The sequence below is a fragment of the Medicago sativa genome, chromosome 2, assembly GCF_051527215.1.
Source record: "Medicago sativa cultivar Bolivia chromosome 2, Bolivia_mono, whole genome shotgun sequence".
NCBI classification, from domain to species: domain Eukaryota; kingdom Viridiplantae; phylum Streptophyta; class Magnoliopsida; order Fabales; family Fabaceae; genus Medicago; species Medicago sativa.
Genome location: NC_140750.1, coordinates 35564430 through 35636518, shown reverse-complemented (window position 1 = coordinate 35636518; position 72089 = coordinate 35564430). Strand labels below are relative to the sequence as shown.

Sequence of the window (72089 nt, the reverse complement as noted above, 5' to 3'; positions counted from 1 at the left end):
CTGCTGTTTCTGATGCACCTAAAGGGAAGAGGGCCAGAACTAGTTCAGAATCTGATGCTGCTCCTACTAAAGGAAAGAGGGCCAGAACTAGTACTGAGTCAGAAGCTGCAGTTGCTAAATTTGAAGCTAAACCTGTTTCTATCAAGGATAAAGGAAAGATGCAGAAGGTTGGTGCTGCTTCTATTCCTCAGAAAAGAAGAAAAGGTAAGGCAGATTTGGTAATCACCGAAGAGCAGCTGCAGGAAGCTCTTGAAGAAATAGAGAAAGAAGAGGCTGATCCCAAGCTAAAGAAGAAGAAGGCTCCCCTTCAACTTGTGAGTCCTATGGTTGAGATGACTCCAATAAGGAAAAGGATGGCAGATGAACGTGCTTTTGATCTTATATCAGACAAAAAGGAACTAAAAGCACAATACATTCATCAAAGAGATGAAAAGCTCAAGGCTTTGGGTTTGGAAGACTGTGATAGGTTCTTCAAAGAGAAATTGGCTGAAGTAAGAGCCATTGCTGGTAAGACTACTGAAGACAGCGAGGGAGAAGAAATGATGATTATTATGGAGGATGCTCCAGGAGATGGAACTTCAGAAGTAGTTCCTCAAGCTGCTGGTCCACAGAAGATCTCTTCTGAAGCTGGCCCTGCAGTTCAGGTAATCCAGATTCCAGTCACCTCTACCCCCATTTCACCCCTTTCACCACAAACAACTGAGCAAGAAGAAGACACTTCTGTCTTAGACAATCTTGCTCTCCACTACTCAGGTGAGTTACCTATAGACAAATCTACCTCAGAAAAAGCCTCTGAAACAACTCCAGAAGCAGCTGCTTCTGAAAATGTTGTTTCAGAAAACCCCCATCAACAAACACCTGAACCACATAAACCCACAACACCCCCACAATCACCAATAGCTACCATTGACCCCCAACTCAACACTCAAACATCAACTTCACCACAACAACCACCAACTGAAATTGAACACTCCCCACAACCAACTCCCATGGATGTTGACAACTCTCAAGTCAATGTCCAAGACCTAACCGCACACATTGCTTCTGACCAGCCCTCATCTTCAAACACACAAACACACCTTACCATTCCAGTTCCTAACCCTGTTCAAGATCTGGAAATCAGTGATTCTGATCTTGAAACCCTTGAACAACCACCCACAAACATCCTGGAATCTGGATATATTAATGCTGAGCTTCTCACAATCCTTAGTCAAATGCATAATCTGGTGGATCAAAGGATGACAATTGATCTTACCAACGCATATGAAGACTCCTGGGCATCACTTCAGAACCGGGCAACTGAGCTAATTGAAAGCATAAGGGCTAAGTGCATCAGAAGCAAGGAAGCTTCTGTCAGAAAGTTAATGGAGCATCTGAAGCAGAATCTCAGAGTAAGAAGTTCTACACTGCTTCTGGCAAACCAGCCTTTCTTCTCAGAAAAGGACTACTTGACCAGAGAAGCAAGGTTGTGTAAGCTTCTGAAGAAACAGATGGCACAGCAGCAGCAAGAGGCTAAGGAAAGGGAACAGGCTCTTCTCCAGAGGCAACAATACCTTGAAGAATTGTTGAAGGCAAAAACTGAAGAAATGGAGAAGATGAAGAAACAACAACAAACCAACCCTTAGTTGCACACCTTAGTGTTATCTTTTGTTTGTTGTTTGTTTTAATTTCTTAGTCCTTGTTTCTGAAACCATCTTGTTTTATTTTTCTATGCTTCTGAATGCTTAAATGATTCTGACTGCTTAGCTGCTTCTGATAATTGGATATTCATGTTCATATACTTTGGTCTGATTTATTTAGTTAATTTCTTAAGTATACTCTCTCATGTTTGAGTTTTTCTCAAATCTTTTTGTCTTTTATGCTTATTTTTATCTCATTTTTTTTGATAATGACAAAAGGGGGAGTATATGTGACAAGTATTTAAAGGCTCTGAGCCCCATTAACATTAATGGCATTTGAAATTTTTGAAAAACTTCTATCATTTTTTTTACCTTATTGGTATAAGTTATGAACGAAAGAAGGAGTATCAAAATTCAAGTAAAATTAATTGAACCATTCTTCTTATCTATAAGTTAATTCTTTCAATGATTCAATTTTTTAAAGCTCTGATATTTTTATTGTGCGAAAAATGAATTTAATTAACCTGGATAGAACTTAGGGGGAGCTTACAAACCTCACCTTAAAGACTATCAGACTCAGGGGGAGTTTGAGCTTACAAACCTCAGACTCTGAGCTTACAAACCTCAGAACCCCAAAGTCAACTTGTTAATTAGATTAACAACAATTGATCAATTTTAAATACTTTTGTTTGTCATCATCAAAAAGGGGGAGATTGTTGGAACAAAATGTGTTTAACAATGAACCTTAAAGAGTTTTGATGATAACAAGGTATTAAAAATTGTAAATTGGACTAGCTAATATTTGTTCAAGTGTACAGGACCATAATTATAAAGTTACATCATCATTGGTTCTGAATGAGCAAATAAAGAGCAAAGGAAACAACAAAAATTTGAAGCTTGGACGCTCCTGAAGTTAAGTCGCTTCTGAAGTAAGAATAGTGCTCCTAAAGACAAGAAGTCCAGAAGTCATATCATCAGAAGCTGCATCATCAGAAGCTGCAGAAGTCATATCATCAGAAGCTGCATCATCAGAAGCTGCATCATCAGAAGCTGCCTCATCAGAAGCTATTTCACCAGAAGCTGAATCTCAACTGGATTTGCAAAAGATTCAAGAATTGAAGAATTATCAATGCAAAAGCTGTCTATTGGATTCGAAAACACAAACAAAGGATTAGTGGAGTTTTGCAACGGTCATTTCAAAGGTGTTTGAAGGCTTGTGCTTGCAATTTGGACGAAAGCGTTGACATTGTACTTTGTACGAATTGTACAACCACGCTCTCCACTACTCTGTTTTGTGTCCACGCTACAAGACAAGAAAACAGCTCTAGAATACGGTTACGCCTGCATAGATGTTCCTTTGGATAAGGAATGGATTTCAAATTTGTTCTTCATAGGACAACAACCAAATCAGGCAAAAGATCATTGGTGAAAGATCAAGCTTCAACAACGACTCTTTGGTGTGCTGGCAATTTCACAACGTCTCTTTCACACCTCTATATAAAGGAATGAAGACCTAGAGATTTGGAATGTAAGAACGCTGAACGAAAAACTCACAAGATTTTCACAAGTACCAAACCTCTGCTGAAATTGTTCTGCATTCACTTAGAATTTCTGTGTCTCAAAGTCATATCTTAGAAATTCTTAAGTCCATTGAGTCTGTATCTGATTTGTATTGTGAGCACCTCTGATTGTATATCAAGTGTTCAACCTTAAACAATTTTCTGTGTAATTTTGTTTAGTTAGGAAGTCTCTTGCAGTTGTGCTTGAGCAGGAAGTCTCTTGATTGTGTTCTTGAGCAAAGGAAGTCTCTAGCTTGTGTGCTTGAGCAAAGGAAGTCTCTTGCTTGTGTGCTTGAGCATTTGTAATCAGATATTAATCATAGTGAAATCTCCTTGGAAGTGCAAGGGGGACTGGACTACTTCCGGATTGTGGAAGGAGCCAGTATAATTGCTTTGTGTCGTTCTTCTTCTCTCTCTCTGTTTTATTCCGCTGCATTTAGATTCTGATTATCACTTCAGAAGCTGTCTCACTTAGCTTCTGATCAGTGTGTTCAGTTTTTAGGAGAAACGAAGAATTTTTTAAAAACACAATTCAACCCCCCCTTCTTGTGTTTTTCTCACCTTCACATGATGCATGAGATGTGTTAATGCATATGCAAAAAGACTCTTTTTTGTGTTATCGAAGGGTTTTAGACAAATTAGAAACTTGTAAACATTACTAAACAATTGAAACATCAAAACCAGACAAAACAATCAAACATCACAGAGTCTTACAAGATAATTCCCTTTGAAATACTAAGCCAAGGGATAGACTTCGAAATGTAAAATAGCATAAACAAAAGGAAATAACAACAGGAAATGGAAATCCTCAAGCATAGGAAGTGGAACCATCATCCTCAGACTCAGACTCATAGCTACAGTATCGGGCATAGAAGTTACGGGCACCCCTAGCCCTCTTGGAGTCCTTCATAAGCAACTTATACTTTTCTTCAATTTCCTTCCTAGCTTTAGCCAACTCTTTCTTCAGTGTCATCACCTCATGAGTCTTTTGTTCATCCTTTCCATCCAAAGTCATGATCAAGTTCTCAGCCTCATAGTATCTAGCCTTCCACTGATGCTTCTCTCGGCTCTCCATAGCTAGGTGCTCCTGATACATCTCCTGAGTAGGCGAAAGTAGAGGCAAAGGCATGGTTGGAATAGATGCAGACACATATCTCATGGCGGGGTAAGGCATACCAATCTTCTCAGCTTGGTTTATCACCCACTGTGTATAGGCCTCATGAGCGACACCGGATCTCACACCCATATGCTTCACCTCTTTCTTCCGGAGTTTAGACCAAGCTTCTATGAATTATTCCTGTGGGTGCATTGGAGTAATGGAAGAAGTAAGGAGATGTAGCAAGATTGATGGGCTTTTCTTTCATCGGGAAACCAAATTGTCGCAAGGCGAGCTCCGGGTTATAGTTGATTCCACCCCGGGTACCAAGAAGAGGTACATTAAGAAACTTCCCACCACCTAGGATAATCTCTTTGACTCTAGCAGCGGGAGTGAGCCAAACCACTTCATTAGAGGTGAGAGCCATGATCCTCTGTGAAATAGTCCAACTCTCTGGATTATCAAGGAAAGACTTCGAAAGGTGCGAAATAAACCACCTATAGAGGAGAGGTACACAACAAAGAATGTATCCACGACCCTTGCCGGATCAATCGTGAATAGCATGGTATGTGTCAGCTAGCAAAGTAGGAACCGGGTTCTTGGAGTGGAAGATCATAATAGCGTTCATGTCCACGAAGTCATCAAGATTCGGAAAGAGAATAAGCCCATAGATGAGTAGTGCAAGAATATCCTCGAGAGCGTCCTGACAAGTGGTTTTGAGGTTGGCTTTCTCAAGTAGATATTTCGAAGTGAACCCTCGGAAGTGAGCCTTAGTGACAAGATTCTTGGAGACATCGGTGGTCTTGAGATAGAGATCTTTAGCAATAACCAATGGAGTAGGAGGATTCTCAAGTCCCGCGAAGGGTACCCCCTTAGCAATAGATAGATCCATCAAGCAAGAATAAGCCTCGAGTGTGGGCACCAACTGAAAGTCAGGAAAAGTGAAGCACCGATAGTCCCGATCATAGAATTGCACTAGAGTGTGCACAAGCTTCTCATCCACATTAGTTTGGAGAATAGCAAGTAAAGCCCCGTAACGATGTCGGAAACTAGTCGGATTCTCGATCTTGAGTGCCAAATCTCTCAAACTAGCCAAATCCACTTCCTTGAACTTGTAGGACTTAGTCTTCCCCATTCCTACAATGTTTACAAATTCAATTTGTCTAAGCCCTTCGATAAATGCATGGAAAAAAGATTTATGCATGTATGCATGTATGCATGATTATGTTCAAGTACGGAGAAAACAAGGAGTCATGGGTGGACACGATGTCCGGTGAATCTAGGGCTTTGGATAATAGTAACCGGGTTCTAAAAAGTTCCCAAGTCGCAACCTTTCTCACGTATATCATGGTGTCACGAGACAAACACTCGCTCCATGATTATCCGTAAGTAGGTCTAACTTGGGTGTAGTATCGCGTGACGACTAAAACTCGAGACAACACTCGGTTTAGCCTCCACACTACATCCTAGAAAATGGCCATGGATGGGTTCGGTTATCTACGGTTCATAGCGTCATAGAACAATTAGAAGTAAAGTGCCTAAACGCGACAACACGCGCCGACAACATCACCCCCAAAATGCCTCAGCTATGTGGGATTGATCGCATAATCCAATACACGAGGCAACCCTCGGAATGAATTGTCGATTATATCCCTCCTAAATCCTAAGTTCACTCAGCCCGGGTGTAGGACTTTTGATATTCTCACCCCACACGTTTGCAAGAATTTAAACATTTATTCACATAGGAAAGCATGTAAAAGAAACAAGTAAAAACAAAGCGCAAGCGTGGAAATAAAGACTAGGCGTAACTCTCGAATCTCCCCAGTGAAGTCGCCAGTTGTTTTATCTCGGTTTTCGGGTGTCAAACATTGATTACGTTTGAACCTTTTTAACCTTTGATATCTCATTTTTTCTTGGGAAGGGAGAAAATAAGTAAAACCCTTGAGAATCGAGGTCCGGGAGTTGTTTTCGCTACGGGAAGGTGTTAGGCACCCATAACGACTATAGTATCCTATAGGAACCGGCTTTATTTTCTACGCGCGCACTTTATTTTTAAATGCTATTTGAAAATTGATATTTACACCTAAGGTTTACTAAGTCAAGAATTGGAGGGAGAAGAAAGCGTTTGAATTTTTATTTTATTTGAATTGAAGGAATTTTGATTCCTTGCCTACGTACCCGGTTAAGGGATCAAATCCACCGTAGTTCTCTTCCAAAAATTGTTTTTGTTTTTTGTTGGTTGATTTTAAGTTTGAAAATGGAATTTTGAAGAATGAGAGAGAGAGGCCTCAAGGGCATAAGATTGTGATATTGTGAGGTTGAATTAGTTATTTTGCAAAAGAAAGTCAAAGTATGATTAATTTTCATTGAAATTTGATTAAGAAAATAAAGAGAAAATGCAAAGGAGTTTTGACTCCTATATTTTTTGGATAAGGTTTTCAAGTGATGTTGTTCAAGTTTTTTGGAAAACTGATTTTTCTAAGTGTAAATCCTAAGCATTCATCTAAACATTCAATCCTAAACATACATCTAAACATGCATATCCTAGCCATACATCTAAAGTATCCGTGTGATGTGTGTGCATGTGTCGGTGCTTGTGTCGGTGTACATCATTAGAGTCCATTGTCCTTTACATCATTGGCCTAGATACATTCTATGGTCTTGCAAGAATTTAAAATGGCATGAAGAAAATTACAAGAATTCCTTGGTATTACATTCTAACTTTGCATGAATTTGAAAATAAAGACCAAGAATAGAAGATGGAGGATGAGATGCTTTATGGAATGCATGAAACACGAAGTAAAGTGGTTAGTAGCATAGGGTATTATAGAATGGAAATTGTAAGTAAAAAGAAATACTAAAACCAAAGTGCAATATTAACAAACATGAAGTAAAAGACTTAGTCAAAAAAGGGTAGTAAAATATGCCTAATATGCATCATAATATCAAGGCAAGGCTATGCCCTATAATTCTCATGTTGTGACAAGTTTTTCAAAAGGCTTATTTCAACCACAACATGAAAACTACAAAGCCATGTCAAGCTCTTAAAGATTATGACTCATTATAAGCCTATTTTACCATTATTCACATATTAAAGTATACACATAACTTGTGAAACAAGCAATCAACAAGTCAACTCATCAAAACAACAGAGAATAGCATCAACTCAGGGGGATACACATTGTAAATCCACATAATCATCAATTCAATAATATGCATCAAGAACTAGCATCAAGAACATGCAATTTTTCCCCCAAGTTTTAACACTAAAAAAGATCACAAAGAAGCAAGAAAACCACCACATATTTCCCTTTAAGTTTTGACATATAGGAAGATCACAAAAATGTCAATAAAATTGTCAAGAACATGTAAGAAACTTTTAGGAATTTTTAAAGGATTTTTGGATGAAACAGAGGTGCAAATAGCAAGGAGCAGTGCAAAGATAGCAAAAAAAAAACACAAAAAAAACTAAAGCCTGCGCAGACATAAACCCAAGCCCATACCTGCATGGATCCTGGATCATCCAAACACATCAGGGACGTTGGATTGATCCAGGATCCTAAACCCTAGATCAGACGGTGGCAATCAAGGTCCAGGAGTGAACCAGACTGGCTCAGGTGAACCGGTCTGGTTCACGTCCCTTTAAAAGCACAAGGACCGGTCCACAATTCATTTCTCTCTTCTCACTCTCTCTCTCTAACTTCTCTCTCTCTAAGAGCTCTGCAAATGGCTCGTCGGAGAGGATGAAGACTGATCGAAAACTTCATCTTCTCCGTCGTAGCCTCCAGATTCCGATGAACATGAAACCCTATCATTTTTAATGAAAAGAAACACCATAACACTCGTTTTTTCGTTCTCTTTCTGAATCTTTCCTTGTTTCTTGTGAAAAACTCGTAGATCTTTCTAGATCTACACTTTTATGGTTCGGTTAGGTTGAAAATTTACGAAGAACGAGTTGAAACGAGGCTATGGCGTTTGTTTTACGGTGTAAATCCTCTCATCTTCCTCTATTTACAAACGTTTTCAAGGGAAAACGAGGAAAGAGGTGAAGATTCACGCCGTTTCACCTTTTTTGCATGCGTTGTTCAAACATGAAGAAAAGGACAACCTAAACTAGAGAGAAGAGGTAAGATCTTTACCTTGTTGAATTTGGAGGACGATGAAGATCTGGAATCTTCACGAAACTCGTTCTTGATGCTTCAGGTAACGTGAACGAACTGAAAACTAAAAGGTATCTTCCTTCTTCTTCTTCGCCGGTCCTGTTTCTGCTTCGAACTCTCTTCTTCTTTCTCTTGACGCCTTCTTTGTGATCGCGTCGAATTCGTCACAGTTATTGATGGATTCACGCTTGAATTGCAAAGAATCAAGTTCAATGATGAGGATTCTCACAGAGAACCACTGAGGACTTCGATTAATTCGCAAAGATTTTGTTGAATTGAATATGCTTTTAGCTTTGATTCTCTGGCAATTTGTGTTGATTTTGCGTTTTTGATGAGAAATTCAATGGAGGATTGGTGCGGTGGTGAATCTGAGAGCTTGTGGTGGTGATTTGAGGTAGTTAGGGTGGTTCAGAATTCTGTTATGGTGGTGATAGAATTCTGCTACGGTGGTTAGGGTTCTGTTACGGTGGAGAGGACTTGGAGAAGAGAGAGAAAATGGTTAGACTTCTCTGTGGTTATGTGTCAATGAATGAATGGTGATGATGTTGTGTAATTGGTGATGTGGCTGTATTTATAAGCTGACATGTGGCCTTCTGGGCCAATGATGAGCTGACACGTAGACTGGACTTGCTTTGGACTAAATTCTGGACTTATTGCCTTGAGGGACTGATCTGCAATTTCTTAAAATCAAAGGACCAATCTGCAATTGACTTAAAAGAGACTAAAAACAAAAAGTTTGACTTGAAGGACTAAAACCTAAATTAAAAAAGACTTTAAAAGAAATAAAATGGAAAAGGACTAAAGTGCAATTTTTTCTAAAGTTTGAAGGACTGAGATGCAATTTTAGAAATTTTGAGGACTAAAATGAAAAATTAAATAAAATTGAATTTAAAATTGGTAAATGGAAAATAACGTAAAGTGGAACCAATAAAAAACACAAAATGGACTAAAATGAACCAATTACACAAATGAGGTACTTCAAAGTAACCTCTCTCTGCCAAAATTTCGTGTGAAATGACCAAAATGCCCCTAGGGACTAAAATGACTCGAAACGACTCAAATGCAATTTTAAAATGGTTTTTCACAAGGAATTAAAGCAAGAGTCTATACAAGCAAGTTAAAAGACTCAGAGACAAAAAATTTTTTTAGGGATTAAAAGGAATCTTAACACAGGAAATGACTAAAATGCCCCTAGGGGCTAAACTGACTCAAAGACATCAAATGTGATTTTTGAAATGGATTTTGACTTGAGATTGAAACAAGGACTTATCCACACCATTTGAAAAGACTCAAACATTTTTTAAGGACTAAAATGAGTTTAAATACAAGAAATGACTAAAATACCCTTTTTCATGAATTTTGTAAACAATATTGAAATAAGATGCAGAGAAAGATGCAATTGATCAGAGACAAATTCAAATGACTTGAAATGCAAGAAAAGAAGAATTGAGCTAGTATTTTTAGGTCCAAAATTAGGGTATAACAGTTCTTACTACCACGATGTAGGATGGGAGGGCTGGATAGGAAAGCTTTTATTTTTTTCGAAGCTCTCTTTTTTCTTAGTGGAGGCAAAGAAGGAGAAGGCTTTTCTGTCTGCGCAAGATAGGAATCGTGATTGGGATGCTAACCTTCCAGTTAGTTGTTGGACCTCTTTGACGTTTGACGGACTTCTCATGTTATAATTTGTCTGACACTTATCCGGGTTTGCTTCAATGCCTCTTCTTGTTAAGAGGAAACCTAAAATATTTCCTGCTTGCACCCCAAAGGAGCACTTTACTGGGTTTAAACGCATGTTGTATCTTCTCACCTGTCCCAGGATTTCCTACAAATCATCTGCGTGGCTGGATCCCTCTTTAGTTTTTGCCACTAGGTCATATATGTATACTTCAAGGTTTCGACCGATTTTTCAAGCAAATGTTGTGTCTATGCATCGTTGAAAGGACACGTCTGTGTTTCTGAGGCCAAAAGGCATGAATTTATAGTGGTAGTTCTTGTTGTTGGCCATGAATGTTTTTTTTGGTGCTTCCAAAGGATCCATCCTTATTTGATTCTATCCAGAGTATGCATCCATGAAGATTAGAGTTTTGAACCCTGATGCATTATCGATGAGATGATCTATGTTAGGCAAAGGATATGGATCTTTGGGGCTTGCCATGTTTAAATATGTGTAATCTACGCACATTTTCCATTTTCCTGATACTTTTTTGACCAAGACAGTATTGGCCAACCAGGTTGGGTACTTGATTTCGTTGATGAAGCGGGCATCGACCAATTTTTTTACTTCCTCGTCAATAACTTTCCTTCTCTCCTCTCCGAGCTTCCTTTTCCGATGTACTACCGGTTTGACGCCAGGGTTGACAGATAGATGGTGACATACAATGTCAGGGTCAATCCCTGGCTTATCAGGAAAATAAATCAAGGTTTTTTCTTAACAGGGCCATGAGGGCTGCTTCTTCCATTGGATCTAAGGACGTCCCAATCTTTGTGGTTTGCTGGGCTTCAGGGCCTATGGCGATTTCTTTCAAGTCTTCAGTAGGCACAAGTTGTTCGTGTTAGAACTTTTCTCTGGGATCTAAGTCAATCATATTCACAATATGAACCTCACCATTGTTTGCTTTCTTCTTCCCCTTCTGTAAGCGTATACTGTTATGATAACATTCCCTGGCGACTTATTGGTCGCCTTTGATTGTTCTTATTTTCCCGTTGTCTAGGGGATATTTCATTATTAAAAACTTGGTGGAGAGGAATGCTCCCAGGAGATTAAATGTGGGGCGCCCAATAATTATGTTTTACGAGTTGGGCGAGTTCACTACAAGATACCTTACTTGAATTGTTTTCGCCTGAGAGTCGACGCCAAAGGTTGTACTCAAATTATCATATAGTTTTATTCCCCAACAAAAAATCAGGCACAAAATTGAATGAGTTGTCACCTTTTTAATGATGTGGCACATTTGGCACTGAAGTGTTAGTGAATTTCCATGTCATTACATCCATAATTTGTAAAAGTAAAAACAAAACTAGAATTAAATAAACAGATTTAAGTTTAAAATATTAAAAAAATAAATCAGAATCTCAAAAGACGAAAGTGGAAAGGAATTGCAATCCCAGAACATAAAATCGTCTTCCCTTGTTCTTCAAATCTCAAACCCATAAACAATTGTTAAACCCCAAATTGCAAAAAAACACACAAATTCGAAACAAAAACTTGGGATTATATTGGAAAATAAAATTCACAGTTTGCATCAACACCCTTTGAAAGTCCCCGTCTAACGCTTTAGATATTGAATGGCTATCAATTTCAATATGCAAATGCCTTATAAGTTCGACTCTCTTTTGTGTTATTTGACAGGACAAATGCGTGATTTTGAAAATCATTGTCCAATTCCACACATTTGTATCAGGCGTATTTCACTAAATTCCACACATTTGAAGGTGTGACCCAAAGAAGGTTATGCTGTAAAACGAATCGAATAGAAGAACAATGGTGTAAAACGGATTGATGATGACAATCAAGCAAACTAAAAAAAAAAATAAACTATGAACGAGTGAATGATGCAATTGGGGATTTAGGGTTCTTGATCCCAATATGATTGTGTCTTGTTTTCTTTTTAATTCTTTAACTTAAATCAGTTTATTTATTTTAATTTATAGTTTATTTTGTTTTTTTGTTAATTATGGATGTAATGACATGGAAACTCATTAACATTGTCGCAGTGTTTTTTTTGGATATCAAGCCATAGATTGATCTTGAATCTCAATTTGGTTCACCACCGATCTTTATTATTTCAGAGGGAAAAGGGGAAAATTCGAAAAACCCTTTTTAAAGAGATCAAGGTCTGGGGGTTGGTTACGAAAAGGGAAGGTTTGACGCACCCTAAACGTCTACGGTATTCCGTAGGAACCTCTTGTTTTACTTTATCTTGTGCAAAACTTATTTACTTGTAAAAAAAGGCCTAAATGTCTAAGTGTGAAAGAATGGGGGAAGAAGAATATTTTTGTTAATTTTTTTTTTTATTGATTTGGAAAGACATAGTATTTTGCCTACATACCCAATGAAAGGGATCAAAATCAAGTAGTTCACCTTAAAAATTTCGATTGGTTGGTTGGATTAATTTTAATGTTTTTGAAAAAAAAAGTTTTTAGAAAGGATGAGAAGCCGCAAAGGCATAGAAGAAATAAAAGAGTGAAGTTGATTGATTTTAATTAAAAGAAACCAAGTCTAAGTATGATTTAAGATAGATTAAAAATTTGATTAAGAAAGAAAAGGAAGAAGGAAGCACTTGGGTTAAAATCGAAGGTTTCTTAAGAAAATATTTTTGGGTTTTGCATATTTAATTTTTTTATAATTTGAAATTTTGATTATTGGATATCGGATCCAAAGAAAAATTTTGATTATTTTTGGGTTAAGCGCAAGGGAAATTACAACGGATATTGGATCCAAAGTAAAATCCCAAATCCTTGGAATGAATCCTAAAATTACTAGTTGTTTGATTTTAAAGTCTTTAAAAAAATGGTCCAAAATTAATCCTAATTTGTCTCTAATTGATTTTGGATTCATGGTTTAGGTTATGACTTAAAGCGGAATAAATAAAAGTGTGATAGTGTCGGTGCATATTCTCATTTATAGGTATTTACATGGTGCCTAGATACATTCTAATATTTTAATAAAAATAAATGACAATAAAATATATGACAAGAAATAAAATATGCATGAGATGATTCTAAATCTAATAAGCATGAAATAAACTAAATTAAAGCAACTAAAAAAGAACTAGCTATGAAATAAACATAAATTATACTAATGTAAAAATAAAATGGACTAGAAAAATAAATAAAGTAAAAAAAACAATACTAATACAAAAAACAGTAAAAGAAAATAAAAAAATAAAAAAAATTAAAAAGCTTTTTTTTTTTAAAGAAGAAGATACCAAAAAAAATTAGAAGAAAGGAGTACATAATTGAAAAACAGTGGTGCAATTAGTAAAAGAGTAGTAAAAAAGAAAGCTGTTAATGGGCCTTGCAATTGTACCTGGGATTAAGGAGACAAATATGAATCGGTTGATCCATATCTGATGGCCAAAAGAGCAACAGTATACAGATCATGCAATAGACAGGCCTGTACACAAGTCAAAACCGGGAACAAATAGTGACCGTCAGATCTAAAATCTAACGGTTCAAACAGAAGGTACAAAGTAAAAGAAAAGCAGCAACGCTCATATGAACAGCACAGGACGCATCCTTGGCCGTCAGATCTAAGATTTGACGGCCTAGCCCTGAAGTCACATGGAGATACAATGGAGGGCACACACAGAATTAAAATAAAAAAAAAGTAGGCTTAAATGGACTTTTGGCCCCCCAAGTTTTACAAACTTGCGATTTTGGCCCCCCTATTTTCAAAATAGCACATTTGGCCCCCCAAGTTTCATCCCTTTTGCGAAACCATGACCCCACTTGATTTTGACTCGGCCAAGATGACATGTCCCTTTTTTATCTTTTATTGCCACGGTGAATATTATTAAAATTAAAATGTTGCCAACACTTATTATTGGAATTAAAATTAAAAGGAAAATACATAAATGGTGTTTTATCTCACGTGACCCATTCCATTCCAGAATAGAAACCCAAATCAAATTGGGATTAGCGTTAACTCCTTACACCAAAACTCACTCTCATCTCAATCGATTCTTAACCCAAAGCTAACTGAAGATGATGAAACGTTCTCCAAAGGGAAAATTGAAGGTGGAGCTTGCGAAGAAGACAGATGCAGGGAAGAAGAAGACGGATGCGAAGGTGAAGCTTGCGAAGAGTTCTGTGGATGCGAAGGTAAAGTTGCTAAGTGACGCGATGCAGGAAAGTAATGGAGGGAAGGGCATAGTGGATGATGGAACAAGGTAGAATGAAGGAGAGAAGATGGGTACAATGAAGATGCCTGACAAATTTATGTATTTTCCTTTTAATTTTAATTCCAATAATAAGTGATGGCATTGTTTTAATTTTAATAAATCCACTGTGGCAAAAAAAAATGTGACATGTCAGCTTTGACCAAGTCAAAATCAAGGGGGGCTATGGTTTTGCAAAGGGGCTGAAACATGGGTGGCCAAATGTGAAATTCTGGCTCACTAGCAACAGAATGTTCTATGCGATGTTCCAACACCAGACACAGATGACAGACGTTGAATGAGATGTTTAGAACATCGTGCTAGCAGTAAACATAAGCAACAAGGAAAATAAAGAACAGAAAAATAAAAAGACACAAAGAGTTTGTTAACCCAGTTCGGCACAACTCACCTACATCTGGGGGCTACCAAGCCAGGAAGGAAATCCACTAGTGTAGTCCTTATTCTAAGTTATCAGCAAACTCCTCGTTTACAACTCTAGACATAGGACCTACCCATATTGATTTCAACCTATGAACTCCTAGATCTGAAACCCCATCTCACTATCCTACAGTCAATCATAGCCCCTGTGATTAGCAGACTCAAAACACACAAATGGTGAAGTTACCTTCAAACAAACAACTACAACCATGCTTAAAAGCTTTGGTGTAGCACAATGAGTTACAACTCAACAAACAGTCCTTAGCATGTATCAAGATGATACAAGAAAGGCTCACAACAAAAACAAAACTAAACTTGCATCAACACGATACAAGAGTAAACACACAAAAGACTTAAAACCCTAAAACTAGACTTTTACAAGTAACAAAACACAGCAGATCCTTGAGCAGATCCACTTTACGAGTAACAAAAATAGCAACTCCTAAAAAGTAGAAACATTTTTAAGAACTACCAAAACACCACCAAAGATTCCTAAAATATTGTCTATACTTTAGGAACAAATCACCCAGCTGAATCTGGACAAAAATACGTTACTTGGTGAACAAGAGAAAAAGGCGTGGTTTCCTTAAATAGATAAAGCTTGCGAAAACCAAGCCACACAAACAGGGCACACTGAACCGTGCCAGGATGTTGGAACATCATATCCAACATCGTACAAGAATATTTGTTATAGCAATAATGAAGCCAAATCAAATACCCAACAATCTCCCCCTTTGGCAAATTTTTGGCTAAAACAAATTGAGGCCAATTATATAAAGCAGAGGGATACAAATATTCCATTTCTCCAGTCAGTATGAACACACACTTATGAAGAAAATGGCCAGCACATAATATCTAAAGAGATACCTTAGATAAACTTCTTCAAATCCTCATAAACATACAGCCAAGAAGAAGGAAAAGATTAAAAATACTTTTCAGAGAATACTTCCAGTGAGAACATCCAATGAAAAGATACATTAGTCTCACTTGAGAGATTTAGAAATGTGCACAAAAACAAGAGATACCTCATAAGGTCTTCAGTCATATAAGCAAGTATCACTAACATCAGAGACATGCAACAACAGATTTAGAAAATGCAGTGTCTCACAAGAGCAGAGGAAAAATAAATTCCTATGCTACAGTCAGGTAAAAATAACTTCCCACAATTAATTGGATGTTCCAACATCTTGCACAACGTCAAACAAGAACACCACTCAACACATCAGCAAGGGAAAAAATAAATTTCCCATACTTACCAAGTACTGACAGGAAGATGTTCAACACATCATACTCCACATCTTGTCAAACAGCTTGAACAAGGTTAAGCACATAACATAGGATCACTCCTCCTCATAATAACAACCTAAGAGTGAATACTAACAGGAAATTCTATTACTCCCCCTGAATACTTGCATGCTTACAGATAAAGGAAGACTTCAAAAAGCATACTACAGGACAACTTCAAGCATAAGCAGACATATGTTTCAACATCAGGCACAACATTAGCAAATAAGTCAACTACAACTACTGCATCTAACTACTCCCTCTTTTAGCCATAAATTATGACAAACTAACCATGCATGTCAGAACAGATGTAGCAGAACATAATATCAGATCAGGAGCAAACTCCACACACTTTGGTCATCACTTTCTGATCCATCCTTCTCATCACAAACATACATCATCTTACATTGGAATTTTCCATTATCAAAGGCTGACTCGGACTCAGACTCAAACTTTATGTCATCAGGTTGAGCTAAGGATGTTGTAACATCCGATGCAACATCAGGCTGGGTCAGGGTTTCCTTAAGAGGGCCAACAACAACAGTTTTAGATGGGGTCACAAAAACACTTTCCTCATTAATATTATCAGCAACAATAGAAACCATACGAGATAATTTGACATTTGGTTTGACATTAGGGTTTTTAAGGGGTTCAACATGCAACTTTGACATGGAGTGGGGCTTATAGACGACAGGCACTGACTCAGCAAAGTTGCTTGACTTAGTCAAAACAGGTGGAACACTAATCAACACAGAGGAAGTCATAGAAGAACTTTCATTTGGAGTTTTGGGTTTTCATTCTTTCCTAGCTTGAACACTCATACCACCGACCTTTGGTTGAACTTGAGGCTGAGGATATCCATACAATTTATAACAGTACGACCTTATGTGACCATATCTACCACAATGATGACATACCCAAGGTGATTTCTTTTCGTTTCTTGGTTGGGGGTTCAGATGTCGGACAAGATGTTGAGCATGTGACCGAACATTACAAACTCAGTCTTCTTTTTAGGAGGAACAAACTTCTTTGTGGAAGTTTTGATTTCTTTGTTCACAGTTCCATAGTCAAAACCTATTCCTTTCATATTTCCAGATGTTTTTCCAACTTGCAGTATTTCATCTAACACATTAGACCCATTGTTCAACATCCGAACAAATTTGGTCATGTTTTCCAATTTGGAATTTAACAAGGTGTTTTCCTCTTGCAAACTAGTGATGATTGACATAAGTATCTCTTTTTCCAAAAAAAAATCATTGATGGTTTTCTTATGTTTCTCAAGTTTGGAAGATTGAAGAGTTACCTCATTTTGAAGGTTAGAATTGTTGAGGCAAAATCCCTAATTAATTTTAAAGATAATAAACTTTAAAGATTAAAGGACTAAATGGACTTCGATTATTTCCTTGGTATTTAACTTGTGCTCTTGAGTGTTTTACTAAGACAGGAAAAGGTTTAAATCATACCAAATCAAAGGACATTTGAAATCATGAACTAACTCTGAGTTCAGAAAGTTAGTTCAGAATGTTGTTCAGAATGTTGATCAGTGAGTTAATTAGAACGTTCTGATGAAAGTCCAGACGGGTGTTCATAAGAAAACCCAGATTCATCAAGAACGTGAAGAACATGCAAGTACACTTGACATGAATAAAAGGTCCAGAAAAGTACATCTGAATGGATCCATCAACAGAAGGCATGAACAAGGAATCATGTCTAAAGGATCTTTAATGTTCATCCAAGACTATGAACATTAAAGTACTAGGAATATTCCAATGTGAAATTAATCCTAGATGTTGCATTTATTGCACTTCAGTTATGTCCTTACTATTAGGATTGATTACATTAAAAGGTAGTCTTTCAAATCATCCTAAAGTAAGCACAAATGGAACATTCTGATGGTCAGAATGTTCATGTCTGCGCATGCTTCAGCCAATGAAGAGTGTAGTTGGTGAAAAGTTAGCAAGCAAAGCAAAAGAGATCTTGCATCAGAGATAACCTGAACTTTGAGCTGTAATCAAGCAGATTTCTTTGAAGCATGGGCCTGAAGTTGCAGATCCACTATCATCTCTCTCTCCTGCACAAAGTCCAAGACAGATTTGGTTCTACCATATCCCACCTTTTCCAGCAAAACTGGATGCAAATGGAAAGGCTACTTTTTGGAGGATAAAACTCAAACATATCTCATGTCACGTACTGGGCAAGCCCAGAAATTCATCAAACATTCATCAATGATGAACCCAGATGAAGAACATCATGAATATCCAACATTCTGATGAAGAACACAGCAACATTCTGATGTTCATCCTGGGAACTCAACAACATTCTGATGGTCAGAATGTTCACCCAGATTTTCAAGTAAAAGTTTGTGGGGCCCAGGAAACGTGGCATAACACCATTGGTAACCTTACAACGGCTATATGAGCCCAAAGACTCTATAAATACATATCAAAGGCTCAGCATTACTTGCACCATTGCAAAGCATACAAGAAAACAACTTAATTTGTTTGAAGCTCTTGCAATTCAATTGATCATCACTGAAGGCTTTCTTTTTTACCTTCTTTATAGTGTAAATCAATTTTCTCTCTCTCTCTCTCTCTCTGTTATCTCTATCATAGATAACTTCTTCCTTCTTCTCTTCTTCTGTTTGTCTGATTCACAAACATTCAAACTTCACACAATTTGTAACAAAGTCTCATCTAGCTTTAGGGGTACTAAAGTGTTAGCTTGAGCAAGAGTTGTAAAAGTCTAAGTGGTTAACTTAGCAACAAGGTGCAAGCCTGCTGAGGCTTAGAGAATACAGGATTGTAAGTGTTCAGGTGAACACAAATTTTAAGGTGCAGGATTTGAGAGGTTATCTCAAGCATCATAGTGGAAAATTCTCACAAAACTATGAGAAGTAGACTAGCCGACATTGGGTGAACTACTATAAATCTCTGTGTGTTCTTTCCTTCTTCCTTATACTCTTTACTTACTGCAAACACAAACACACAAAAACACAGTTACTTTGTTAAAACTGTTTTTGCTCTCAGACATCAGAACGTTCTGAAGTCTGCTATTAACTTAACCATTCCAAGTTTCCACTTGAGAATTATTTTTAAGTTACGGGTTAATTTTTAAAGGGTCACAATTCAAACCCCTCTTTCTTGTGACTATTTTATCTACTTCAATTGGCATCAGAGCCCGGTTCTAAGGGTTTGAACACTTTAACAAGTGTTAGAGAAAAGATTCAGGAAGTATGTCCAAAGTCAAGTACATATCTGAAGGAGGATCATCAAACAGACCACCACTCTTTGATGGTTCAAACTATTTCTTCTGGAAAGGCAAGATGGAGCTTTTTCTCAGATCTCAAGAAAATGATATGTGGGCAGTCATCACAGATGGAGATTTTGTTCCAACAACTAAAGAAGGAGTTGTCAAGGAAAAAAGTGCATGGTCAATAGATGAAAAAGCTCAGGTATTGTTAAACTCTAAAGCTAGACTCTTTCTATCATGTGCACTAACCATGGAAGAAAGTGAAAGAGTTGATGAATGTAAGAATGCTAAAGAGGTATGGGATACTTTGAGAATACATCATGAAGGTACATCTCATGTCAAAGAAACTAGAATTGACATTGGTGTCAGAAAGTTTGAAGTTTTTGAAATGAGTGAAAATGAAACCATTGATGAGATGTATGATAGATTTACTACAATAGTAAATGAAATGAGATCTCTTGGAAAGGCATATTTTACTCATGATAGAATCAGAAAAATCTTAAGATGTCTTCCTAGTGTGTGGAGACCTATTGTCACTGCAATCACTCAGGCCAATGATTTAAAAACCATGAATCTAGAAGATCTCATTGGTTCACTGAGGGCTCATGAAGTAGTACTTCAAGGAGACAAACCAGTGAAGAAGGTAAAGACACTTGCCTTGAAAGCATCTCAGCAAACCCCATCAGTAGCTGATGAGGATGTGCAAGAACCACAAGAATTAGAAGAAGTTCATGAAGAAGAAGCTGAAGATGAACTTGCTTTAATCTCCAAAAGAATTCAAAGAATGATGTTAAGAAGAAATCAGATCAGAAAGAAGTTTCCAAACACCAACAACAGCACCAGAACTGAAGCTGACAAAAGTCAAGTCACTTGTTATGGCTGCAACAAAACTGGACACTACAATAGTGAATGTCCTGACATCAAGAAGGTACAAAGGAAACCTCCTTTCAAGAAGAAGGCAATGATCACTTGGGATGACTTGGAAGAATCAGCACCTCAAGAAGATGAAGAAGCCAACATGGGATTAATGGCTCAGTCAGATAATGAAGAAGAGGTAATTATCTATAAAACTGATTCTTTTTACAAAGATCTTGAGAGTAAAATAGATAGTCTCCTATATGACTCAAACTTCTTAACTAATAGATGTCATTCTTTAATCAAGGAACTTTCTGAAATAAAAGCAGAAAAAGAAACACTTCAAAACAAATATGATGAGTCTAGAAAGACCATACAAGTTTTGCAAGATTCTCATTTTGAAATGTCAGAAAAACAAAAAGAATTAAACAAAAAACAAAAAGGCATTTTATCTATACCTTCTGAAATGCAAAAGGAAAATAAACTTTTGAAAAAGGAAGTTGAAAGATTAAAAAATGATCTTACAGGTTTTATAAAATCTACAGAAACATTTCAAAACATTTTGGGATCTCAAGGTAAAATTGTTGAAAAATCTGGTTTAGGTTTTAAAGATCCTAGCAAAATCATTAATAGTTTTATACCTAAGAAAACTGAAATGAAAATGAAATGTTCTTATTGTGATAAGTTAGGACATAATGAATCTGTATGTTATGTTTAGAAAAAACTTATCAGAAAAAATAAGATTAATCTTAGTTCAGAACGTTCTCATCTCAATAGATCAGAAAGTTCACAAAAGGCTGAGAAAGCTAAGAAGTCATGTTCCTACTGTAACAAATCTCATCATACAAGACAGAATATTACAATAAGGAAAGACCTCTTAGAAGAACTAACCCTCAAGGACCCAACATTACATGGGTACCTAAAGTTTTTATCTTGTCAAATGTAGGTCCTGCCTCAGGGTGCAAGAACAAAGCCATGGTACTTGGATAGTGGTTGTTCTAGGCACATGACAGGTGACATGAACTGTTTTCTGACCTTTGAAAAGAAGGATGGAGGACTGGTGACATTTGGAAATAATGACAAGGGTAAGATCAGAGGTAGAGGTACTATAGGTAAGCCTAACTCTGCTAAAATAGAAAATGTTCAGTATGTAGAAGGTTTAAAACACAATCTACTTAGCGTAAGTCAATTGTGTGATAGTGGATTTGAAGTGATCTTTAAACCTAACATATGTGAAATAAGACAGACCTCCTTTAACAAGTTGTTTTTCACTGGATCAAGAAGAAAGAACTTGTATGTCTTAGAACTAAATGATATGCCTGCAGAATCCTGTTTTATGTCTCTTAAAAAAGACAAATGAACTTGGCACAAAAGGGCTGGTCATATAAGCATGAAAACCATTGCTAAACTTTCTTAACTTGATCTAGTTAGAGGTTTGCCTAAGATCAGTTTTGACAAGGACAAGATCTGTGAAGCTTGTGTTAAAGGTAAACAAGTAAAAAGTAGTTTTAAAACCATTGAGTTTATTTCAACTCAGAAACCTTTAGAGCTACTTCACATTGATCTTTTTGGTCCAGTTCAAACTGCAAGTCTAACTGGCAAAAGATATGGTTTTGTTATTGTTGATGACTTTTCCAGATTTACATGGGTTCTATTTTTAAAACACAAAGATGAATCTTTTGAAGCCTTTCAAAACTTTTGTAAAAGAGTTCAAAATGAAAAAGGTTCTAATATCATCACAGTAAGGAGTGATCATGGAGGAGAATTTGAAAATGCATCCTTCAAAACATTCTTTGATGAAAAATGGTATTAAACACAATTTCTCTTGTGCAAGAACTCCACAACAAAATGGAGTTGTTGAAAGAAAAAATAGAACTTTGCAAGAAATGGCTAGAACAATGTTAAATGAATCAAATGTTGAAGATTATTTTTGGGCAGAAGCCATTAATACATCTTGTTACATTTTGAATAGAGTTTCAATAAGAAAGGTTCTTAAGAAACCCCATATGAACTCTGGAAAAACATTAAACTTAGCATATCTTATTTTCACATATTTGGCTGCTATTGCTACATTCTGAACAACAAAGAAAAATTGGGTAAGTTTGATCCTAAATCAGATAAAGCTATCTTTTTAGGATACTCTACAACTTCTAAAGGTTATAGAGTGTACAATCTAAAAACCCAGACAGTTGAAATTAGTATGCATGTCATATTTGATGAATATGATGAACATTCTCAACCAAAAGAAAGTGAAGACACAGAAGTGCCAACACTTCAGAATGTTCCCAGTCAGAACACTGACAATCTAGTAGAGAAAGAAGATGATCAGAATGGTAGGAGATCATCCTGTAGATCAAATCATTGGAAGCACAACTGATGGTGTAAGAACCAGATTGTCCTTTCAAGATACCAACATGGCAATGATCTCTCAAATGGAACCCAAGTCAATCAATGAAGCTATTATTGATGACTCCTAGATTGAGGCCATAAAGGAAGAACTTTCTCAGTTTGAAAGGAACAAAGTTTGGAACCTGGTTCCAAATAATCAAGAGAAAACCATCATTGGAACAAGATGGGTTTTCAAAAACAAGCTTGATGAAAATGGTAAGGTTGTCAGAAACAAAGCAAGGCTAGTTGCTCAAGGTTACAACCAACAAGAAGGTATTGACTATGATGAGACCTTTGCATCAGTGGCAAGGTTAGAAGCCATCAAAATTCTTCTTGCATATGCTGCACATAAAAACATTAAACTTTTTCAAATGGATGTTAAAAGTGCATTTTTAAATGGGTCTCTAAATGAGGAAGTTTATGTAAGTCAACCTCCTGGCTTCATAAATAAAGAGAAACCAGATCATGTTTTCAAACTCACTAAAGCACTCTATGGTCTTAAACAAGCTCCTAGAGCTTGGTATGACAGACTTAGCACATTTTTAATTGAAAATGGTTTTTCAAGAGGAAAAATTGATACCACACTTTTTAGAAAAACACATAACTCTGATTTACCTATTGTTCAAGTTTATGTGGATGATATTATTTTTGGTGCTACCAAAATAGAAATGTGTGAAGAATTTTCCAACCTTATGCAAAGTGAATTTGAGATGAGCATGATGGGTGAACTTGGTTTCTTCCTTGGTTTACAAATCAAACAACATTCAAATGGAATTTTTATAAGTCAAGAAAAATATGTCAAAGACATTCTTAAGAAATATAAAATGAATGAGGCAAAAATCATGGTCACCCCTATGCATCCATCTTCAAGTTTAGATAAGGATGAGAGTGGAAAATCTATTTCTGAAAAAGAATATAGAGGCATGATAGGTTCATTATTATATTTAACTGCTAGCAGACCTGACATAGTGTTTGCAGTAGGTTTATGTGCTAGATTTCAAACATGTGCAAAAGAATCCCATTTAACTGCAGTTAAAAGGATTTTTAGATATCTAGTAGGTACTACTGATCTTGGCCTTTGGTATAGAAAAGGTTCTAGTTTTGATCTTGTAGCCTATTGTGATGCTGATTATGCTGGAGACAAAGTTGAAAGGAAGAGTACAAGTGGCTCATGTCAATTCTTGGGACAAGCATTGATTGGATGGTCTTGCAGAAAGCAAAACATCATTGCACTCTCTACAACTGAAGCTGAGTATGTATCTGCAGCTAGTTGTTGCTCTCAAATTTTATGGGTAAGATATCAGTTGGAAGATTACTCATTAAGGTACACAAATGTTCCTATTTTCTGTGATAATACAAGTGCAATAAATCTTTCTACGAATCCTATTCAGCATTCTAGGTATAAGCATATTGAAATTAAGCATCATTTCATTAGAGACCATGTTCAGAAAAAGAATATTGCATTCAGTTTTGTTGATACAGAAAATCAACTAGCTGACATTTTCACAAAACCCCTTGTTGAGGATAGATTCAATTTTCTTAAAGAAAAATTGCAAATCATTAAAAATCCCAATAAAGATTGATCATTAATCACTAAGGGCCTAAAACTTACCCCCTTGATGTTATCTGATTCAAATCAGTAAGATCAATCTTAATCTGAACATTCATCAGAATGTTTAAGAGATCAGAATGTTCATCAAAATGTTCATCTGATAGTACAGGTCAGAATGTTCATAAGGTTCAGAACATTCAGTCTTGAATTCTGGGTAAAAATCCTATACACAAGAAATCATGGGATTTAATCCAGTAATCTTCTCAAAATCTCTAGCATTTAATGTTTGATTAAGGGTTGTTATGTTAAAGCTATGTCCATTAGACAAAAGCTTAAAAACCATTTCAACCATTCTTCTTCCATCTTGTCAAACGGCTAGTTCTTTCTCTCTCCCACAACTTTTCAGTTTTCATCTTTCCCAACAAAACTGCCAACACCTTTTTCATCTCTTCTTTCCACTCTTACACGTTGGTCTATAAAACATCAAACCAACTATAAATCTTCTATCACATCTTCAAAACAACTTCTCCTTTCTCTCACAAAATTCTTAAACACTCTGTTTTTCACAAAAATGGCGAGAACAAAAACCACCTCACGCGCTCAATCCCAATCACCACCACACGCTGCTGATCAACCCTCTGATCATTCTCCACTAAACGAAACTCCTGGTCACACCGTTCTCCCTGATGTGGTCATTCCACTGTTTGAACTACCAAAACCTAAATCTTCTAAAAAATCCAATCCCAAACCAAAACCTAAGGCAACTAGAAGATCAACCAGAATGAAGAAATCTTCATCAACACCTACTTCCTCTCACATAGATTTAGTCTCTGATGATGAGAAGGAAGAAAAAGAAATGGCTTCTGAAGAAGGAACAATGTCTGAAGGAGATGAGTTTGACAAAACAGAGAATGTTGAGGAAGAACTTTCTGGCAAGGGAAAAGGAACTGCTAAAGAAGAAGCAGATTCTGAGGAAACTGGAGAAACCCTCCTTCAAATGGCCAAGACTGCTAAGAAGGTTTACCAAATGAGGAAGAAGATTGATGCTGATGCTCTGCCTCTAGAGAAATCTACTTCTCCATCTCTGGAAAATGAAGAAGTTGAAAAAGAAGAGAATGTTGAGGAAGAAGCCCCTTCTAGGAAAAGAGGGAAGGGCAATGACATTTCCATACTTGCTTCTGCTCTAAAGGTTCAGAACTTGGAGAAAATGGCTGCTAGGCCATTAAGCAGAGCAAAGTACTTTGATTTTGAGAGCCTCAAAACAAAGGGATGGAATCTTGAAGAGTTCACATATCCTCAAGGATGGTCAGGGTTTGTCTCTACACAAGAACCAACCTTTGAGGACTTGGTGAAAGATTTTTATGCATCAATGAGAGTAAAGGAAGAAAAGGAGAAAAATTCCTAGAGTCCACAGTCAAAGGAGTGAAATTCCAAGTCACTCAAGACTCTCTCTCAAGCATTCTGAACATTCCCAATCAAGGTAATCAACTCTTTAACACTTGGTTTTCTTGCTCAGATGTGACACGTGAGCAACTCATCCTAGAGTATAACAACCCAAACCTTTATTTTACCTCCACAAACCTTAAAGATGCTCCCAAAATCCTTCATGACATGATAAGGCACACCATTTTACCAAGATGTGGAACCTTTGATGCAATCATTGATCTAGATCTTTGCATCCTTTATCATCTTATGAACAAGACTCCCCTCAATCTCTACTATATCATGATTAAATACATGATTGACCAATGTTTTTCTTTCAAGCAAAAAGTTGCTGGTTTACCATATGGGATGCATCTGACACCCATCTTCAAAGCTGTTGGTGTTTCTCTAGATGGAGAAGAAAGTCTGGATACTTTCATGAAGTTCACAGCTAAAACCATTAGTCAACTATGCCTCACTTCCACCAACATGTCTATCCCTCAGAAGACTGGCTCAGTAAAGAAACTTGCTGATCAGAACATTCAGGAAGTTAGGAAGAAACAAAGAGCTGACAAGTCTGCCAATAAGGACATTGGTTCAAGCTTTCACAAAATTGAGAAAGGAAAACCTACTCTAGCTCAAGAAATCTTTGCTCATGTTGCTGAACATGCAAGAGAATTGGTTGAGGCAAGTAGTCAGGAATTTAAAGCTTTGATGGCTAGGAGAGCTGTTGAGAAAGTTGGAGAAAATACTGCTGATCATCAGAAAGTTGAAACAACTCTGAGTCAAGGGTTTGAAGCACCCCCTGAAGATATTAGAGTTGAAGAAAATACTGAGCCTGAAGCTCAGAATGTTGATGATAATACTAGGGAAGTTGCTGAGATCCTAGTATCCAACTCTTTTGGAAGTAAAAATCAACAAATGGAGATTGATGAAGAAGTTCAGATGGAACAAGAGAATGTTGGAGGTCATTCTGACTTTGACCTAAACATTGAAGACACTACAAATGATCTCTACAATGAGATCTTTCAAGATGCTCAAGGAGAAGACATTCATCCAAATGATCAGAATGTTCAAAACAACACTGATCAGAATGTTCAGGAAGAAGAAGATCAGAATGTTCCCTCTGTACCTGTTGAGCAGCTGTCAGCAGATCCCAATCCACTGGATTCAGGATCTTTGCCTTCTGTAGAAGTCCAGCTTCTTGCTCAACCTGGTCAGAATGTTCAGGTTAATCAGAATGTTCCCTCTGAACAGAACATGGAACATGCTCAGGTTGTGAATCTGTCAACTTTAACCATGGGATCTACTGCTTGAATTAGCAAGTATCTGGTGTCCTCCCTACCAACTCCAAGCACTATTCCTTCATCCACACCACCACCACCTCAAACTAGAAACACCACAAGCAAGCTTCCAAACATGTCTGCCTTGTTTGACTCTCTTAACACATTTGTGACTGCTAACAAAGAGAAGGCTGAACCTTCTGATGCTGCTGCACCTGCTAAGCCTTCAAAAGCTGAAAAGATGGCTGCTAGAGCTCTCAGAGTTGCAACCAAAACCCACAAGATTGTGTGTGTGTGCTTGCAAACTGGACAAAAGATGTTCATGCTCCTGGTCTTGCAGTAGCCAAGCCTGTCTTTGCTGATCCTTCTGTTTTTGAGTCTGAACCGTCCTCTGATTCTGGGGATTCAAATCCCTGAATCATTTCTGGTCCTACTCCCTATCCTTTTTGCAGATGACTAAAAGGGGAGAAGCTTTAGGATATTATGATCAATAGTTATTGAAGTCTTATAAAACTTCATTTTTGCATGATCATATGTAGTTTGAATTTCTTTTTTGTTTTTGAACCATGTTCATCATATAATTGTATTTCATGAATGATATTAATGAATGAATATTGATGTTGGTTCAAATTTGCATATTTTTATTTATGCTATGGATTATAAAAATGAGGGGGAGCTTTTTGTAAAACTTCTAAAAACTCATAATGGATTATAAAAATGAGGGGGAGCATTAAAATAAATTTTCTTTTAAGCTCTGAAATTCTTCATATATAATCAAAATCCATAATCCTAAATCACAAGTTTATCATCTTCAAAAAGGGGGAGATTGTTGAGGCAAAATCCCTAATTAATTTTAAAGATAATAAACTTTAAAGATTAAAGGACTAAATGGACTTTGATTATTTCCTTGGTATTTAACTTGTGCTCTTGAGTGTTTTACTAAGACAGGAACATGTTTAAATCATACCAAATCAAAGGACATTTGAAATCATGAACTAACTCTGAGTTCAAAAAGTTAGTTCAGAATGTTGTTCAGAATGTTGATCAGTGAGTTGATCAGAACGTTCTGATGAAAGTCCAGAAGGGTGTTCATAAGAAAACCTAGATTCATCAAGAACGTGAAGAACATGCAAGTACACATGACATGAATAAAAGGTCCAGAAAAGTACATCTGCATGGATCCATCAACAAGTAAAGGCATGAACAAGGAATCATGTCTAAAGGATCTTTAATGTTCATCCAAGACTATGAACATTAAAGTACTAGGAATATTCCAATGTGAATTTAATCCTAATTGTTGCATTTAATGCACTTCAGTTATGTCCTTACTATTAGGGTTGATTACATTAAAAGGTAGTCTTACAAATCATCCTAAAGTAAGCACAAATGGAACATTCTGATGGTCAGAATGTTCATGTCTGCGCGTGCTTCAGCCAATGAACAGTGTAGTTAGTGAAAAGTTAGCAAGCAAAGCAAAAGAGATCTTGCATCAGAGATAACCTGACCTCTGAGCTGTAATCAAACAGATTTCTTTGAAGCATGGGCCTGAAGTTGCAGATCCACTATCCTCTCTCTCCTGCACAAAGTCCAAGACAGATTTGATTCTACCTTATCCCACCTTTTCCAACAAAACTGGATGCAAATGGAAAGGCTACTTTTTGGAGGATACAACTCAAACAAATCTCATGTCACGTACTGGGCAAGCCCAGAAATTCATCAAACATTCATCAATGATGAACCCAGATGAAGAACATCATGAATATCCAACATTCTGATGAAGAACATAGCAACATTCTGATGTTCATCCTGGGAACTCAACAACATTCTGATGATCAGAATGTTCACCCAGATTTTCAAGTAAAAGCTTGTGGGGCCCAGGACACGTGGCATAACACCATTGGTCACCTTACAACGGCTATATGAGCCCAAAGACTCTATAAATACAGATCAAAGGCTTAGCATTACTTGCACCATTGCAAAGCATACATGAAAACAACTTAATTTGTTTGAAGCTCTTGCAATTCAATTGATCATCACTGAAGGCTGTCTTTTTTACCTTCTTTATAGTGTAAATCAATTTTCTCTCTCTCTCTCTCTCTCTCTCTCTCTCTCTCTCTCTCTCTCTCTCTCTCTCTCTATTATCTCTATCATAGATAACTTCTTCCTTCTTCTCTTCTTCTGTTTGTCTGATTCACAAACATTCAAACTTCACACAATTTGTAACAAAGTCTCATCTAGCTTTAGGGGTACTAAAGTGTTCGCTTGAGCAAGAGTTGTAAAAGTCTAAGTGGTTAACTTAGCAACAAGGTGCAAGCCTGCTGAGGCTTAGAGAATACAGGATTGTAAGTGTTCAGGTGAACACAGATTTTAAGGTGCAGGATTTGAGAGGTTATCTCAAGCATCATAGTGGAAAAATCTCACAAAACTATGAGGAGTAGACTGGCCCACATTGGGTGAACTACTATAAATCTCTGTGTGTTCTTTCCTTCTTCCTTATACTCTTTACTTACTGCAAACACAAACACACACAAACACAGTTACTTTGTTAAAACTGTTTTTGCTCTCAGACATCAGAACGTTATGAAGTCTGCTATTAACTTAACCATTCCAAGTTTCCACTTCAGAATTATTTTTAAGTTACAGGTTAATTTTTAAAGGGTCACAATTCAAACCCCCCCCCCCTTTCTTGTAACTATTTTATCTACTTCAATTGGCATCAGAGCCCGGTTATAAGGGTTTGAACACTTTAACAAGTGTTAGAGAAAAGATTCAGGAAGTATGTCTAAAGTCAAGTACATAGCTGAAGGAGGATCATCAAACAGACCACCACTCTTTGATGGTTCAAACTATTACTTCTAGAAAGGCAAGATTGAGCTCTTTCTCAGATCTCAAGACAATGATATATGGGCAGTCATCACAAATGGAGATTTTGTTCCAACAACTAAAGAAGGAGTTGTCAAGGAAAAAAGTGCATGGTCAACAGATGAAAAAGCTCAGGTATTGTTAAACTCTAAAGCTAGACTCTTTCTATCATGTGCACTAACCATGGAAGAAAGTGAAAGAGTTGATCAATCTAAGAATGCTAAAGAGGTATGGGATACTTTGAGAATACATCATGAAGGTACATCTCATGTCAAAGAAACTAGAATTGACATTGGTGTCAGAAAGTTTGAAATTTTTGAAATGAGTGAAAATGAAACCATTGATGAGATGTATGCTAGATTTACTACAATAGTAAATGAAATGAGATCTCTTGGAAAGGCATATTCTACTCATGATAGAATCAGAAAAATCTTAAGATGTCTTCCAAGTGTGTGTGGAGACCTATGGTCACTGCAATCACTCAGGCCAAAGATTTAAAAACCATGAATCTAGAAGATCTCATTGGTTCACTGAGGGCTCATGAAGTAGTACTTCAAGGAGACAAACCAGTGAAGAAGGTAAATATGAGTAAAAAATTTGAAAACGGTCAAAAGATGGGGTATGACAAGCATCATCAATCCACATCAGCACCAAATGTGCCAAATGATTAAATAGGTGACACGTCATCCAACTTTATGGAAAATTTCTTGTTGGGGGACCAAAATTTTGTGATTTTAAAATAGAGGGACCAATTATGGGAAGTGATTAAGATAGAGGGACCAAAACTGTAATTAAGCCTTTTATTTTTACAAAGGTTATTTTTAGACTTCGCGTATATTAAATAAAGGCTATTTCAGCAATTAGCCCTATATTTATAAGAGACAAAAGCATAAAAGAACCATATTAGATGATATAAAGGCTTGCATGTTTGGTCTCTGATGATTATTTTACGTTTTGAGTTGGTCCCTTATGTTTTAAAAGTTTCAAGTTGGTCCCTTATGTTTTAAACGTTTCAAGTTGGTTCAAAACTTTATTCGCATCGGAATAAGTTAATTTCTTCCCTCACTTGACCGTTTAAGGATCCAGGTTGATAATATGGGGTGATGGATTTCAACTTATTTTGAAAAACAGTTTTAAAACATTTTTTTAATTTTTTTGTTTTATTAAACTCAATATTATGTCGCCGAAAGGGATTAACCTAACTTATTCCAACGTGGGTAATGTTTTGAACCAACTTAAAACCAGTGGCGGAGCCAGACAAAAAAGTTTGGGGTGGCCGCTATAAAAATAAACTTGCGGAAAAAACGGAAAAAAATACAAAGAGGTGCCGCCTAAATATGTAACACCAATACAGTGAGAAAACCCAAAACCAACGATGGCATCAAACAATGAGGCCTAAGTATACTAGCATAGAGCAAGCATACCCATACCTCACTCCCGCACTAGCCAAGCATCATTGAATAGCAGCCACAGCTGCAAGCAGCGGTGATCTGCTACACCAGCAGCACCAAAAGAGCAGTAAAAAAACAGGAAACAAAAGAAAAATTCTCTTCTTCTCTAAGGCTTCACTTGATCATAAATAACTCTTTTTTTTTAATCAGCAAATATTATTAAGCAAGGCAAGCAAAAGAAGTACTAAACCCGCGGAGGAGGAAAAAGAGTACACATGGAAAGGCCAAACAACAAGAAGCACCTCACCACCAAGAGAAAACTCAATAAAAAATATTCTTCACTTCTCCAACATTAAGCTACAACCGCGTAGCTATCTTCTTGCTCCAATTTATCTAACATTACATAAAAATATTCACAGTTTCAAACAACCATCAAACATCCCTACATTGGTAAAGAATGATATTCAATCAGAAATTTGGAAACAACAATCAAGAGATAACATGTAGTACTGTAAAGTTGTGCACGCATTATAAATTATGATAGCAATAAAATATTGATTACGCAACTATACACTAAATATACTGCATTTTAACTGCATATCATTGGTATCTTTAAAGCATTTATAAGAAGCAGTGCAAAGATGCAGAGACACTCTTATAAATACTAAAAAAATATTCACAAACTTGAGTCATCATCCATTCCACTCCATTAAGCTTTGAATTTGGAGCAGTTTAAGATGTAAAAAGTTTAGTCCTACATCAATAATACTATATTTCACATATATCAATAGATTCCTCCAAGAATTTACTACAAAGACTTAAACAAGTAATTTCATTAGAAAGTGAAACCATCACTAGGCTACGATTAAAACTATGATTAACAAAAAAATCTTTGTAAAGAGAGTAAAGGGTATCAATTATGAATTTATCAATTAACAAAGGACAGTAAATAAGGTTACGATCAAAGGGGTAAAGAACAACAGTAAACAGGTTTAACAATTAACACCAATTAGGGTTGGCAATCAACTAAAGAACATGTAATCATCACATCAGAATCATAATCGAAGGAAATTACATTAAATTTCACATTACCTTACAAGTTACAACAATTAGGGTTTGTGGAGAGAGATGGAGATAGCTCTCTAAACTGAAGAAGAAGGAGAGTAATCGCGGCGGTGATGGATGGAGAAGGAGGAGAGTGGTCGCGGCTCACCGGCGGTGGTGTGGTGGTGGATCGATTTGCTTTGGTTGGGAGAAGAAAAGGATCGCGTTTCTCACTTGTTCTCAGATGAGAGAGAAACGGAGAAAATGAGACTGAATAGGAAATATTAGCAATACAGAAGGGTATTTTTGTAATTTCAAGCATATAAATTTTTATATTTTTTTAGGATGGGGTGGCGGTGGCTCCCCCTTGCCACCTCCCAGTTCTGCCACTGCTTAAAACCTTTAAAACATAAAGACCAACTTGAAACTTTTAAAACATAAGAGATCAACTTTAAAACATACAATAAACATAAGGAATCAAACATGCAATTAAGCCTAAATTTGTTCTCTTTTGTTTACCGCAGTTGTAACGTCTCGTCGGACTGACAACGTTTTATCGCGGTCATTTCCGTGATTTGTGGTCACTATATTAAACGGACATAAAACATTATTGATGACTACCTACACCTTCGTGTTGATGAGATATGATTTAAAAAGTTGTTATAAGTGTGAGATATCTCTCTCGTTATAAGTATGGTTTTGCAAGTTAAAATTTGAAATGGTACAAGAGTACCTCCAAGAATAGTGTCTTAAAGTTTCTGTTTGATTTAATTAGGTTAAATTACATTTTTAGTCCTTTAACTATTTAGGTAGTATCGCTTTGGTTCCTTAATTAAAATTCGATTTATTTTGGTCCCTTAACTTCTCTCCGTTACACATTTTGGTCATTTCCGTTAGTTTTAATTCAAAAACGTTAGGTTTTCTTCATCTTCTTCTCCACTTTTTCATCTTCATATCATCTCCATCAACCATCAACAACAAGAATCCCAGAAAAATTCCAGAAGAAAATGAAGAAAACCTAACTTTTTTGAATTAAAACTAATGAAAATGACCAAAATGTCTAAAGGAGAGAAGTTAAGGGACCAAAATAAATCGAATTTTAATCAAGGGACCAAAGCGATACTACCTAAATAGTTAAGGGACCAAAAATGCAATTTAGCCATTTATTTAACCCTACAAAGTCGACTACAGGGATAATATCTCACTTTTTTCATGTTATATTTATTATGAGACTTTCATTGTGATGTGAGTGACTTAATTGTGAGTAGCAAATTAGATATTATACTGGGAATGGATCCTCTGCAGTCACTGCAGAGTCCAGTGAAATCTCAGCCTTTAAAGAAAAATTAATGCTTAAAAATATAAATGTTGGAAATTTAAAACTAGGAGAGATAAGACATTTAATGGTATAGATTCTACACTGCAGAAAACTGGAGAAAAACACACTGGAGATAATCATTTCCCTATTATACTTACTCAAATCCTGCTATCCCTTATCCAAAATAAAATGCAACGGTGATGAGTGACTTTTTATCTCTCAAGTCTCTTATGTCAAAAAAAAATCTCTCAAGTCTCAAGGACATTGCTATTATAAGCATTTAAAGAAAAGGATAACTCAAAACCTTGAGATTAAATGCTAATTGTCCTAGCTTTGACTGTATTTATGATAATCCATGAAAATGTGTCACGTGAAGTTTTCTCAAAAGCAACTACAGCTGGAACAGTAACACCTAACCAGACAAAAACATAGAATTCTGTAAAATAAAAAATGGTAAATGTTAAGTTATAACTCTCCAGGAAAAGGAAAAACATTATGAGAATGTAAATAAATCCATATAGGAAATTGTTGTTTTTGGATTTCCAAAATGTTGTATTTGGATTTCCAAATTCTATTATCTAACGAAGTTGTTACTAGGTTGAGTCACGACCAGGTCGCTCTCTTTAAGACGTTTCGTGGCACTACCCAAAATTGTGCAAGGTAGACTATCAACCCGCCTCCAGGATAAAACAAGCCCAGCTACAACTGTGCGATTAACTACTGCACCGTAGAAAACCGTTCGAGAATAACACCTTCAAATATGGTACTAAGACCACTCTTTAATACTGAAACCACATTAATATGGTATTATTACCATTCTATTATGGTGCTAAGACCACTCAAATATGGTGTTTCTACCATTCTAACCTTTAAGTTCTCCAATCTATCAATATGGTACTATGACCACTCAAATATGGTGTTACCACCATTTCTCCTCAAATAGAAAAATATTGTTATAATATTTATATACCGTTAAGATCATTCTTGATTCCGACGGGACATTATTATTCCAAATAGGGACTATGATCTTAAAAGTACTCTTTATTCCGAAGGGACATATATTACCGAAGGGACTATGTTTTTAAGACCATTCTTAATTCCGAAGGGACATTAAACCGAAAAATGGACTATGGTCTTAAGAACACTCTTAATTCCGAAGGGACAGAAAAATGAGATGAGGAGAAGAATAGCTCGTTAACACAAGCTGGAGGGAGAAGAGAGAAAGAGTTCCCGACAACTCAATGAAACTCTTTTGTGTGTAGAATGCACTATGTGAGTTCTCTATTTATAGGGAAAATTCACAACTAATAAGTGAGAAACTTTGGGAACAAGTAATATGAGAAACTTTGGGAACAAGTAATATTTTACTTTTTTTTTTTTTTGACAAGAAGAAACTTATTGCATTTCATTCATAATAATAGTAGAGATACAAGATGGAATCCTAATATGAATATGGAAACTAGCATGATGCAAAGCCACCCTAGCAAAGCTATGAGCGACTTCGTTGGCTTGTCTCCGAATGAACCTAACATCAGAGGTTACTAAATCAGAAGCTAACAAACGTCTACAATCATTAATTACTGCGCTAAAATTAGAGACGCCACTTTTACTGCCATAAATACTGTCTACCACAGTTTTAGAGTCAAGCTCAAAGTCCACAATACCTAGATGCAGATCACGAACCCAATACATTGCTGATAATAAACCCAAAGCTTCACCCAAATCCACATCAAGGAGCGGAGTCATCCATTCAGTCTTGGCTAAAACAAAACGACCTTCATCATCTCGAATGCAAAAACCAATGCCAACCCGATTTCTAGCTTGAGAGAAGGATGCATCAACATTACAAGTAAACCTGCCAGGACTTGGTTTGATCCACTTTGAATCATTTGGGGTGTCAGGATTATGAGGGATAGTATGTCTAATATGCTGAGCATTCCTCCAACTAGTAAGAAGAGAATCTGCACGGGCACAAATAGCTTGAGCTGTTTCAGTGATGTTATTCCATACCTTGTTATTTCGATGCTTCCAAATACTCCAGAGGATCACACTAAAAATGTGCTTTTGCTGCAGATCTAGGTGTAGTAGGATAGCAAACACATTAGTTGAAAAACTGGCATTAATATCAAATACAACCATCAACGGGCTCCATAAACCAATATGTTGCCAACACAACATACTTTTGTTGCACAGAAAAAACAAATGAGTACTATCTTCGCCAAAATCATCACACACTGCACACCTATCAGTACACTGAACTCCCTTAGATTGCAAGCGGATTCTTGTGGGCAAGCAATTACGACAAGCTCGCCAAAGGAAATTCTTAACTTTCGGAGGAAATTTTAAACTCCAGATACAATTCCAGTTACCCGGCACACGGTGTTGAACAACTGCCACTTCATGATTCAAAATATCCTTATAGGCACTTTTAACTGAGTAAATACCATCCCTCTCGAACTTCCAAACAGGCACATCATGAGTTACCGAAGAAAGCAAAGGAGTGTTAAAAATATTTCTAGCAGTAACATTGTCAAAAAAAGCATTAATGAACTCCATATTCCACTGTTTCTGGGGTGTAATCAACAAATCAGAGACAGTAATAGAAGGCCACTCCAATTGATGAGGAGTTGAGGGTAAAACTCGTGCAACATTACTGATCCAAGGGTGATCCCAAACTGGTATGTGTTCGCCTGTGCCTATACTCCACTGAAAACCACGTCGAATCACATCTTTAGCGCTCCAGATACTACGCCAAACATAACTAGGGTTATGGCCTAAACTAGCTCCAAAATAGTCACTTTGAGGAAAATATTTAGCTTTGAGTAATCGAGTGATTAGAGATTCTGGAGAAGAAACCAACTTCCACGCCTGCTTACCAACCATAGCCATATTAAATGCCTTAAGACCCTTAACACCCATACCTCCAAACACCTTTGGAACCGAAAGACGTTCCCAAGATAGCCAGTGCAATCCTCGAGAATTTGCTGAATTATGTCCCCACCAGAAAGAATTTAACATTTTTTTCTATCTCATTTATTAGGGATCCCGGAAGAAGGAAAATACTCATCACATAGGAAGGAATAGATTGCAAAACAGACTTAATGAGAACCTCCCTACCAGCCTGCGAGAGACATCTACTACTCCAAGAATTTATTTTGTTCCAGATACGATCCTTAATAAATTTAAAAGTTGCATGTTTTCTACGGCCAATCATTGATGGTAGTCCAAGATATTTACCTGTACCCAACACTTGGCGAACACCGAGAGTAGTAGCAATGAGATTCTTTAAATCATCCGGAGTATTACGACTGCAAAATAATTCTGACTTCTGGAGATTAATGGCTTGCCCCGAAGCTTCTTCATAGGTAGTCAAAATATTTTTCATACAAACAGCCTCACTTTCACAAGCTCGAAAGAAAAGAAAACAATCGTCTGGAAAGAGGAGGTGAGAAATAATTGGTGCATTTCTGCATACCGAAGTACCTCTAATATTATTGCAACGTTCAGCTTCACGAATAAGTGAAGAGAGTCCTTCAGCACAAATAATGAATAAATAAGGTGAGAGGGGATCCCCCTGACGGAGACCGCGACCTGGCACAATAGGACCCACTGAAGCTCCATTAACCAAGACCGAGTAATCAACCGTTTCAACACAAAGCATAATCCAACTAACCCATCGAGATGAGAAACCCATTTGAATCATGATCTCTCGTAGGTAATCCCAATCCAATCTATCATATGCTTTACTAATATCCAACTTAAGTGCAACATCTCCACTCTTCCCTTTTGCCTTTGCCTTCATGTAGTGAACAATTTCAATAGCCACCATTGCATTGTCTAAGATAGATCGACCTGGAACGAAAGCTGACTGATTTATAGAGATACATTTATCTAGCACCTGTTTGAGCCTGTTAGCAAGCACTTTGGCTACTATTTTATACACAACATTACAGAGAGCAATAGGCCACCAATCCTTCATAGAAGTCTGAGAATCACCTTTTGGAATGAGAGTAATATTTGTAGAATTGACATGAGGAGGGAAAGCGCCACTTACTAACCAATGACACCCTGCCTGATAAACTTCATGACCACAAGTGTCCCAAAAGTGTTGATAAAAACCTAGGTTAAAGCCATCTGGTCCTGGACATTTATCTGCTTGCATGGAGAAAGCTGCCTGTTTGAACTCCTCTAAAGTAAAATTCGCAGATAACAAATCATTATCATCTCCGGTGATTGAAGAAGGAACCAGGTTGATGACACTTGCACGCGAGCTTGGTGATTTTTGAAAAAGATTCATAAAATAATCACGGGCAATATGCTTCAGACCATCTTCAGACCGACATTCGAAACCATGCTCATCTTCAAGATGCTCAATTCTATTCAACTTCCTTCTAGTACTAGCTGCCGCATGGAAAAACTTCGTATTAAGGTCCCCATCACGATACCAAAAAGTCTTAGCACATTGTTTCCAAAATATATCATCTTTAATCAACAGTTTATCCAACCGCTGTCTTAACATGTTGAAATATCTCACATTAGAGGCATCCACATGTGAACGGATAGCTTCAAGCTTGCGTTGAGTTTTGCGAATCTCTTGTCTGGTGTTTTGATTAGTATTCATGCTCCATTTAGATAGATCCATAGCAAATTGATTAAGTTTATTCATAAGAGGATGATCACCATAATCTTGCCATCGTTGAGAAACAAAAGGCCTAAACTCGGGTTCAACAAGCCATGCATTCTCAAAACGAAAACGACGTTGACTGGAACTAGGCACAGGTTGCGGAGCACAATCTAACAAAAGGGGGTAGTGATCAGAGGACGTGGTAGTAAGACACTCAAGCTTTTAAATAGGAAATTTATCAAACCAACTATCATTTGCCATAGCTCTATCCAATTTCTCCTCCACAGCGCGAGCAGTTCCAAGACTTTTGAACCAAGTGAAAGCATAACCATCCATATGAATATCAGCAAGTCCAGCATCCAAGACAGCTTGCCGGAAACCTTGAATAAGCCATGGTTGACGATCTGACCTTCCTTTCTTTTCTTCTGTTGATAGAATATCATTAAAGTCACCAATAATACACCAAGGAAGTTGAGAAAGATTGGATAATTGCCGAAGTAAATTCCAAGACTCTCTTCTCCTCCCTCCTTCTGGCATACCATAGAAACCAGTTAGCCTCCAGCTTCCTCTCAAAGAGTCATTAACCTCCATATCAATATGATTTTGGGAGAAATTCGTGATAGTACAATCAAAATTCTTATTCCATAGACAAGCCAAACCACCTCCCCTACCAATACGGTCAACAGAAAAACAGTAATCAAAAGTCAACACATATTTCAATTCTTCAATTTTATTAGACGTTGTCATTGTTTCAGACAGGATTATTGCATCTGGTTTGTAAGTCCGGACTAGGTACTTTAAATTAGGAATTGTACTCGGGCTACCTAAACCCCGACAGTTCCAACTAATAACACTCATTGTTAGGCACTAATTTGTTTCTGGTGTTGCACTTGAACTGATGTAACAAGGCTGGAAGGACATAGAAAAACGGCAAACACTTTTCAAAACATACATTAAAACAAAGCCATACCACTGTACCCTTGAACACAAAAGCATAAAAAAATCAAAGAAACCTTGTCGTTTGCTAATTGTTGGTTAAGCCAAATCAAGGGAAAACGTGATACATGGCAGCAATCAAATTCAACAGAGGGAATACAAACAAAAGGATGGAATCAATGAATATTCACAAGAGCGGTTACAATACGGAGGCAAGATAACTATGGAAACACACCAGCGAAAAGATTGAGAGTACCGTATCAACTTAGCACGTCGAAAAGAGTAATGGTGACAGGTGAATCGGAAATCACAAGTTGCGGCGATTAAGTTGCGATTAGACCAGAACCCGAGCAAGAAAACAGAGGACGAACCACACAGGCTTAACCTTGTACAGATACTAAGGGAATCAGTGAAACGAAATAACAGAGGACACCAGAGAACTCTCGCCTTCACCTATCTAGCAATCAAAACAGCAGAGAATTTCAAACAAACATAAACCGATCCAGACTGAAGAAAACTCAACCGCTCTTCATCAAACTATCGCAAGGGATGGGATATGGAATCAGCCAAGACACAAGGAGAATAAAAACAAACGATCAAGCTTGAGAAACGTTCAAACTGATCGACACCAAACTCTCACAAAGGGGGCGGCGGAAAACCCTAGGAGAGAAAATCGTAATCGTAATGTAATCGTAATCGTTATTAAGTAATTCACATATTAGCACTAATACAAAAATATCTCAATTGAGTACCAAAATATGTTATATTGAGGACAATGATATATTTTTCAGTACATAAATATATTATTGACTACTAAAATATAATTTCATATTATGCTCTAAAATATATTAGATTGCCTACTAAAATATTTCAGATTGTGTTCCAAAATATTCTAGATTGTGTTCCAAAAATATTCTAGTCTAACTTGAGGACTAAGAAAACACTTTCTAATAATGATTAAATTAATTATTTAATTTATCATTTCCAAATAATAAAATATATATCAATATATATATTTTTTCCTCTAGTGCTTACTTCGTTCACATAATTATGTACCCCCATTAATTAGAGGTACACCCCCACTATATAAACACTACTAATGTGTGTGTTCCATCCGATGTGGGACTTCCACTTTTTTCAATTCACACAACACTAGTTCTACCCAACATGGGAATTTGTGTTTAGTCTTTTAACTCAGTTTCCACACATGTTCCAACAATCCCCCACTTGAATTTAAAAAATGGTTTCAGAAATAACGTCAAAAACGTCTCCATAAGATTTGCTAGTAAACAAAGGTGTCGCCTACAACTTGAACCTTTGCATAGCGGATAATATTCTGATTTAACAAGAGTTGCTTACAGCATTGAACTATATCTCAGACATAGAATCCACACACAAACCTTTTCATAAGGTGTATTCTAAAAGCCCGTGCGTTTATGGCCTTGCACGTGTATCCCAGTTTTAACGAACGCTCTAGGTATTCTGCCCCGAATCCCATAGGAATCGGCCCTTAGTTCCACATTCGTATAGGGGAGTCTATCAAGAGTACTCCTGTATCTATGTGCTCCACTCCAAATAGAGTATAGATCTCATTAAGAGTTTCTATTATCTCATCCTTCTATCGCTGCATGAATCATGCTTTCTTACTTTTAACATAGCATGTTCTATCACTTGTGACTTGTTATTACCCATTGAACCTATTTCTTGGGATCTCCAGTCATGTAGGTCGGGTTACCATCACTTATGACCTTTGGGCATTAGTCCCATCCTATTGGATGTGTTTAGGACTTTCTTTTTAGTAATTCCTTTCGTCAAAGGATTGACTAATTCTTTATCAGTACGTACATGATTTACTTTAACCGTTCCTTTTGAGAGTAGCTAGCTCTCTAACCCTTTATGTGTTCATGCCTTAATTATCATCTATTTCCATTATACTAACGATTCTCAATTTTTGTAATAGCTGCAGACTATCACAATGAATTAACACTTTTGGCAACGGTTTTATCCACTAAGGGATCTCAACTAGCAAGCATCTTATCAACTTGCTTTTCCACTAGTTTTCTCTAGTGTTTTCATCTCAGATTAATCCATAGTGGACTGAGTCAATATCATTTGTTTTAACAAAAACTCCTCTAGTGATGCACAATGTGCAGTCATTAGTCACTAAATACTCATCTGAAAGATGTTCTAGTTTATATCTTGTACCATTTAAGTACAATAGATTACTCCTAATGAAGTAATCCTAGAGTCATAGTCTTCTTAAGGCACCTCATGACTCTTTCTATAGCATGGCAATGCTTCTCATCCTTCTACTAGTAAACTTGCACAAGAGTTTCACGACATCGGCAATGTCAAATCTAATACATTCAGTGGCATACCTAAGTGCTGCCAATGAAGCTCGTATATTCTATTTTTCTAACTCCATCTCAAGTGTTTTTACACTTGGATCATAATATATGATTTCAAGTTTACGGTGAAATAATTACATTTCCTTAAGATCTTCTCAACTTTGTGAGATTTATCAAAAAAGTTCTCTTTTCTGATCTAGTAATCTTGAAACCAAGAATTACTTCAACTTTGTCTAGGTCTTTCTTATCAATGTTATTGATAAACAATGATTTCATAACATGAATCTTTAAATCAAATATGAGCAAGTCGTCTTCATAGAGACATATGATCGTGCAAATATTATTTGTCACTTTCATTCACTTTATACTCATTCGATAGCATTAAAATGTCAAATTTTTCATGTCATTCGTTAGGAGTTTATTTTAGACCTCACAAAGAATTATCTAACTTACAGACTTTGTTTTCTTGTCCATGAATCGCAAAACATTCAGGTTGTTTCATATAGATTTCTTCTTCTACTTCACCATAAAAAGGCAACTTTCACATCCATTTGGAGTACTATCGAGTTATGAACAGCTGCTAAAGGGACTAGTACTCTTATGGATATGATTCTAGTGACTGGTGAATGAGTATCGAATAAGTCTATAATTTTTTATTTGTCTAAAACCTTTGACCACAAGGAGGGTCTTGTATTCATAAACCGTACCATCAGGTTTTAGTTTCTTTTTCCGAAATCCAAATACAACCAATTAGTTTGCAACTATGAGGCAAGTCAACAAAATGTCATGTTTTGTTAGACTCTAGAGAATCCATTTCATTGTATATTGCTTCTTGCCATAATTCAGCATCCAATGAGGATATATAGTATTTAAGGCTTAATGGATCTTCTTCCAATGTATAAACCAAGTTCATACTCTTTAGCAATTCTAGCTTTCTTACCTCTTTGAGGTTCTATAACATCTCGTTTGATGTTTTCATAACTATTTCTGATTACTGGAATGTGATCAGATATAGTGCCCCCACTAGTTCTTAATATACAAGGGGGATTTAGTTTACCCCCACTAGTGCCCCCACTATTCTTTAAAGGGGTAAATATTTACATAGAAATCAACATCCTTTAAATCTATGATCACTTTATCATTTAGGTCATAAACCTATATGTTTCGTTGTTTATAGCATACCCAATGAATACACATTCATAGGCTCTACTAGTGAGTTCAACTCTCTTGGGATCCATAGTCAAAATATAGTCCAAACAATCCCAAGTTCAAAAATAATAAGACAAGTTGAATTGTCTTTTCTTCAAAAATTTCTTAATTAGAATTTTTGTTCTTAGACTTGGGTACTCTATCTAACATAAATTTCAATTTCCATTATAGAAATCGAACATATCAAGCTATCAATTTTATTTTTCGAATTTTACAGTCATCAATAAATATGATAAAATATCATTTCTAGTTTATGAGTCATCAAATTCACACATATCATAATTTATTTTGTTTAGAGATTCCACTACAAGAAATATTGCATTTTGCCAGGGGCAGAATCCCTGTCAAAATGCAAAAAGCCTTGGCAAATGGACGTTTGCCAGGAGCTTTGCCAGGAGCAGAATCACCAGCAAATCTGCTCATCGCAAATTGTCCTGCCAGGGGTTTAGCTCCTGGCAAAATGCGCTCCTGGCATAGGCCCTGGCACAACCCCTGGAAAATTGTGTCAGATAGAACACAGACTTTTCTGACGCATTCTGGCTTTGCAGACCGTGTCAGCGTCACGTCAGTCCTTTTCAGAAACATGTCAGGCGCTTTGCCAGGGGTTAACCCCTGGCAAATTGTGTACGACTTTTATAAAAAAAAAGGTTTTTTATTTGTTATAAAAATCAAAATATTAAAATTTAATAATTAAATTAATTTTTAAAAAGAATTTAAATTTTTTTCGAAAATTAATTCAATTTAATTATTAAAATATTTAAAATAAACGTTTTTATATTGCATTTTTTAAAAATTGTTTTAATAATAAAAATTATTGGCAATTAAAGTAATAGCACACATAATGAGCCCATAATGATAAAGAAGTTCATTTGAAAGATACTAAATAACACTCTAACAATAAAACATGATTATGTCATATATCTTATCAGCAAATCCATTAAAATCAAAGAAAAAATTCAGCACTGGTAGCACATAAACAGACACTAATCTTAGCATAAATTAGTATTCAACTAATTGGTCACTATTCTCCTGCTCTCATATAATGATCTAAAGTTGATAAGAAACATATACATTCTCAACAACTAGTTCGTTTACCCGTGCGTAAAAACATAACTCAGAGATATAAAATACCCACAAATTACTTGCCAAACAATACAATTGGTTTAATGTGATTTTGTGATAAATGGAGTTCACTGTCAATAAGTCTCAAGCACTTGGTAATATTGAACATACACAGTCAATATTCAAGCATATCATAATGCACTTACAATGTCATGAAATAGACTTCCAATACATATATTGACGGCCATATATTGACTGATGTGTCTTGTAATGATAATGATATCAAAATCTGCTCACTTAGTTCCCAATTCACCTGCAAACATTCAAAAATATCAACAGTTTGAGACACATGTGTGTTTATATTAACAGATATAACTAAACATTATAATGTTTCAATTTGAAATCTGCCATGTCAACTTGAACGTACCAATAAATATTATGCCATTCAAACCAACAAACGGATTGAGCAGAGTGTATCGCTCATCAGTGGTTCTACTCAGGCACCTGGTTTCTTCTGTATGAAGCATATAAGGCTAATAACATCACATACAAATTGAATTCGCCTGTACAAATACGGGAACAACCAAAAGAATCATTCACAGTCTTACAATTAATATTGATATACTAATTAAAGTAAAAAATAATAATGGACATAGTCTTACAACAATGGACACACATCAGAGTCTTATCTTAGTTCAGAGTAATCAATATGTGTATTGCCATACCAATATGCTCACAAAGTAGAAACTAAAATAAAACAGGACTTGTATCTATAGCATTATTATACATGCAGAGCAATACTTTATATTTAAAAACATGGATACATTCATATATGAGTCTTGGTTCAAATTCGTATCTAACATTCTTAAAACTAAAATATATATCAAGTTGAAAATCACTTTCAAAAGTGAGAGAAATGAGAATCTTAATTCAAGTCCTTAAGGTTGACAGATACGGCCATTCTTTTTCCACCAGAGTTTGGTTGCACACTCACAATTTCATGGACAGCACCAATTACATCTACAATGTAATGACACATAGCAGAATTTGAACAAACCACAGTTTTTCGCGACTCATGATCCGCAATTGACAACACAGATGAACAGAGAATAAACTTTACATTTCAAACAACTATGTGGAAGCAAAGCATGACAACAACAAACTGTGACTGATAGAGTATATACTAACAAGATATAGAAACATCAAACACATATAGAAACATAAAAACATAACGATGTCGCTCAGCATATGAATCACTTCAATGGTTACCAACTCAGAATAAAAACGACGCTAGGATTCCACAACTTTTCAAATAAACCCAAGCTTACACAAATCAAAGCCTTAAATTTTAACTAAACTCCAACAAACACCAAAACGACTTATATCCTTCATAGCATAATTTAATTAGAACCAACATAGACAAACCATAATAGATTTAATTGATCACATCATTACTACAATTCAATCTACTTCAATTTAGGATACTAGTACTCCTAATTAATCTTCAGCTTATGTTAATTTTTTATAAACTAAAACTAAAAATCAAATTTATTATATACATATAGTCGTCCATTAACAAGCTTACTTGCATTCAACAGCTAGGTATTCTTATCAAAGTAACTTCATGCTAACACTACTCGGTTATTAAATAATTGACCCTCTCTAATTCATAGATATGCTCCACTAAACAACATAAAATAACTCAACTGTCATCATCAAAGTTTCATTACAAGTTACTAAGTTAGAATCCTAGTTCTCTTTCAAATTCCATATCTAACATAGTTTTCAACTAATCTAAAACTCCTCCTAATCATATAAAAATTCATCCTTATCAATAAAGCCATCAGCAGCACCATCAAAGGTATCAAAATTACCACGTAGTCACCACCTCAACACTAAAATTCTTGATTAAATAAATCATACACCATCTTATATTACAAATAACCTTTCATCACTTTAGAACCTTAAAATCACTACCAAAAGGAAAGCAAGCAATTTGTAATAGAATTCCAAAACAAGATATTAAACATGAAATAATCGCATCATGTCACAAAATAAATGCCATTTTCAGATTAAATAAGGATAAGTTTAGGTTTTAAATTCAAATGGAAAAAAAATCAATTTTCAAATGATAAGTAGAAGAAAGAAGCTCACCAAGGGAAGAACGTGTAAGTTACAAGCTCCGGCTAGATGGAGAAGATTTCCGATGCGGCTAAGGTGAACTCCGGTGCGGTGGTCGCCGGTGAAAGTTCTCCAATCATACAAAAACTTTAGGGGTTTTGCTGTGGATCTCATGGGAAAGAATATGGTCGGTTTAGTTTTTCAAATGGTGTCTTGTGGTGGCCGGAAAGCAAGAGAGAGGTGGTGGTTGTGACTTTTTCAAATCTCACCAATCTATGAATAAATGGGTGGTTTCTGACGACGAAAAAGAGAGGGTTGCAATGGTGGTGGTGGCACAGCCATATGAGGTCGGACGGTGGAGTTATGGCGGCTGGAAGTTTTAACGGTGGTGGTTGAGGAGGGAAAGAAGAAGACGCGTACAGACAGTGAAAGAAAGAGAGAGAAAAAAACAAGCAATGGCTTTGGTTGTGTTTCTTCACTCACTTATAATAATAATAACAAATGCCCACTTCCTGCCAATTCCATGTGCTCTTGTCTCCATTTAAATTTCAATTTTCCCACTTTACACTTTGCCAGGGGTTATTGTAATTTGTGAGGGTCAAACCCCTGGTTTATGAGAATCGGGTCCCACCTTTTCTAAAGTCATTTTGCCAGGAGGCATCCCTGGCATTGCTCCTGGTAAATTTGCCAGGAGTTCTTGCTCCTGGCATAGTTCCCTGGCTAATTGCATCTTTTCTTGTAGTGTTCATATCCTCTAAATTCTGATTTATATGAACTTTTGGTTCATATTTTTTGACTGCAATAAATAAAATTGTCTAATCATATAACGTTGGAATTAAGTTCAAGTTATTCAAGTTTAAAATTAAACGCTTGTTCACATGTAAAATATTAAAATCACACAACTAACAAAATAGAAGGAGAATTTAATTTTTAACATACCATCGATAAATTAGTCTTTCCCAATAAGAATACGAGTACAAGTCACTAGACCTGTTCTTATAGGATCAAAATCCTAAAATAATTGAGTGTTCAATTTTATATCCATCTGCCATAAATTGGGGCTCCAGCTTATAATTATTGATAGTTATATCAATAACGTAAATATTTGTTTCTTGCTTTAATTTACCAAAAAGAAAAATAGTTAATTCATGTGCTGAAGCAATTTTTTGGTAGCGCAGGCACACTGTGCATGGTACACTCAACTTTCAATTATAACCTTAGCATCCTTTTCATATGTCATTTCACTTTACAAAATTTTCCAATTCTTGACAATTATCCTACTCGATCAGTTCTTTGCTATTTATCTTTGTCAATTGTCAAGGGTCACGTAGAAAATTAAGGACGCTACAACAATACATGAGGGTTCTATTCTCTTAATAATTAAAGTTATTTATTCACGGTGCAGTTTTGATTTTAAAAATAAATTTTAAACAAAATCAAAGTTGCATAAGTGAATTTCTTAGTGTTGTTGTTATAACAACAAACACTTCATCGTTTCAGTCAAAAGATGTATTTCTACAGCTTGATTTATCCATCTTATATTTAGGGACAACGAAACCTCAATAAGTAATTTCTTCGGTAGATATAGCAGTCGAAACGTCTTAAAATTGTTGTTTTTGGATTTCCAAGCTGTTGTATTTGGATTTCTAAATTCTATTATCTACCGAAGTTGTTACTAGATTGAGTCACTACCAGGTCGCTCTCTTTAAGACGTTCCGTGGCACTACCCAAAATTGTGTTGGAACAAAATGTGTTTAACAATGAACCTTAAAGAGTTTTGATGATAACAAGGTATTAAAAATTGTAAATCGGACTAGCTAATATTTGTTCAAGCGTACAGGACCATAGTTAAAAATTTACATCATATAAAGGTTCTGAAGAACAAAAAGAGAGCTAAGGAATCAAGAAAAGAAAGCTTTAAAGCGTCTGAAGAGAAGTCCTCCTGAAGACTAAAAGTGCTCCTGAAGACAAAGTGCTCCTGAAGAATGATGATGTCATCAGAAGCTGAAGTTCATCAGAAGCAGGTAGTTCAGAAGCGACTTCATCAGAAGCTGAAGCTCATCAGAAGCTGATTATCACCACAAGCTGAAGATTCAAGGATCAACACTCCAAAAGCTGTCTATTGGATTCGAAAACACTGCAGAAGACTAGTGGAACTTTGCAACGGTCATTTCAAAAGTGTTTGAAGGCATTTGCTTGCAAAAGGAACAAAAGCGTTGACATTGTACTGTGTACGAACTGTACAACCACCTTCCCCACTACTCTGCAGTTTTCCACGCTACAAGACAAGAAAACAGCTCCAGAATACGGCTACGCCTAAAAAGATGTTCCTTCACAATGGGAATGGATTTCAAATTGGTTCTTCATAGGACAACAACCAAATCAGGCAAAAGATCATTGGTGAAAGATCAAGCTTCAACAACGATTCTTTTGATGTGCTGACAATTTCACAACGTCTCTTTCACACCTCTATATAAAGGAGTGAAGACTTAGAGATTTGGTAATGCAACATATACGACTCTACTACAATTTACAAGCGCCAAACCTCTGCTGAAATTGTTCTGCTCTCAAAGTCACTTAGAATTTCTGTTTTCAAGTTCACATCTTAGAAATTCTTAAGTCTTAGAGTCTGTATCTGATTTGTATTGTGAGCACCTCTGATTGTATATCAAGTGTTCAATCTCAAACAATTTTCTGTGTAATTTTGTTTGTCTAGAAGTCTCTTGCAGTTGTGCTTGAGCATAGAAGTCTCTTGATTGTGTTCTAGAGCATAGGAAGACTCTTGCAAAGTGTGCTTGAGCAGAGGAAGTCTCTAGCTGTGTGCTTGAGCAATTGTAATCAGATATTACATTTTAGTGAAATCTCCTTGAAAGTGCAAGGGGGATTGGACTACTTCCGGATTGTGGAAGGAACCAGTATAATTGCTTTGTGTCTTTCTTCTTCTCTCTCTCTGTTTTTATCCGCTGCGTTCAGATTCTGATTATCACTTCAGAAGCTGTCTCACTTAGCTTCTGACTAGTGTGTTCAGTTTAGGAGAAACGAAGAAAATTTTCAAAACACAATTCAACCCCCCCCCCCCCCCCCTTCTTGTGTTTTTCTCACCTTTAAATTGTGGAAGGTAGACTATCAACCACGCCGCCTCGAGGATAAAACAAGCTCAGCTACAACTGTGCGGTTAACTACTGCACCGTAGAAAACTATTCGAGAATTACACCTTCAAATATGGTACTAAGACCACTCGTTAATATTGAAACCACTTTAATATGATATTATTACCATTCTATTATGGTGCTATGACCACTCAAATATGGTGTTACCACCATTTCTCCTCAAATAGAAAAATATTGTTATAATATTTATATACCGTTAAGATCATTCTTGATTCCGACGGGACATTATTATCCCAAATAGGGACTATGATCTTAAAAGTACTCTTTATTCCGAAGGGACATATATTACCGAAGGGACTATGTTTTTAAGATCATTCTTAATTCCGAAGGGACATTAAACCGAAAAAGGGACTATGGTCTTAAGAACACTCTTAATTCCGAAGGGACAGAAAAATGAGATGAGGAGAAGAATAGCTCGTTAACACAAGCTGGAGGGAGAAGAGAGAAAGAGTTCCCGACAACTCAATGAAACTCTTTTGTGTGTGGAATGCACTATGTGAGTTCTCTATTTATAGGGAAAATTCAGAACTAATAAGTGAGAAACTTTGGGAACAAGTAATATGAGAAACTTTGGGAACAAGTAATATATTACTTTGTGATTAAGTAATTCACATATTAGCACTAATACAAAAATATCTCAATTGAGTACCAAACTATGTTATATTGAGGACAATAATATATTTTTCAGTACATAAATATATTATTGACTACTAAAATATAATTTCATATTATGCTCTAAAATATATTAGATTGCCTACTAAAATATTTCAGATTGTGTTCCAAAATATTCTAGATTGCGTTCCAAAAATATTCTAGTCAAACTTGGGGACTAAGAAAACAATTTCTAATAATGATTAAATTATAAAATATATTAGATTGCCTACTAAAATATTTCAGATTGTGTTCCAAAATATTCTAGATTGCGTTCCAAAAATATTCTAGTCAAACTTGGGGACTAAGAAAACACTTTCTAATAATGATTAAATTAATTATTTAATTTATCATTTCCAAAATTTATCATTTCCAAATAATAAAATTTATATCAATATATATATTTTTTCCTCTAGTGCTTACTTCGTTCACATAATTATGTACCCCCATTAATTAGAGGTACACCCCCACTATATAAACACTACTAATGTGTGTGTTCCATCCGATGTGGGACTTCCACTTTTTTCAATTCACACAACACTAGTTCTACCAACATGGGAATTTGTGTTTAGTCTTTTAACTCAATTTCCATACATGTTCCAACAGAAATCACAATTGCTATTTAGAACTTTGTCTTTACATTCAAATATTAAATTGCTATTTCTAAATTTGTTACTGCCTCCATTGTTGGTTGCATCAGAATTGTCACTCCCTTTGTCTTGTATCTTCATGCTGCCATCGATGACAAACAAGTATTGAACATTGTGAAGAAGCATCACCAAACCTTTGGCTTGATGGCTATTTCTTGTTAGTGCACTAAATTTCTCTAATATGCGATAATGAGGTGAAGTACTCTTTTCCTTGAAGGTTCTTTTATTTTTTATCAAATCTTGTTGATCACTCTCGATGTAAGGTAGCTCACCCAAACGTTGAATAATTTTTTGAACAAGCTCATCAATTTCTTGTCCTTATCAGGTACATTCCAAAATTTCTTTTCTATTGTGTCATACAACTTTTGCACAATAAATGTTGCTTAACCTTGAAACTTCGAAACACTTATCTTAAGCCTCAGTTTCATTGAAGATTTTACATGGTTAAATTCGAGATACAGTTCAGTTCTTAAGCAGTTAGGTTCTCCTTCTATGATTGATTATTAATGTAAGACTCATCGTGCCACTTATGATTCAAACCTCAAGTTTCAAAATCGTAGGTATTTATCTATGTTTGAACCGCCTCATATGGAACTTATCGGTCTTTGGTCGATTAATTTGAATAGAAACAAAAATGGTGCTGTTGAAACTTGTGCAAAAAAAAAAATTCATCGTTTTGATTGTTACCTCAACTTCTCAAATCCCCTTATTGCAAAGAGGATCAAAGTTCTTTGGAACATTAGGATTTGTGAAGTTGAGATAACAATCAAAACGATGGAAAGTTTCTACTTAAGTTTAGACAACACCATTTATGTTTCCCATCAAATTAATCGACCAAATACAAGTAAGATCCTTCTGCATAACTACATCATCCAACAAAAGAATTTCCTTTAGCTGTGGAAATATATCAGGAAAGAAGAGGAAAGGGTTCAATATAGATAAATACTTATTAAGATTCTGAATCTTGAGGTTTGAATCAAAAGTAGCACGGTAAGTCTTAAAGTGATAATGAATCATAGAAGGAGAACCTTACTGATTGAGAACTAGACTGTAACTCGAATTCAACCATGAAAAATCTTCAATGATTTGAACTTGAATTGCCTTCTTTCTTGGTTGATTCGCAAAACACAATGTGATACCGATTCCTCTACTTTTTCAACAACCCTACTAAAAAATCTAACCCTATAATCATTGACCTTTTTATCAGATTTAGAAAAATCACTTCAAGAAAGGAACAAAAGCCCATTAAAGGTTTGAACTTGAACGTCCACTTTTAGGGTTAAAACACTAAAATCTGAATGAAAGAGACTATGAGATTAGGTGATGAAGATCAAGATTGAAACTTTGAAGCATTAATGAACACTGAAGAAAAGGGGTTTCAAAAGAGTAAAGAGAATGAAGAAGAATATTTTTTTTTTCTCTTCACCCTTTTGAATCCTCTTTTCTTCATTGTTCATTGATGCTTCAAAGTTTCAACCTTGATCTTTGTTACCTAACTTCATAGCCTCTTTCATTCAGATTTTAGGGGTTTCACTGTAAAAGGGTCACCTTCAAGTTCATACCTTAAATGTGTTTTTGTTCCTTTTTTGAAGTGATTTGTCTTAATCTGATAAAAGGATCAACGATTATAGTGTTAGATTTTTCAGGAGGGTTGTTGAAAAACTAGAGGAATCTGAATAACATTGTGTTTTGTGAAAAAAAATGAAGGTCGTTAGCTTTACAATTGTGAGAAACTAGGAAGTGTTTTATTGGATATGTAGTGTTGTGTGAAATGAAAAAAGTGGAAGTTCTACTTTTGGTGGATCACACACATTAGTTTTGTTTATATAATGGGGGATGCATAATTATGTGAATGAAGTAAGCACTAGCGGAAAAATATATATTTATATGTTTTATTATTTGGAAATGTTTAATTAAATAAATAATTAATTTAATCAATATAAGAAAGTGTTTTCTTTGTCCCCAAGTTTCCCAAAAAATATTTTGATATGCAATCTATTATATTTTGGTCCTTGATCTGAAATATATTTTGGTACGTAATATATTATAATTTTGTGCTCAATATGATATATTTCGGTACTCAATTTGAGATTTTTTTGTACTAGATCTAATATGTGAGTTATTTGTTCTCAAAGTTTCTCACATATTAGTTGTGAATTTTCTCTATAAATAGAGAGCTCACATTGTTCATTCCACACACCGAAAAATACTTCTGAAACAACGAATCTTTTTCTTCTCTTCTCCCTTTTCAACTTGTGTTAACGAATCTTTCTTCTCTTCATCTTTTTTTTCATGTCCCTTCGGAATTAAGATTGTTCTTACGACCATAGACTTTTTGCCCCTTTAGAATTAAGAGTGTTCTTAAGACCATAGACCCTTTCTAGATATAATGTCCCTTAAGAAGTAAGAAATGTGTCTCTTAGATATAAATAGTATTTTTAAAATCATAGCCCTTTTGAGCTATAACGTCCCTTCAAAAATTAAAAATCATCTAAAGAATATAGCCTTCTTCGATTTTTGGAGAAGTATGAGCGAACCCAGTCTTATTCAGTAGAAAACCGCAAATAAGATTTCTTCCTATCTATGGAGGTTGAATCACGTCCTAGAGAATAATTTTCTTTTCAGACGTGAATTACAATTGCACATCTCTAATGCAACAACTTTAATGGTGCAAGAAGACTCTGACAACTTTCTACTTTTCAGCAGTAGCATATGTTTTGAACATAGGATAGTCATAAGAACAATTTCCTTTTCGGACGTGAATTACAACTCTACATATCCAATAAAACATTTCCTTAGTTTTTCACAATTCTAGTAAATAACACAAACTCAAAGCTAAAAACCTTCCTTTTTCACAAAACACAATGTGATACCGATTCCTCTACTTTTTCAACAACCCTACTGAAAAATCTAACACTATAATCATTGACCTTTTTATCAGATTTAGAAAAATCACTTCAAGAATGGAACAAATGCCCATTAAAGGTTTGAACTTGAAGGTCCCACTTTTAGGGTTAGAACACTAAAATCTGAAGGAAAGAGACTATGAGATTATGTGATGAAGATCAGGATTGAAACTTTGAAGCATTAATGAACACTGAAGAAAAGGGGTTTCAAAAGGGTAAAGAGAATGAAGAAGAATATTTTTTTTTCTCTTCACCCTTTTGAATCCTCTTTTCTTCATTGTTCATTGATGCTTCAAAGTTTCAACCTTGATCTTTATCACCTAACTTCATAGCCTCTTTCATTCAGATTTTAGGGGTTTCACTGTAAAAGTGTCACCTTCAAGTTCATACCTTAAATGTGTTTTTGTTCCTTTTTTGAAGTGATTTGTCTTAATCTGATAAAATGGTCAACAATTATAGTGTTAGATTTTTCATTAGGGTTGTTGAAAAAGTAGAGGAATCCGTATAACATTGTGTTTTGTGAAAAAAAATGAAGGTCGTTAGCTTTACAATTGTGAGAAACTAGGAAGTGTTTTATTGGATATGTAGTGTTGTGTGAAATGAAAAAAGTGGAAGTTCTACTTTTGGTGGATCACACACATTAGTTTTGTTTATATAATGAGGGATACATAATTATGTGAATGAAGTAAGCACTACCGGAAAAATATATATATTTATATGTTTTATTATTTGGAAATGTTTAATTAAATAATTAATTTAATCATTATTAGAGAGTTCTTTCTTTGTCCCCAAGTTTCGCAAAAAATATTTTGATATGCAATCTATTATATTTTGGTCGTTGATCTGAAATATATTTTGGTACATAATATATTATAATTTTGTACTCAATATGATATATTTCGGTACTCAATTGGAGATATTTTTGTACTAGATCTAATATGTGAGTTATTTGTTCTCAAAGTTTCTCACATATTAGTTTTGAATTTTCTCTATAAATAGAGAGTTCACATTGTTCATTCCACACACCGAAAAAGGCTTCTGAAACTTTGAATCTTTTTCTTCTCTTCTCCCTTTTCAACTTGTGTTAACGAATCTTTCTTCTCTTCATCTTTTTTTCCTGTCCCTTCGGAATTAAGAGTGTTCTTACGACCAAAGACATTTTTCCCCTTTACAATTAAGAGTGTTCTTAAGACCATAGACCCTTTCTAGATATAATGTCCCTTATGAAGTAAGAAATGTGTCTCTTAGATATAAATAGTATTTTTAAAATCATAGCCCTTTTGAGGTATAACGTCCCTTCGAAAATTTAAAATCATCTATAGAATGTAGCCTTCTTCGATTTTTGGAGAAGTCTGTGTGAACCCAGTCTTATTCAGTAGAAAACCGTAAATAAGATTCCTTCTTATCTATGGAGGTTGAATCACGTCCTAGAGAATAATTTTCTTTTCGGACGTGAATTACAATTGTACTTCTCTAATGCAACAACTTTAATGGTGCAAGAAGACTCTGACAAAACTTTCTTCTTTTCAGCAGTAGCATATGTTTTGAACATAGCATAGTCATAAGAACAATTTTCTTTTTGGACGTGAATTACAACTATACATATCCAATAAAACATTTCCTTAGTTTCTCAGAATTGTAATAAATAACACAAACTCAAAGCTAAAAACCTTCCTTTTTCACAAAACACAATGTGATACTAATTCCTCTACTTTTTCAATAACCCTACTGAAAAATCTAACACTATAATCATTAAACTTTTTATTAGATGTAGAAAAATCACTTCAAGAAAGGAACAAATGCCCATTAAAGGTTTGAACTTGAAGGTGCCCCTTTTACGGTTAAAACACTAAAATCTGAATGAAAGAGGCTATGAGATTAGGTGATGAAGATCAAGATTGAAACTTTGAAGTATGAATGAACACTAAAGAAAAGGGGTTTCAAAAGGGTAAAGAGAATGAAGAAGAATATTTTTTTCTCTTCACCCTTTTGAATCCTCTTTTCTTCATTGTTTATTGTTGCTTCAATGTTTCAACCTTGATCTTTATCACCAAACTGCATAGCCTCTTTCATTCAGATTTTAGGGGTTTCACGGTAAAAGGGTCACCTTCAAGCTCATACCTTAAATGTGTTTTTGTTCCTTTTTGAAGTGATTTGTCTTAATCTGATAAAAGGATCAACGATTATAGTGTTAGAATTTTTAGTAGGGTTGTTGAAAAACTAGAGGAATCCATACAACATTGTGTTTGTGAAAAAAAATGAAGGTCATTAGATTTACAATTGTGAGAAACTAGGAAGTGTTTTATTGGATATGCAGTGTTATGTGAAATGAAAAAAGTGGAAGTTCTACTTTTGGTGGATCACACACATTAGTTTTGTTTATATAATGGGGGATATGCATAATTATGTGAATGAAGTAAGCGCTAGCGGAAAAATATATATTTATATGTTTTATTATTTGGAAATGTTTAATTAAATAATTAATTTAATCATTATAAGAAAGTGTTTTCTTTGTCCCCAAGTTTCGCAAAAAATATTTTGATATGCAATCTATTATATTTTGGTCCTTGATCTTAAATATATTTTGGTACGTAATATATTATAATTTTGTGCTCAATATGATATATTTCGGTACTCAATTTGAGATTTTTTTGTACTAGATCTAATATGTGAGTTATTTGTTCTCAAAGTTTCTCACATATTAGTTGTGAATTTTCTCTATAAATAGAGAGCTCACATTGTTCATTCCACACACCGAAAAAGACTTCTGAAACTACGAATCTTTTTCTTCTCTTCTCCCTTTTCAACTTGTGTTAACGAATCTTTCTTCTCTTCATCTTTTTTTTCCTGTCCCTTCGGAATTAAGAGTGTTCTTACGACCATAGACTTTTTGCCCCTTTAGAATTAATAGTGTTCTTAAGACCATAGACCCTTTCTAGATATATTGTCCCTTATGAATTAAGAAATGTTTCCCTTAGGAATAAATAGTATTTTTAAAATCATAGCCCTTTTGAGGTATAACGTCCCTTCAAAAATTAAAAATCATCTAAAGAATATAGCCTTCTTCGATTTTTGGAGAAGTCTAAGTGAACCCAGTCTTATTCAGTAGAAAACCGCAAATAAGATTTCTTCCTATCTATGGAGGTTGAATCACGTCCTAGAGAATAATTTTCTTTTCGGACGTGAATTACAACTGCACATCTCTAATGCAACAACTTTAATGGTGCAAGAAGACTCTGACAACTTTCTTCTTTTCAGCAGTAGCATATGTTTTGAACATAGCATAGTCATAAGAACAATTTCCTTTTCGGACGTGAATTACAACTCTACATATCCAATAAAACATTTCCTTAGTTTTTCATAATTCTAGTAAATAACACAAACTCAAAGCTAAAAACCTTCCTTTTTCACAAAACACATTGTGATACCGATTCCTCTACTTTTTCAACAACCCTACTGAAAAATCTAACACTATAATCATTGACCTTTTTATCAGATTTAGAAAAATCACTTCAAGAAAGGAACAAAAGCCCATTAAAGGTTTGAACTTGAAGGTCCCACTTTTAGGGTTAGAACACTAAAATCTGAAGGAAAGAGACTATGAGATTAGGTGATGAAGATCAAGATTGAAACTTTGAAGCATTAATGAACACTGAGGAAAAGGGGTTTCAAAAGGGTAAAGAGAATGAAGAAGAATATTTTTTTTCTCTTCACCCTTTTGAATCCTCTTTTCTTCATTGTTCATTGATGCTTCAAAGTTTCAACATTGATCTTTATCACCTAACTTCATAGCCTCTTTCATTCAGATTTTAGGGGTTTCATTGTAAAAGGGTCACCTTCAAGTTTATACCTTAAATGTGTTTTTGTTCCTTTTTTGAAGTGATTTGTCTTAATCTGATAAAAGGGTCAACAATTATAGTGTTAGATTTTTCATTAGGGTTGTTGAAAAAGTAGAGGAATCCGTATAACATTGTGTTTTGTGAAAAAAAATGAAGGTCGTTAGCTTTACAATTGTGAGAAACTAGGAAGTGTTTTATTGGATATGTAGTGTTGTGTGAAATGAAGAAAGTGGAAGTTCTACTTTTGGTGGATCACACACATTAGTTTTGTTTATATAATGAGGGATACATAATTATGTGAATGAAGTAAGCACTACCTAAAAAATATATATATTTATATGTTTTATTATTTGGAAATGTTTAATTAAATAATTAATTTAATCATTATTAGAAAGTTCTTTCTTTGTCCCCAAGTTTCGCAAAAAATATTTTGATATGCAATCTATTATATTTTGGTCCTTGATCTGAAATATATTTTGGTACGTAATATATTATAATTTTGTACTCAATATGATATATTTCGGTACTCAATTTGAGATATTTTTGTACTAGATCTAATATGTGAGTTATTTGTTCTTAAAGTTTCTCACATATTAGTTTTGAATTTTCGCTATAAATAGAGGGCTCACATTGTTCATTCCACACACCGAAAAAGGCTTCTGAAACTTTGAATCTTTTTCTTCTCTTCTCCCTTTTGAACTTGTGTTAACGAATCTTTCTTCTCTTCATCTTTTTTTCCTGTCCCTTCGGAATTAAGAGTGTTCTTAAGACCATAGACCCTTTCTAGATATAATGTCCCTTATAAATTAAGAAATGTGTCTCTTAGATATAAATAGTATTTTTAAAATCAAATCCCTTTTGAGGTATAACGTCCCTTCAAAAATTAAAAATCATCTATAGAATGTAGCCTTCATCGATTTTTGGAGAAGTCTGAGTGAACCCAGTCTTATTCAGTAGAAAACCGTAAATAAGATTCCTTCTTATCTATGGAGGTTGAATCACGTCCTAGAGAATAATTTTCTTTTCGGACGTGAATTACAACTGTACTTCTCTAATGCCACAAATTTAATGGTGCAAGAAGACTCTGACAACACTTTCTTCTTTTCAGCAGTAGCATATGTTTTGAACATAGCATAGTCATAAGAACAATTTTCTTTTTGGACGTGAATTACAACTCTACATATCCAATAAAACATTTCCTTAGTTTCTCAGAATTGTAGTAAATAACACAAACTCAAAGCTAAAAACCTTCCTTTTTCACAAAACACAATGTGATACTAATTCCTCTACTTTTTCAATGACCCTACAGAAAAATCTAACACTATAATCATTAAACTTTTTATTAGATTTAGAAAAATCACTTCAAGAAAGGAACAAAAGCCCATTAAAGGTTTGAACTTGAAGGTGCCCCTTTTACGGTTAAAACAATAAAATCTGAATGAAAGAGGCTATGAGATTAGGTGATGAAGATCAAGATTGAAACTTTGAAGCATGAATGAACACTGAAGAAAAGGGGTTTCAAAAGGGTAAAGAGAATGAAGAAGAATATTTTTCTTTGTCCCCAAGTTTCGCAAAAAATATTTTGATATGCAATCTATTATATTTTGGTCCTTGATCTAAAATATATTTTGGTATGTAATATATTATAATTTTGTACTCAATATGATATATTTCGGTACTCAATTTGAGATATTTTTGTACTTGATCTAATATGTGAGTTATTTGTTCTCAAAGTTTCTCACATATTAGTTTTGAATTTTCTCTATAAATTGAGAGCTCACATTGTTCATTCCACACACCGAAAAAGACTTCTGAAACTTTGAATCTTTTTCTTCTCTTCTCCCTTTTCAACTTGTGTTAACGAATCTTTCTTCTCTTCATCTTTTTTTCCTGTCCCATCGGAATTAAGAGTGTTCTTACGACCAAAGACTTTTTGCCCCTTTAGAATTAAGAGTGTTCTTAAGACCATAGACCCTTTCTAGATATATTGTCCCTTATGAATTAAGAAATGTGTCTCCTAGGAATAAATAGTATTTTTAAAATCATAGCCCTTTTGAGGTATAACGTCCCTTCAAAAATTAAAAATCATCTAAAGAATATAGCCTTCTTCGATTTTTGGAGAAGTCTGAGTGAACCCAGTCTTATTCAGTAGAAAACCCTAAATAAGATTCCTTCTTATATATGGAGGTTGAATCACGCCCTAGAGAATAATTTTCTTTTCGGACGTGAATTACAACTGTACATCTCTAATGCAACAACTTTAATGGTGCAAGAAGAGTCTGACAACACTTTCTTCTTTTCAGTAGTATCATATGTTTTGAACATAGCATAGTCATAAGAACAATTTCCTTTTCGGACGTGAATTACAACTCTACAAATCCAATAAAACATTTCCTTAGTTTCTCACAATTGTAGTAAATAACACAAACTCAAAGCTAAAAACCTTCCTTTTTCACAAAACACAATGTGATACCGATTCCTCTACTTTTTCAACAACCCTACTGAAAAATCTAACACTATAATCGTTGACCTTTTTATCAGATTTAGAAAAATCACTTCAAGAAAGGAACAAAAGCCCATTAAAGGTTTGAACTTAAAGGTCCCCCTTTTAGGGTTAAAACACTAAAATCTGAATGAAAGAGACTATGAGATTAGGTGATGAAGATCAAGATTGAAACTTTGAAGCATCAATGAACACTGAAGAAAAGGGGTTTCAAAAGGGTAAAGAGAATGAAGAAGAATATTTTTTTTTTCTCTTCACCCTTTTGAATCCTCTTTTCTTCATTGTTCATTGATGCTTCAAAGTTTCAACCTTGATCTTTATCACCTAACTTCATAGCCTCTTTCATTCAGATTTTAGGGGTTTCACGGTAAAAGGGTCACCTTCAAGTTCATACCTTAAATGTGTTTTTGTTCCTTTTTGAAGTGATTTGTCTTAATCTGATAAAAGGATCAACGATTATAGTGTTAGAATTTTTAGTAGGGTTGTTGAAAAACTAGAGGAATCTGTATAACATTGTGTTTGTGAAAAAAAATGAAGGTCATTAGATTTACAATTGTGAGAAACTAGGAAGTGTTTTATTGGATATGTAGTGTTATGTGAAATGAAAAAAGTGGAAGTTCTACTTTTGGTGGATCACACACATTAGTTTTGTTTATATAATGGGGGATGATTAATTATGTGAATGAAGTAAGCACTAGCGGAAAAATATATATTTATATGTTTTATTATTTGGAAATGTTTAATTAAATAATTATTTTAATCATTATTAGAAAGTGCTTTCTTTGTCCCCAAGTTTCGCAAAAAATATTTTGATATGCAATCTATTATATTTTGGTCCTTGATCTGAAATATATTTTGGTACGTAATATATTATAATTTTGTACTCAATATGATATATTTCGGTACTCAATTTGAGATATTTTTGTACTAGATCTAATATGTGAGTTATTTGTTCTCAAAGTTTCTCACATATTAGTTTTGAATTTTCTCTATAAATAGAGAGCTCACATTGTTCATTCCACACACCGAAAAAGACTTCTGAAACTTTGAATCTTTTTCTTCTCTTCTCCCTTTTCAACTTGTGTTAACGAATCTTTCTTCTCTTCATCTTTTTTTCCTGTCCCTTCGGAATTAAGAGTGTTCTTACGAACAAAGACTTTTTGCCCCTTTAGAATTAAGAGTGTTCTTAAGACCATAGACCATTTCTAGATATAATGTCCCTTATGAATGAAGAAATGTGTCTCTTAGGAATAAAAAGTATTTCTAAAATCATAACCCTTTTGAGGTATAACGTCCCTTCAAAAATTAAAAATCATCTAAAGAATATAGCCTTCTTCGATTTTTGGAGAAGTCTGAGTGAACCCAGTCTTATTCAGTAGAAAACCCCAAATAAGATTCCTTCTTATCTATGGAGGTTGAATCACGCCCTAGAGAATAATTTTCTTTTCGGACGTGAATTACAACTTTACATCTCTAATGCAACAACTTTAATGGTGCAAGAAGAGTCTGACAACACTTTCTTCTTTTCAGTAGTATCATATGTTTTGAACATAGCATAGTCATAAGAACAATTTCCTTTTCGGACGTGAATTACAACTCTACAAATCCAATAAAACATTTCCTTAGTTTCTCACAATTGTAGTAAATAACACAAACTCAAAGCTAAAAACCTTCCTTTTTCACAAAACACAATGTGATACCGATTCCTCTACTTTTTCAACAACCCTACTGAAAAATCTAACACTATAATCATTGACCTTTTTATCAGATTTAGAAAAATCACTTCAAGAAAGGAACAAAAGCCCATTAAAGGTTTGAACTTAAAGGTCCCCCTTTCAGGGTTAAAACACTAAAATCTGAATGAAAGAGACTATGAGATTAGGTGATGAAGATCAAGATTGAAACTTTGAAGCATCAATGAACACTGAAGAAAAGGGGTTTCAAAAGGGTAAAGAGAATGAAGAAGAATATTTTTTTTTCTCTTCACCCTTTTGAATCCTCTTTTCTTCATTGTTCATTGATGCTTCAAAGTTTCAACCTTGATCTTTATCACCTAACTTCATAGCCTCTTTCATTCAGATTTTAGGGGTTTCACGGTAAAAGGGTCACCTTCAAGTTCATACCTTAAATGTGTTTTTGTTCCTTTTTGAAGTGATTTGTCTTAATCTGATAAAAGGATCAACGATTATAGTGTTAGAATTTTTAGTAGGGTTGTTGAAAAACTAGAGGAATCTGTATAACATTGTGTTTGTGAAAAAAAATGAAGGTCATTAGATTTACAATTGTGAGAAACTAGGAAGTGTTTTATTGGATATGTAGTGTTATGTGAAATGAAAAAAGTGGAAGTTCTACTTTTGGTGGATCACACACATTAGTTTTGTTTATATAATGGGGGATGATTAATTATGTGAATGAAGTAAGCACTAGCGGAAAAATATATATTTATATGTTTTATTATTTGGAAATGTTTAATTAAATAATTAATTTAATCATTATTAGAAAGTGCTTTCTTTGTCCCCAAGTTTCGCAAAAAATATTTTGATATGCAATCTATTATATTTTGGTCCTTGATCTGAAATATATTTTGGTACGTAATATATTATAATTTTGTACTCAATATGATATATTTCGGTACTCAATTTGAGATATTTTTGTACTAGATCTAATATGTGAGTTATTTGTTCTCAAAGTTTCTCACATATTAGTTTTGAATTTTCTCTATAAATAGAGAGCTCACATTGTTCATTCCACACACCGAAAAAGACTTCTGAAACTTTGAATCTTTTTCTTCTCTTCTCCCTTTTCAACTTGTGTTAACGAATCTTTCTTCTCTTCATCTTTTTTTCCTGTCCCTTCGGAATTAAGAGTGTTCTTACGACCAAAGACTTTTTTCCCCTTTAGAATTAAGAGTGTTCTTAAGACCATAGACCATTTCTAGATATAATGTCCCTTATGAATGAAGAAATGTGTCTCTTAGGAATAAATAGTATTTTTAAAATCATAACCCTTTTGAGGTATAACGTCCCTTCAAAAATTAAAAATCATCTAAAGAATATAGCCTTCTTCGATTTTTGGAGAAGTCTGAGCGAACCCAGTCTTATTCAGTAGAAAACCGTAAATAAGATTCCTTCTTATCTATGGAGGTTCAATCACGTCCTAGAGAATAATTTTCTTTTCGGACGTGAATTACAACTGTATTTCCCTAATGTAACAAATTTAATGGTGCAAGAAGACTCTGACTAGCATATGTTTTGAACATAGCATTCTCATAAGAACAATTACCTTTTCGGACGTGAATTACAACTCTACATATCCAATAAAACATTTCCTTAGTTTCTCACAATTGTAGTAAATAACACAAACTCAAAGCTAAAAACCTTCCTTTTTCACAAAACACAATGTGATACCGATTCCTCTACTTTTTCAACAACCCTACTGAAAAATCTAACACTATAATCATTGACCTTTTTATCAGATTTAGAAAAATCACTTCAAGAAAGGAACAAAAGCCCATTAAAGGTTTGAACTTGAAGGTCCCACTTTTAGGGTTAGAACACTAAAATCTGAATGAAAGAGACTATGAGATTAGGTGATGAAGATCAAGATTGAAACTTTGAAGCATGAATGAACACTGAAGAAAAGGGGTTTCAAAAGGGTAAAGAGAATGAAGAAGAATATATTTTTTTCTCTTCACCCTTTCGAATCCTCTTTTCTTCATTGTTCATTGATGCTTCAAAGTTTCAACCTTGATCTTTATCACCTAACTTCATAGCCTCTTTCATTCAGATTTTGGGGGTTTCACTGTAAAAGGGTCACCTTCAAGTTCATACCTTAAATGTGTTTTTGTTCCTTTTTTGAAGTGATTTGTCTAAATCTGATAAAAGGGTCAACGATTATAATGTTAAATTTTTCATTTGGGTTGTTGAAAAAGTAGAGGAATCCGTATAACATTGTGTTTTGTGAAAAAAAATGAAGGTCGTTAGCTTTACAATTGTGAGAAACTAGGAAGTGTTTTATTGGATATGTAGTGTTGTGTGAAATGAAAAAAGTGGAAGTTCTACTTTTGGTGGATCACACACATTAGTTTTGTTTATATAATGGGGGATACATAATTATGTGAATGAAGTAAGCACTACCGGAAAAATATATATTTATATGTTTTATTATTTGGAAATGTTTAATTAAATAATTAATTTAATCATCATTAGAAAGTGCTTTCTTTGTCCCCAAGTTTTGCAAAAAATATTTTGATATGCAATCTATTATATTTTGGTCCTTGATCTGAAATATATTTTGGTACGTAATATATTATAATTTTGTACTCAATATGATATATTTCGGTACTCAATTTGAGATATTTTTGTACTAGATCTAATATGTGAGTTATTTGTTCTCAAAGTTTCTCACATATTAGTTTTGAATTTTCTCTATAAATAGAGAGCTCACATTGTTCATTCCACACACCAAAAAAGACTTCTGAAACTTTGAATCTTTTTCTTCTCTTCTCCCTTTTCAACTTGTGTTAACGAATCTTTCTTCTCTTCATCTTTTTTTCCTGTCCCTTTGGAATTAAGAGTGTTCTTATGACCAAAGACTTTTTGCCCCTTTAGAATTAAGAGTGTTCTTAAGACCATAGACTCTTTCTAGATATAATGTCCCTTATGAATTAAGAAATATGTCTCTTAGGAATAAATAGTATTTTTAAAATCATAGCCCTTTTGAGGTATAACGTCCCTTCAAAAATTAAAAATCATCTAAAGAATATAGCCTTCTTCGATTTTTGGAGAAGTCTGAGTGAACCCAGTCTTATTCAGTAGAAAACCGTAAATAAGATTCCTTCTTATCTATGGAGGTTCAATCACGTCCTAGAGAATAATTTTTTTTTCGGACGTGAATTACAACTGTACTTCCCTAATGTAACAACTTTAATGGTGCAAGAAGACTCTGACAACACTTTCTTCTTTTCAGTAGTAGCATATGTTTTGAACATAGCATAGTCATAAGAACAATTTTCTTTTCGGACGTGAATTACAACTCTACATATCCAATAAAACATTTCCTTAGTTTCTCACAATTGTAGTAAATAACACAAACTCAAAGCTAAAAACCTTCCTTTTTCACAAAACACTGATTCCTCTAATTTTTCAACAACCCTACTGAAAAATCTAACACTGTAATCATTGACCTTTTTATTAGATTTTGAAAAATCACTTCAAGAAAGGCACAAAGCCCATTAAAGGTTTGAACTTGAAGGTGCCCCTTTTACGGTTAAAACACTAAAATCTGAATGAAAGAGGCTATGGGATTAGGTGATGAAGATCAAGATTGAAACTTTGAAGCATGAATGAACACTGAAGAAAAGGGGTTTCAAAAGGGTATAGAGAATGAAGAAGAATATTTTTTTTTTCTCTTCACCCTTTTGAATCCTATTTTCTTCATTGTTCATTGATGCTTCAAAGCTTCAACCTTGATCTTTATCACCTAACTGCATAGCCTCTTTCATTCAGATTTTAGGGGTTTCACTGTAAAAGGGTTACCTACAAGTTCGTACCTTAAATGTGTTTTTGTTCCTTTTTTGAAGTGATTTGTCTTAATCTGATAAAAGGGTCAACGATTATAGTGTTAGATTTTTCAGTAGGGTTGTTGAAAAAGTAGAGGAATCCGTATAACCTTGTGTTTTGTGGAAAAAAAATGAAGGTCGTTAGCTTTACAATTGTGAGAAACTAGGAAGTGTTTTATTGGATATGTAGTGTTGTGTGAAATGAAAAAAGTGGAAGTTCTACTTTTGGTGGATCACACACATTAGTTTTGTTTATTTAATGGGGGATACATAATTATGTGAATGAAGTAAGCACTAGCGGAAAAATATATATTTACATGTTTTATTATTTGGAAATGTTTTTTTAAATAATTAATTTAATTATTATTAGAAAGTGTTTTCTTTGTCCCCGAGTTTCGCAAAAAAAATATTAATATGCAATCTATTATATTTTGGTCCTTGATCTGAAATATATTTTGGTACGTAATATATTATAATTTTGTACTCAATATGATATATTTCGGTACTCAATTTGAGATTTTTTTGTACTAGATCTAATATGTCTGTTATTTGTTCTCAAAGTTTCTCATATATTAGATGTTAATTTTCTCTATAAATAGAGAGCTCACATTGTTCATTCCACACACCGAAAAAGTCTTCTGAAACTTCGAGTCTTTCTTCTCTTCTCCCTTTCCAACTTGTGTTAACGAATCTTTCTTCTCTTCATCTTTTTTTTTCTGTCCCTTCGGAATTAAGAGTGTTCTTAATACCAAAGACTTTTTGTCCATTCAGAATTAAAAGTGTTCTTAAGACCATAGACCCTTTCTAGATATAATGTCCCTTATGAATTAAGAAATGTGTCCCTTATGAATAAATAGTATTTTTAAAATCATAGCCCTTTTGAGGTATAACGTCCCTTCAAAATTTAAAAATCAGCTAAAGAATATAGCCTTCTTCGATTTTCGAGAAGTCTGAGTGAACCCAGTCTTATTCAGTAGAAAACCGTAAATAAGATTCCTTCTTATCTATGGAGGTTGAATCACGTCCTAGAGAATAATTTTCTTTTCGGACGTGAATTACAACTGTACATCTCTAATGCACAACTTTAATGGTGCAAGAAGACTCTGACAATACTTTCTTCTTTTCAGTAGTATCATATGTTTTGAACATAGCATAGTCATAAGAACAATTTCCTTTTCGGACGTGAATTACAACTCTACATATCCAATAAAACATTTCCTTAGTTTCTCACAATTGTAGTAAATAACACAAACTCAAAGCTAAAAACCTTCCTTTTTCACAAAACACAATGTGATACCGATTCCTCTACTTTTTCAACAACCCTACTGAAAAATCTAACACTATAATCATTGACCTTTTTATCAGATTTAGAAAAATCATTTCAAGAAAGGAACAAAAGCCCATTAAAGGTTTGAACTTGAAGGTCCCCCTTTTAGGGTGTGATACCGATTCCTCTACTTTTTCAACAACCCTACTGAAAAATCTAACACTATAATCATTGACCTTTTTATCAGATTTAGAAAAATCATTTCAAGAAAGGAACAAAAGCCCATTAAAGGTTTGAACTTGAAGGTCCCCCTTTTAGGGTTAAAACACTAAAATCTGAATGAAAGAGACTATGAGATTAGGTGATGAAGATCAAGATTGAAACTTTGAAGCATTAATGAACACTGAAGAAAAGGGGTTTCAAAAGGGTAAAGAGAATGAAGAAGAATATTTTTTTTTCTCTTCACCCTTTTGAATCCTCTTTTCTTCATTGTTCATTGATGCTTCAAAGTTTCAACCTTGATCTTTATCACCTAACTTCATAGCCTCTTTCATTCAGATTTTCGGGGTTTCACGGTAAAAGGGTCACCTTCAAGTTCATACCTTAAATGTGTTTTTGTTCCTTTTTGAAGTGATTTGTCTTAATCTGATAAAAGGATCAACGATTATAGTGTTAGAATTTTTAGTAGGGTTGTTGAAATACTAGAGGAATCCGTATAATATTGTGTTTGTGAAAAAAAAATAAAGGTCATTAGATTTACAATTGTGAGAAACTAGGAAGTGTTTTATTGGATATGTAGTGTTCTGTGAAATGAAAAAAGTGGAAGTTCTACTTTTGGTGGATCACACACATTAGTTTTGTTTATATAATGGGGGATGCATATTTATGTGAATGAAGTAAGCACTAGCGGAAAAATATATATTTATATGCTTTATTATTTGGAAATGATTAATTAAATAATTAATTTAATCATTATTAGAAAGTGCTTTCTTGGTCCCCAAGTTTCGCAAAAAATATTTTGATATGCAATCTATTATATTTTGGTCCTTGATCTGAAATATATTTTGGTACGTAATATATTATAATTTTGTACTCAATATGATATATTTCGGTATTCAATTTGAGATATTTTTGTACTAGATCTAATATGTGAGTTATTTGTTCTCAAAGTTTCTCACATATTAGTTTTGAATTTTCTCTATAAATAGAGAGCTCACATTGATCATTCCACACACCGAAAAAGACTTCTGAAACTTTGAATCTTTTTCTTCTCTTCTCCCTTTTCAACTTGTGTTAACGAATCTTTCTTCTCTTCATCTTTTTTTTTCTGTCCCTTCGGAATTAAGAGTGTTCTTACGACTAAAGACTTTTTGCCCCTTTAGAATTAAGAGTGTTCTTAAGACCATAGACCCTTTCTAGATATAATGTCCCTTATGAATTAAGAAATGTGTCTCTTAGGAATAAATAGTATTTTTAAAATCATAGCCCTTTTGAGGTATAATGTCCCTTCAAAAATTAAAAATCATCTAAAGAATATACCCTTCTTCGATTTTTGGAGATGTCTGAGTGAACCCAGTCTTATTCAGTAGAAAACCGTAAATAAGATTCCTTCTTATCTATGGAGGTTGAATCACGTCCTAGAGAATAATTTTCTTTTCGGACGTGAATTACAACTGTACATCTCTAATGCACAACTTTAATGGTGCAAGAAGACTCTGACAATACTTTCTTCTTTTCAGTAGTATCATATGTTTTGAACATAGCATAGTCATAAGAACAATTTCCTTTTCGGACGTGAATTACAACTCTACATATCCAATAAAACTTTTCCTTAGTTTCTCACAATTGTAGTAAATAACACAAACTCAAAGCTAAAAACCTTCCTTTTTCACAAAACACAGTGTGATACCAATTCCTCTACTTTTTCAACAACCCTACTGAAAAATCTAACACTATAATCATTGACCTTTTTATCAGATTTAGAAAAATCATTTCAAGAAAGGAACAAAAGCCCATTAAAGGTTTGAACTTGAAGGTCCCCCTTTTAGGGTTAAAACACTAAAATCTGAATGAAAGAGACTATGAGATTAGGTGATGAAGATCAAGATTGAAACTTTGAAGCATTAATGAACACTGAAGAAAAGGGGTTTCAAAAGGGTAAAGAGAATGAAGAAGAATATTTTTTTTTCTCTTCACCCTTTTGAATCCTCTTTTCTTCATTGTTCATTGATGCTTCAAAGTTTCAACCTTTATCTTTATCACCTAACTTCATAGCCTCTTTCATTCAGATTTTCGGGGTTTCACGGTAAAAGGGTCACCTTCAAGTTCATACCTTAAATATGTTTTTGTTCCTTTTTGAAGTGATTTGTCTTAATCTGATAAAAGGATCAACGATTATAGTGTTAGAATTTTTAGTAGGGTTGTTGAAAAACTAGAGGAATCCGTATAATATTGTGTTTGTGAAAAAAAAATAAAGGTCATTAGATTTACAATTGTGAGAAACTTGGAAGTGTTTTATTGGATATGTAGTGTTATGTGAAATGAAAAAAGTGGAAGTTCTACTTTTGGTGGATCACACACATTAGTTTTGTTTATATAATGGGGGATGCATATTTATGTGAATGAAGTAAGCACTAGCGGAAAAATATATATTTATATGCTTTATTATTTGGAAATGATTAATTAAATAATTAATTTAATCATTATTAGAAAGTGCTTTCTTGGTCCCCAAGTTTCGCAAAAAATATTTTGATATGCAATCTATTATATTTTGGTCCTTGATCTGAAATATATTTTGGTACGTAATATATTATAATTTTGTACTCAATATGATATATTTCGGTATTCAATTTGAGATATTTTTGTACTAGATCTAATATGTGAGTTATTTGTTCTCAAAGTTTCTCACATATTAGTTTTGAATTTTCTCTATAAATAGAGAGCTCACATTGATCATTCCACACACCGAAAAAGACTTCTGAAACTTTGAATCTTTTTCTTCTCTTCTCCCTTTTCAACTTGTGTTAACGAATCTTTCTTCTCTTCATCTTTTTTTTTCTGTCCCTTCGGAATTAAGAGTGTTCTTACGACTAAAGACTTTTTGCCCCTTTAGAATTAAGAGTGTTCTTAAGACCATAGACCCTTTCTAGATATAATGTCCCTTATGAATTAAGAAATGTGTCTCTTAGGAATAAATAGTATTTTTAAAATCATAGCCCTTTTGAGGTATAACGTCCCTTCAAAAATTAAAAATCATCTAAAGAATATACCCTTCTTCGATTTTTGGAGATGTCTGAGTGAACCCAGTCTTATTCAGTAGAAAACCGTAAATAAGATTCCTTCTTATCTATGGAGGTTGAATCACGTCCTAGAGAATAATTTTCTTTTCGGACGTGAATTACAACTGTACATCTCTAATGCACAACTTTAATGGTGCAAGAAGACTCTGACAATACTTTCTTCTTTTCAGTAGTATCATATGTTTTGAACATAGCATAGTCATAAGAACAATTTCCTTTTCGGACGTGAATTACAACTCTACATATCCAATAAAACTTTTCCTTAGTTTCTCACAATTGTAGTAAATAACACAAACTCAAAGCTAAAAACCTTCCTTTTTCACAAAACACAGTGTGATACCGATTCCTCTACTTTTTCAACAACCCTACTGAAAAATCTAACACTATAATCATTGACCTTTTTATCAGATTTAGAAAAATCATTTCAAGAAAGGAACAAAAGCCCATTAAAGGTTTGAACTTGAAGGTCCCCCTTTTAGGGTTAAAACACTAAAATCTGAATGAAAGAGACTATGAGATTAGGTGATGAAGATCAAGATTGAAACTTTGAAGCATTAATGAACACTGAAGAAAAGGGGTTTCAAAAGGGTAAAGAGAATGAAGAAGAATATTTTTTTTTCTCTTCACCCTTTTGAATCCTCTTTTCTACATTGTTCATTGATGCTTCAAAGTTTCAACCTTTATCTTTATCACCTAACTTCATAGCCTCTTTCATTCAGATTTTCGGGGTTTCACGGTAAAAGGGTCACCTTCAAGTTCATACCTTAAATGTGTTTTTGTTCCTTTTTGAAGTGATTTGTCTTAATCTGATAAAAGGATCAACGATTATAGTGTTAGAATTTTTAGTAGGGTTGTTGAAAAACTAGAGGAATCCGTATAATATTGTGTTTGTGAAAAAAAAATAAAGGTCATTAGATTTACAATTGTGAGAAACTTGGAAGTGTTTTATTGGATATGTAGTGTTATGTGAAATGAAAAAAGTGGAAGTTCTACTTTTGGTGGATCACACACATTAGTTTTGTTTATATAATGGGGGATGCATATTTATGTGAATGAAGTAAGCACTAGCGGAAAAATATATATTTATATGCTTTATTATTTGGAAATGATTAATTAAATAATTAATTTAATCATTATTAGAAAGTGCTTTCTTGGTCCCCAAGTTTCGCAAAAAATATTTTGATATGCAATCTATTATATTTTGGTCCTTGATCTGAAATATATTTTGGTACGTAATATATTATAATTTTGTACTCAATATGATATATTTCGGTATTCAATTTGAGATATTTTTGTACTAGATCTAATATGTGAGTTATTTGTTCTCAAAGTTTCTCACATATTAGTTTTGAATTTTCTCTATAAATAGAGAGCTCACATTGATCATTCCACACACCGAAAAAGACTTCTGAAACTTTGAATCTTTTTCTTCTCTTCTCCCTTTTCAACTTGTGTTAACGAATCTTTCTTCTCTTCATCTTTTTTTTCTGTCCCTTCGGAATTAAAAGTGTTCTTACGACTAAAGACTTTTTGCCCTTTTAGAATTAAGAGTGTTCTTAAGACCATAGACCCTTTCTAGATATAATGTCCCTTATGAATTAAGAAATGTGTCTCTTAGGAATAAATAGTATTTTTAAAATCATAGCCCTTTTGAGGTATAACGTCCCTTCAAAAATTAAAAATCATCTAAAGAATATACCCTTCTTCGATTTTTGGAGATGTCTGAGTGAACCCAGTCTTATTCAGTAGAAAACCGTAAATAAGATTCCTTCTTATCTATGGGTTGAATCACGTCCTAGAGAATAATTTTCTTTTCGGACGTGAATTACAACTGTACTTCGCTAATGCAACAACATTAATGGTGCAAGAACACTCTGACAACACTTTCTTCTTTTCAGTAGTAGCATATGTTTTGAACATAGAATAGTCATAAGAACAATTTTCTTTTCGGACGTGAATTACAACTCCACATATCCCATAAAACATTTCCTTAGTTTCTCACAATTGTAGTAAATAACACAAACTCAAAGCTAAAAACCTTCCTTTTTCACAAAACACAATGTGATACTGATTCCTCTACTTTTTCAACAACCCTACTGAAAAATCTAACACTATAATCATTGACCTTTTTATTAGATTTAGAAAAATCACTTCAAGAAAGGAACAAAAGCCCATTAAAGTTTTGAACTTGACGGTGCCCCTTTTATGGTTAAAACACTAAAATCTGAATGAAAGAGGCTATGAGATTAGGTGATGAAGATCAAGATTGAAACTTTGAAGCATTAATGAACACTGAAGAAAAGGGGTTTCAAAAGGGTAAAGAGAATGAAGAAGAATATATTTTTTTTCTCTTTATCCTTTTGAATCCTCTTTTCTTCATTGTTCATTGATGCTTCAAAGTTTCAACCTTGATCTTTATCACCTAACTTCATAGCCTCTTTCATTCAGATTTTAGGGGTTTCACTGTAAAAGGGTCACCTTCAAGTTCATACCTTAAATGTGTTTTTGTTCCTTTTTTGAAGTGATTTGTCTTAATCTGATAAAA

The 72089-nt window shown here is 34.6% G+C and overlaps 1 protein-coding gene and 2 long non-coding RNA genes across 3 annotated transcripts; 1 reads left to right on the top strand and 2 right to left on the bottom strand.

The window, feature by feature from the left end:
* Positions 1 to 19267: 19267 nt before the first annotated feature.
* Positions 19268 to 24110, top strand: LOC146946567 (uncharacterized). The gene is made up of 5 exons (XM_085748249.1): positions 19268 to 20338; positions 21086 to 21251; positions 21567 to 21787; positions 22617 to 23508; positions 23668 to 24110. Exons 1-5 carry the CDS (start codon positions 19268 to 19270, stop codon positions 24108 to 24110), a joined length of 2793 nt encoding a protein of 930 aa, XP_085604375.1.
* Positions 24111 to 31215: 7105 nt separating this feature from the next.
* LOC146946566 (uncharacterized) lies at positions 31216 to 32325 on the bottom strand. The gene is made up of 2 exons (XR_015028260.1): positions 32130 to 32325; positions 31216 to 31479 (listed from the first exon to the last, which is right to left on the bottom strand). It is a non-coding gene; the product is annotated as an uncharacterized LOC146946566 (long non-coding RNA).
* An 11083-nt stretch (positions 32326 to 43408) lies between these two features.
* On the bottom strand, positions 43409 to 46365 carry LOC146946565 (uncharacterized). Its single transcript, XR_015026767.1, has 3 exons — positions 45733 to 46365; positions 44006 to 44141; positions 43409 to 43891 (listed from the first exon to the last, which is right to left on the bottom strand). It is a non-coding gene; the product is annotated as an uncharacterized LOC146946565 (long non-coding RNA).
* Between the last annotated feature and the right edge of the window lie 25724 nt (positions 46366 to 72089).

Bases quoted from the DNA above. Each gene is read 5' to 3' on its own strand.
- LOC146946567 (XM_085748249.1), top strand. From the start codon at position 19,268: ATGTCCAAAGTCAAGTACATATCTGAAGGAGGATCATCAAACAGACCA. The intron at 20,339-21,085 runs GTAATTATCTAT...TGTCAAATGTAG, and splicing joins AGTCAGATAATGAAGAAGAG to GTCCTGCCTCAGGGTGCAAG. The intron at 21,252-21,566 runs GTAAGCCTAACT...AACTTGATCTAG, and splicing joins CAGAGGTAGAGGTACTATAG to TTAGAGGTTTGCCTAAGATC.